The following is a 60,948-nucleotide window of genomic DNA, read 5'->3' on the forward strand; positions in this document are numbered from 1 at the left end:
CTGTAGCCCTGTTTCTTTTCGAGTAATTAATCGTGTGGCAGTGTGGTAACCTGTGATTGGTGTGCTGTTTGAATTTCTGTCATCGACTGTGGTGCGGATGCTCTTGTTGTATTGCCATTTGCTTGCACATTTGATGGGGCGTTCGAAGAACCATTTGCTGCATTCGTTGGCCTGTTGTAAAACATTAAGCAAAATATTAATATCAGAAGATTTTAAACTAAATTCAAACATTTATTAATGACTAATGTACTAATCAGTTTCTTTACAACATTACAAAGCTGTATCTTCTCCTCAAGCCACTCACAATCAACTAGGGATTGATTAATTTTAATTTTTTAATATTCTAATAAAACCGGTCCCATTTTCCACTTAAACAACCCTCTTATTTCACAATGTGTCAGATTATTACACAATAGCAGATCAGTGCTACGCTGTAAAAAAGCTGGGATCTTCACAATTCCTTCATCATGTCACAAGAAAAGCCAATTAGGTTAACTTAATAGTTTTACAAATTTAAGTGGATTGAACATAAAACAATTAAGTTGTACCCAAATTAAATAGGATGTGTGTTGCATTAATTGTTTTATATAAATAGTTTGTGCAAGTAGCAAAAGTACATTTTTGAGTGTATTTGTCTTTTATCCTTCCCATGGGAATCTTAAAACCTGCATTGCTGGTGTGAATATACAGTATATGTACCAAAAGCAAAAAACAAAAACAAAAATGACAGTATAAAACATCTGATCATAGAAATATGGATTTCTTTACACCCGTTTTGAATTTCATCACTCTTTTCAAGTCATGTTGTGTTAATTTAACTTCACAATATATCACTTTGAAAGCAAGCACGTTTACTTTTTAAACAGTGCAGCTTTCAGGAAGAATTACAATGTCATTGTTTACTATAAAACAGCTTTCTGGTTTGTCCATGTTAAGTCTTAATCCGGATGATTATGCTAAGGAAATCACAGAGCCACACCTAACTCATTACATCACAAACCGGTATTAGTTTGAAGATGTTTACTAGTCAGAGTGCACATTTCTGGAAATATATTTCATCCTTAAGCTTTGGTCTGGTTTTGTTCAAAATGACTTCAGATCAAGGCCAGGTTCCCTGATAAATATGCGTCTTGGCTCTTAAAAGCATTCTGTATGTGCAAAGTTAAAAATGCTCATTACAGTTTCACACGCATTTCCTCAAAGATGCATGTAAAATGATCATGTGAGAACTCGTTCCATGTGCTAAACTGCTGTTACACCTAAAAACCCATTCTTAATCCCTTAGTGCCGTAGCGTTGTCACATAGGGGGGTAATGGTCTTTTTGAAGTGTCACCCACTGTACTTTGGAGTTGCTGTCCATTTACAAAATGCTGAAATATAACCTTATAAGGAGTGGTATCCTGTATGTTTAACGCAATAATAGTCATCTCATGTGGATGAATACAAATGTATATAAAGCACAGACATACAGACAGAGGCACTTGCAAAACGATTTTAAAAAATGTATTAAAAATGAAAACCTTGAGGGTAAAGAACACAAAGTTATGCATAAGAAATGCCCAATACATGCATAGCTTTCATGTATATCCATGAAAGTCATTGACAGATTTTCAATTATTTATTTATTTATTGAGTTCATCCATATTTCTCCATTTTTCAAACATATTTCCTAATTATTACAGCCCAGAGTAGATATCACTGCTAAAATGACTTTTATGAGTCCCGGCTCCAAAAAGTCAGAGAGTAAAGTCACTCTGTAACATCTTATCCATCAAGATGCTGGCCAGAGTCAGCCTGTCCCGGTACTCAAAGACATACCACAGTGTTTCTTATTTCCTGGCAAATTATAACTTAGTTTAAATTTTGTGAATTCTCAAATCTGTGTCGCAAACTCCACGCAAATGACAAAGGACCTCCTAAAAGACTTAATCTTCCAAGCATCAGAAAAATATCACAGGAAGAGAGAGAGACCCAGAAATACAGGTATTAGTCATGCGTTTACGCTGTGCCCTTTTAAGGTGTTTACATGGTGGTTTTTAATAGTAGTGTGGAACTGAATTAGATTTGCCATCCTTTTATCTAAACTCTCTATTTTCCTCGCTGTTTTGTTTTTGTTGTTATGTGGTGACGTTTTTGTTATATGTTAGACTAATCAATAAATTACTTCATTACCATGTTAGATTGTCTTGAACCAGCGACCTTCTTGCTGTGAGGCGATCATGCTACCCACTGCGCCACCATGACGCAGTCATAAATAATAATAACTTGTTATTATTAATCATTAACATTCATAAAATGAGCTAATTTCGCTACATGTACAATAAAATCCAATTAAAACATTTCATTATAACTACACTTGCACCTGAATAAAGTTACAGGTGTAATCCACCAATTGTCCTCATCCTCATTGCCGTGGGGCTTTAACGATTACTTTGTTAAAGTTACAATGCTTTTGGTGAAACAGACCATAAAATTAAGATTAGTCGCACGATCATTTTTACAATTTACTTAGGTTTATGATGATTTTGAGAAATGCAGGCCAGGTTGTTTTTTGATTTTACTTTAAATGTACAGAGCATGTTGGAGCCAATAGCCAAGTGGTACTTTGCGCCGACATAGTAACAACATCCTCACGGCGACCCGAGCTTGATTCCCAGCTTTGCCGATCCTTCCCTTGCTACCAATAATTTTCTTAGAGCATCCAGCACTATTTTGTTGCTTTTTTAAACAGGTGCTAGAAAAGTGCAAGCCACAGTACATGTTAAAATTCCTGGTCCCACTTTATATTGTCGCTTATACCATAGACTGTAAAATATATGGACGTAGTGTCCGTGACGTCACCAATAGGTTTCTGAAGAGCGCAAAAGAAGCCACAAGTAGGCGCGGCCAACCATCGCCATTTTGTTCGCGCCTCATCGCACTCACGGCGGGATACCAAACAAGGGCAAAGAGGCGGAGAGTGAGCGGAGCTACAGACACCTGCTGGCATTTTGCTTGGACCTGGCTCAGACACACTTTACTTTGGGAAAACGCTTAATACTTTTATCACCTGCGACTCGTTTGTGTTTTGACCACTTGTGCTTGGTTGTACACTATATCAATAAAGTGTTTAGAATTTTAAAAATACTGTAGTAATACATTGAGCCACTAAAAATTGTTCTTATGGCATTTTTCAACAGGAGGAAAACGCGAATTACTTCCAAACACTTCAGATATAGTCTAAATGCAAGACTATTGATAAAATCCAGCATAACACTGTATGATAACACTTCACCTGACTGTTCTAGAGCCTACAGCTAATCAATCTGACAGATTCTGGAGTGCATTGCAGCTCTAAATATAAATATAAAAGATAAATGATCTTAAATAAAACAAATACATCTATAGAGATGGTATATAAGTATATAACTTTACTCACATGGGAAACAGAGGCAGCGTGAATGGTTTGTGAGCACAATTAAGTGCACAAAGCATTCCATATCATCTGATAATTGTAGGAAACAAGTCCAAAAGGCAGTTGACTGTGTAAAGCCACATAAAACAACACAAAAATACGATAAATATGCCGAGATCAGTGGGTAATCTGCAGGATTCAGCTGAGGTGACGTGACGGCGACCAGCGAGACCTAGCTGTCACTCAAGTGGCCACGCCCTTAATTATGCAAACTTAATATAACTTAATATAAAGGAAACGGATGAGTTATAAAAAAATTCACCCCCCTCACAGTTGTCATGAAGGGTAATACTAGCTGTATAAACCAAAATCTTTTTTTTGGTACCAGGCTGTAAACACCTTTTTTCTGCTGTAAAGTTGGCCATTTTAACAGTGGGCTCAACTGAAATTTGCTCTATTATGAAGCCAGGAGCGGCCAGGACTAGCAGAGTTTCGGATAAATTGCAGTTTTAGTTACTTCCGTATTGGCTTCGCGAGGGAGAGCGGGAGGTTGCCGCTTGGCTTATACCTGTGAACTTACATGGTAACGATGTGTAAGTAGTATGTAACTACAGTGTATGTACACACTGTTGCATAGTATTTACTTGTGTAATACTGGTGTAACTACACACATGTAACAACCCACAATAGTATGTGTAGATTCAAATGTGTAACAGGACATTATTAACACAATCTTTGGTAAAGTACCCCTTTAATGTGAATTACTGATGTGACTCTACAGTTTACCTTAAAAAAAACAAATAAATGTAAGGCATTTTTGATATTTATATATACACCTATACTTTTTTGCCAGAAGTTTGCTGTTGTTAAACAGTTGCACAAAGCCTTAGGTTTTATATATTGCACAGTAATTTGTGACAATTCTACACTTTATATTGAGTGGACAGTTCCTGAGGATTTGCCCTGCAATTACACTTAATTCACAAGGTAAAACCTTCTATTGCATTGTTATTTCTGCCATTCTTATTCTAATACAGTGTTCAGAAGTACATGCAAACAGGTGTGAAAGTAGAAAACACCTGCAATGTTATTGTTGTTACAAAATGCACTTATGTAATTCTTGTTAGAGATGTGTACTTTCTTAGTGTTGTTACCAACGTTCTGTTACACATTTGAACTTACACATACTATTGAGTGTTGTTACATGTGTGTAGTTACACCAGTAACACACAAGTAAATACTATGTACCAGTCTGTACATACGCTATAGCTACATACTACTTACACATCTAGTAATCATGCAAGTTCACAGGTATAAGCAACACTTAATATAAAGTGGGACCAAATTCCTTATTTGTAGTCAAATTAAAATCTTCCTCCATTACTTTCTAAAGAGTAACAAAATTACAACAGAAGTTGAACCATACTGAACAGGCAAAAATAATGAATGCTTGAGTGACAGATGTACCTTTTCCGTATGGAAGGGCAGCCCTTCAGGAAGCGCTTGAGACTGTCTCTTTTGAACACGTACAGTAATACGATTATTAAAACCACCAAAATTGGCACCACCAGAAGAAAGAAGATCAACAGTCCATTTCTCAGGGAGTAATCTAAGGGGGAAAAGATAATGTAATCATTAAACGTATCTGTGTGTTTTGTATAGTGAAAATTAAATGAGTGTGTTCTTACCAATCTCAGCAGGGCCACTGTCAATACTGCCTCCTCTACCTCCTTTGTTACAGTTGGGTGGACCCCAGCCATTATTACAATGACAATGATATCGATCATTACACACCTGTGAGAACGCCACACAGCATTACAAAAGGGCAAGACTTGTGTTGTGTCCAAATTTACATACTTGTACTAGAACTACTTCCTAAAAGTATGTATTTTTTGCGTGTAACAGAAGAGTATGCAAGTTTGAAACATACTACTTCCTCATTAACGGATTGCTTTGCTGTTTAGTTGCATACCCTATCAATCATGTCGACACATCATCCACATTTCTGTCATATTTAATTTCCTGCCTTATTGGATATTTAGCAGCAGGTTATTCTGACATTTATGAGTCTTGTATACAGGAAAAACCCTCAGGTCTTTGGATAAGTATTCATTCAGTAGTTAATGCCTTAACATGTCTTTATATAAATTCACATTGTTGTTGCAGATAAAATATTTCAAAGAAAATGTCATTGAAAAATTTTCCAGTTGGCTAGATATTTATGAATAGTTTTCAATCAACTTTACCCTCTACTTTTCAGTTGGGCTTGCATGTCTGCCATTTTTGTAGTTTGTTTTTTTAGTTTATAGTTCTAATCTAATTCACATCCAATGCACAATGTATTAGCAGTTACAGTATGTCAGTTCTACACATCAAATTTCTACCAGAAATAGTAGACCATCCTCAAACCTTTGGTTTACTCTTTTCAACATACTACGGTTTTGGACATACTAATTCTAATTTCAAATACTATTTAGGAGGGATAGTATGCAAATTTGGGACAGATCACTGGTCATATCATGAAAAGTGCAAGTAAGAAAAATTAAAAACTAAGAAGTACCAACATCCACTGATTCACATTAACACCAGGAATAACTTACTCCATTACTGTTGCAGTCTCTCTGGGCATCACATTTCCGACTCTGATCCATAACGGAAGAATTGAAACATGTGAAGTTCGCACAAAGCTGAGAGAAAAAGAGAACGGTTCATTTAAAAGTTACACTCTTACTGGCCACTAGGTCAAGACAATCTGCTGAAGTGAAGAGAGGTGATTTAAATGACTTTTGGTGCCATGTGTGCTGGTATTGTAATAAAATATATGATTAGATTTAATTAAAAATAATTTTACAATAAACCTGAAGGACCACACCAAGTTTCTTGTTTCTTTCCAAGTTCTTGTTTTGTCACTTTTAGCTTAGCTTACCACAATGAACTGAATGGAGTTTTATTAGTATTTTGTTAAAAAAAAATGGTTTGATCAATTTTCTGTTTAAAGCTCGAGTCTTCTGTAGATACATTGTGTAGTAAAACTGACAGAAAATGAAAAATGACTAAGCCAATATTTTTAGGAACTAAACTCTTTCTGGCTTGGTATTCAAGAAACTCTTCTACTGTACCATGGCTGCACCAGGCAGAGATATATTACGCAGTGCATGAGAACGGGGTGTTTTCAGAGGAAGACACTAATGATCAAATCCAATTCAATTTATTATGCTAAGCTAAGTTAAGAGTGACCCTGGCAGAATAAGAAATGGTCTGAATGGATACATAAAGGGCTCAAATAAATGCTTTACTCTAGGATATTTGTAAAATGAGACTGTTTCAACACCTGTGAAAGAGATGCCAATGTCTCTGCTTTAAAATAAGTATGAGGATTATTTTCAATAGGGTTCTAGAATTATATTCAATTGAATTGTGTCATTACCTTTGCAGGCCTACACTAAAGAAATGGGCTTTAACGTTTAAGTTAAAGACAAAAAGGTACAAGGCAAGTAAATATTATAGTACATATTATAGACAACACATTTCATTTCAACAGTTCATTCATAAGATGTAGGTTCAAGTGTCCATTAAAAAAATGACAAATCTATGCCAGAGTCTTTTTTTCTTAACATAATTGCTGATATATAGTTTTAAAATATGTATGAAATGTTCTGGCAGCACAGTGGCGTAGTGGGTAGCACAATCACCTCACAGCAAGAAGGTTGCTGGTTCGAGCCCTGGTTGGGTCATCTGGTATTTCTGTATGGAGTTTGCATGTTTTCCCCGTGTTTGCGTAAGTTTTCTACAGGTGCTCTGGTTTCCCACAAGTCCAAAAACATTTGGTATAGGTGAATTGAAAAGGTCTGTAGTTTATGTGTGTGAATGAGTGTGTATGGATGTTTCCTAGTAATGGGTTGAAGCTAAAAGGGCATCCGCTGCGTAAAAACATATGCATATGTTCATTCCACTGTGGCAACCGCAGATTTATAAGCCTAAGCGGAATTATTAAACTAAGCCAAAAAGAAAATGAATGAACGAATGAAATGTTCCAATACAGGTATAATATCAATAGTTTTAGCCTGAACATTAGACTTGCACCACTAATAGCTTAAATTTAGGATACCCTTCATTTTCACCTTTCCAGGAGCGCAGACAGAGCCTGTTTTGACATAGGCTGGATCTGGCACATCAGGGCCCATGTTGAAATCAGCATTCATGCAGGTTATTGTGCCTCCCTCTATTTTTTGTACACTGACTGTTGCTCCTAAGGGTGGGTTATTGCTGTTGAACAGGCATTGAAGTTTTCCACACATAGCATTTCTGTAAAGAAAGAAAGTATAAATCAAGGTTTTTACACCTTTTCCACAGTTTAAAATCTTAAAAAGCTTTTTTCAAGAAACTTCCAGGTGCATTTTTTAACTTTTCCAGCACTTTTCAATATTAAACATGTACATATATATGTCATCAAATTATATCAGATGCTATTTGTTAAAGTATTTTATACTATATATACTATATTCGAAAGAAAACAATTTGATGGTACGTTTGCACCAAGCCCAACATTGTCATTTACTATTTTAAATGTCATTTACTCAGATCTTAAACGTGTCAATCAATCAATCAATCAATCAATCAATCAATCAATCAATCAATCAATCAATCAATCAATCAGTTTTTAAACAGTTAATAATTTTACCTACTTAGTAAGTTTCAAGTTTTTAGTTTCAAGCAATTTAACCAAAATCTAAGCACTTTTGTAAACTTTAAAAACCACTAGACTAAAATTCAAGCCTTTGTAAGGATTTTTAGCATCTGTACGAACCCTGATCAATTCCCTCAGCACTTTAGTTGAACTAAAAACACAAAACAAAATGATAAAAATCAGATGGAACAGAAAAACCCATACATTTGACATGTTGCAAACCACAGAGCCCTTGGGCTCTATTTTAACAATCTAGGCGCAAAGTCCAAAGCGCATGGCGCAAAAAGCATTAAGGGCATGTCCGAATCCACTTTTGCCATTTTAATAATAGAAAAATATGCTCTGCACCCCGACACAAGGTCTAACAGAGTTGTGCTTATTCTCTTAATGAATTCTGGGTGTGTTTTGAGCATATTGTGCATTAAGCCAATCAGAGTCTCATTACATATTCTCTTTAAGAGTCAGTTGCGTTGCGCCATGGCACATTTGTTATTTACATGACGGACTTTGTAAGCGAAATAACTGAATTCTTCACTAGCGAGAAAACAGTTAAACAGACCATCTGCAGCGCAAGGATAAAGAAGAGGCCTTCTTCATTCGGCCACTTTACTTTTTTTCTCTTTCTCTATACTTTTACTTTTTTACTATGTCGATAGGGAAACTGTACTCACTCCACTGAAGACATTCATTAGCCTACATATTTAATTTTGTATGTTAAGCACAAAGATTTGCTTCTGTACAATTTCTTTATTAAGCTCTAATCTCCCGGAAATGAGTAAATGAATAATGTTAACAAAATGTGGTAATAATTAATCACACTTCCTATTCTTATGCCCCAAATGGGGATGTACACGTCTCCAAAACCCATCAAGTGGACAAATCTAAACTTGTTTTTATTAAAAAATAGCTTTGCCATGAACATTAAACCAGCTCTTAGTTGGCCAATGAGTCTATTTCAATTTATCAAAATACCAACGGGCCAACAATGCACCTTAAAACACCTCCTTATAGAACACCCATGAGTCCACATAAATGGTGCAAATGGATCTGCTATTTAAACAATGTGGCGCAAAAAATGAAAATTAGAGTTGTCTTAAAATAGCAACAAATCATGCCATACACATCTTGCGTCATATTGTGCAGGGTGTATGATAGGGCTCATAAATTGCCATGGTGATATCACCTAAAAAAAATGTGTATTTGCTCACAAAACCTTTGTATTTTCATTCAAAACTTCCCAAAAAAATCTATGTTTTTGCATGTTGATGCATAGACATTTTTTAAATATTTCCTGGATTCTACAGTCTATGAGGTACTTACTGTACTGAACAAGGTTTCGGGAATGTCCCAGAATATCCACAGTTCCCAAATGCATTGCCATAAGTATTAACATTGGTAAAGCACTTATCATCTGCTTTGGTTGCTCCTAAATAGAAGAACAAAACAAAAAACAGGAATTCAACAATACAAGACAAGCTTTGTATAAACTTAAGAGCGGCAACGTGGTGGCTCAGTGGTAAGCACTATCGCCTCACAGCAAAAAGGTTGCTGGTTTAAGTCCTGGCTGGGTCAGTTGGCATTTCTGGGTGAGTTTGCATGTTCTCCCCGTGTTTGCGTGAGTTTCCTCCAGGTGCTCCGGTTTCCCCCACAGTCCAAAGACATGCGATATAGGTGAATTGAATGAACTAAATTGGCCGTAGTGTACGAGTGTGAATGAGAGTGTATGGACGTTCCCAGTACTGGGTTGCAGCTGGAAGGGCATCCGCTCTGTAAAAACATGTGCTGGATAAGTTGGCTGTTCATTCTGCTGTGGCGACCCCTGATGAATAAAGGGACTAAGCTGAATGAATGAATGAATGAATGAATGAATGAACGAACGAACGAACGAACAAACAAACTTAAGAGCAGATCGTGATATGTTTGTCCGCATCTTAACAGATTAAAAGTGTGCTAAAAGTACAATGTGAAGTACTGTACCTGAGCCAAAAATCTGTTTGCACTGATAATCAAAGGTCTGGCAGCGGCCCTCAAAGCAGTAGGCAGCATTATTGTTACACGGGAGACCGTCCATCATGTAGAAATCTGATGGACAATATGGAGACTCTCCACCACAGTACTCTGGCAGGTCACAGGGGTTGATGGATGGTCTGCAAGGTGTGCCGGCAACAATGATCTGCTCAGAGTAAACCAATGTTACACTTACATTCAATATTTACTTGCATCCATGTATCTAATATAATCCTGCAACTTAAATAAATGTTGTTAAGAGATATCAATAAATTTGAGTTACACTTTACTTGAAGGGGGGCAAAACCTTAGTAATAATAAAACCTTTGTAACCTTGGAACATGAATGAGATTTCATACATGCTTATGGCAACTGCCATTAAGTCTCATTAGCTCAGTTATGTCATATTAAATGCAAATATGACATTGTTTGGGATGTCTTGTTATGACAACTTGACATTACCAAGGTAAGAAAACCTGTCAAAACATGACTGTCCTGAGAGCAGTATAACTGTCATGAAATTTTTCTGATGACCTTTTTCGGTGAAATGCTGCATTAGTCATTAAAATGTCTCAGTAAATGTGTCAAACACTGTCAAATTCTTTTATGAAACGATAGATTTGCATCATGGATGTGCATGTGTGCGTGATGCTATCATGTCAATATGGACCAAAATCTCTGAGTTATATTTCCAGTACCTTGTTGAATCTATGCCACGAAGGATTAAAGCAGTTCTGAAGGCAAAAAGCGGTCAAACCCAGTACTAGTATGGTGTACATAATAAAGTGACCGGTGAGTGGATAATATATCAAGCCTTTATAACATTGTAATTTAAGTAGTCAGGTTAACATGTATATTTGTGATGAGGGGTCTGACCTGACACTTTTGACAGCAACTTCCTGCGGCGCAGGTGGAGCCCTTAGTGAAGGTGCATGTGGCAGCATTACAGCATGTAGTATTGCATTCCTGCAACACATCAGCAACACTTCATTTAGGACACCAGCAATGAAAAGCTCTGTACTCTGTCACACAATGAGTAAGTTTAATTTTTAAGACAGTTGAATAAATGTAGCCAAGTCACTTCAAAACACAACCAAAAACCATTAAATGCTGTAATGTGCCTAACTATATGAGACATGGGCTGTTTCTTAATACGCGTTCTTCAGCGGTCTTGCGTCCTTGTGTTCTCATGCAACGGCATCATCAGCTGCCTAAGTTCAGTTACAATATTTAAGACCGCAAGTACGGAGGACGCGTGAAACTTCCTGGATGTGATCTTGATATCGAGGACGCACTGATGCAGACTTGATCACCGAACTCGCTCTGGAAGTCCCAGAAGTCATTGCGACTGGAGGTGGGAAGCGCTGCATTTTATATAGGTTTATAATAGTTATATATTAATTTCGGAGATATAACTTATTTACCTCAGGAGTTTCCCTAAAGGAAACGGTGAAAGTAAAAACATGACCATGAACATCTTAATCAAGGAATAAACACATTAAGGGTTTTTGTTTGCCAAAATTCGTATTAAAATCTGTTTTATTTATATTGTGCAGAGTATATTTATTATGTTTTTATGCAAAGTATATATTTTGAAAAGGGGAAAAACAATAAACCGTTGTGTGAGTGCTGTAATGTTTAAATAATTTACCACTTAAAACGCGTGAAGGTAAAGTGACTATCAGGAAAAAACGCAGCAACCCATTTTTCAAAGGACACGTTCTCTGCCCTTGCGGTCTCCAGAGTTTGTCTCCCGAGTTTGTTTTTCCGAGGACACCTGGCAAGACCGCTCTCAACGATAACGCAAGTCCGTTCTCTGCGTTCTTGGAATTGAGAAACAGCCATGCTCTAAACCTTTATCAAACACACCTAAACCAATTAATTAAGACCTGAACACCACATAATAATTACAGGCAGGTGTGTTTAATATGGGTTGCAACTGAAATCTGCAGGAAGGTGGCTCTCCAGGAACAGGGTTGGCCACCCCTGCTCTAAATGGTGACCATTTTGGTTAAATATGTTCCTGTGGCAGCTGAAAATATTTTTGCTAACAAAGAATCTTTTCTTTTCTTTCAAATTTGCTTTTGAGTGTTAAAAAAACATTAATGTCACATGACCTGCTTTTGTTTCTCTACCAATTGCTTGGTGTTTTTTGCGTACACATTATGTGCCTGACAGGACCTGAATGCTAATGTGGGATTGAGGTAGTGCCAATATTTTAATCATTCCAGCAAACTCAATAAAGCTGTAAATTCCTGCAAACATTTATTCATTACAGTTAGGACTTTGAATGAGTAAATGATTCCACACATCTAATCTGTAATCAAAGAGACTTCACAAACAGTGAGCGATTTAGCACAATCCATCTCTCGGTTTCAAAATGTGCGAATGACCCAAGTAAACTCTTGAGTAAGCGTAAAGTAACCTTGTGAATGTATTGCTTTTGGATGGGAGCCACACATTCATTCTTAACGACTCTGTTTACACCAGGTCACTACATCCATTTTCTCTGATCGGACAGCTACTGAATCTAATTTGTGAAAACATCAAGTATCTACACTACCTAAAACCTACATTTAAAATCGACATTTGGCTATATAAATGTTTCTCCACTAAATGGAAATGATTCTGATCTTTAAATCCTGCACTATATGCAAATTTAACAAGGTTATGCAAACTTAAACACCAGGTACACAGCATTTTAAAAATTATAATAACTGTTTACGGAAATGTAGTAAGTAGAGTGTATCTTTATTCTTCCTATTTCTGATCTATAAATATAAATATAGATTTTTTTATTTATTTGTCATATTTATCTCATGATTTCATGTGCTTTTATTTGCCGTTAACGAATTGGAATATAAATGGATTAATCTACTAAGGATTAGTATAGTGAGTATATAATGCTTGAGTCAATATTGAGCCGACATTTTGCAAAATGCATTTTTCATGAAAATTGCCACTAGTGTCACGGTTACTGGTGTTACTTTTCTTATGAGTTAAATCACTGTGAGAAAACTGGTGATTCATATGTGTCGCCGGCGTTATTCAGTTTTTTTTCCACGTCACATTGAAAAAGTGTTTAGATACATAATTATTTATAAGGTAATCAGTTTACATCTACTAAATTCTGCTACACCCAAGGTTTACGAAAAATTGCATCATTAGATGTTTATAGATGGTTGTTGTACTGAACTAACATTGAAAAAAAAAAAAAAGTTTTAACAAACGTGATTAAACACATAAAACATAATCCCCCTTTATACAGTCAGATCCATAAATATTTGGACATCGACACAATTCTAATATTTTTGCCTCTCTACACCAACACAATGGATTTGAAATTAAACAAATGATGTGCTTTAACTGCAGACTGTTAGCTTTAATTTGAGGGCATTTACATCTAAATCAGGTGAACGGTGTAGGAATTACAACAGTTTGCATATGTGCCTCCCACTTGTTAAGTGTCCAAAAGTAATTGGACAGAATAATAATCATAAATCAAACGTTTACTTTTTTAAAACTTGGTTGCAAATCCTTTGCACTCACTTACAGCCTGAAGTCTGGAACGCATAGGAATTGCCAGACACTGGGTTTCATTCCTGGTGGTGCTCTGCCAGGCCTCTACAGCAATTGTATTCAGTTCCTGCTTGTTCTTGGGCATTTTCCCTTCAGTTTTGCATTCAGCAAGTGAAATGCAAGATCAATTAGATTTAGATCAGGTGATTGTTTGGCCATTGCATAACATTCCATTCTTTCCCTTCAAAAATTCTTTGGTTGTTTTTGCAGTATGCTTTGGGTCATTTTCCATCTGCACTGTGAAGTCCAATGAGTTCTGAAGTATTTGGCTTAATATGAGAAGAAAATATTGCCTGAAACACTTCAGAATTCATCCTGCTGCTTTTGTCAGCAGTCACATCACCAATAAATACAAGATAATCAGTTCAACTGGCAGCCATACATGCCCATGTCATGTCACTACTACCACCATGCTTCACTGCTTAAGATCATGAGCAGTTCATTTCTTTTTCCATACTCTTCTCTTCCCATCACTCTGGTACAAGTTGATCTTGATCTCATCTGTCCATAGGATGTTGTTCCAGCACTGTGAAGGGTTTTTCAAGCTCTAATCTGACCTTCCTGTTTTTGAGGCTCAGCAATGTTTTACATCTTGTAGTGAACCCTCTGATAGTGACCCTCTGACAGCATGCAGCTTAGGCGGCAGGTCTTTTTTACGCAGATCTACCAACTACCTGTGGCGTTATTTTAATGATAAATGTCGAGATCGCATTTATGTAATAGCTTACGAGCATGCAAATCTCTTTGCTTGCGCGCCAATTTCCTCTGTTCATGCACAAAACTTCTTGCATGCCCTCAAATATAGGCTGCTCAAGCGCATATCTTCTTGTGCACTCTCAAATACACACTGCTGAAGTGCGATTTAGTGCATTTATGTAACAAGCATGTCTCCAACATTTTTTAGATTTGCTAGGAATATTTATGAATTTCTCCCATAGACCTACAGAACGGTATTAATGTGTCCTGAAGTAAAGTGAAACGTCGTGTTTGCTGGCCTCATGCATCACGCACCTGTCAGTCAGTCAGCCAGTCAGTCAGCACGTAACCTTAAAGGGTTAAACAAATGACGCACAGTCCTACTACAGTTACAGAAAAGTCTGCGCTGTTATAATTCACTTATATGTTAATACATTTTGGTGCTCGCTATAAAAAAAAAACACGACTGGATGAAAATGACGAAAAACTGTAATGTAGCAGTGGCGGGATCAATTTTGGCATCATGCCCCGCCATGAAAGATTGAATGTAGCGAAAAATCATGCAGACAAATTCTAAATGCAAATAGCAGACTCTGGACCTTTTATCTGCTCATTGTAATTGGAATAATAAGCGAATAACACACATGGCCATAGAACTGCTTATAAGGCAATTGTCCAATTACTTTTGGACCCTTAACAAGCGAGGGGCACATAAGCAACTTTTGTGATTCCTATACCGTTCACCTAATTTAGTTGTGAATACCCTCAAATTAAAGCTTTTATTTTAAATCCATTGTGTTGGTGTATATAGCAAAAATGTTAGAATTGTGTTAATGTCCAAATATTTATGGAACTAATTGTATGATCCTCATATCTTTTATTTTATTTTTCTAAAACTCGAAATACATGTGCAGAAAAAAAACAAATAATAATATTTTATAAAAACGTTTAATATTGTCAAAAAAGTGGGCAACAACAGCGACAAAAAATGGTAAATGTGAACTTTAAAAACATTCACAAAAAACTTTAAGTCATTAATGTTTTCCTAAAGCCAAAAGACAATTGATTAACGTGGGCTAAGTTTAAAAGTAAAAAAAAATATATAGATTTTTTAAACATTTTCAATTCCAAAATAGATGTTTCTATAGAATGACCCATAGATACAGTAGAGCGATAAATATATGTTTAAAATCATACCTTGATATTAAAAACAATAGCAATTTCAATAAAAAACAGAATGTTACCATGTATTAATTTAGGTGTGGATGATGATATTATTATAGTATTAATATAGTTATGGTTCTTTGTGTAATTAGGCCTTAACTTTTTGCAGTTATGTGTATTTAAACCAATTCAACTATATTATATCATGCCATATATTTTACTGCTTGAGAAACCAAACAAATAGAATACATTTTGAATGTAATTGTTCTACTGAGACTAAAACTCTGATTCCATACAATGAAACTCTAATAATCATCTTAGTTTAAACACATACCTGTGGTGTGCCACAGTCACACTCCTCTCCACTCTCCAGAATTCCATTCCCACATCTGGGCACAGATATGATGCTGTCCTGAGCAGGTATGTTCCTCAAACATGCTCCACCCCCTCCCTGAATCAACCTCTCGAAGGCATTATCACTGCAGTCACTGAATTTAGTTGATCCACTGCAATCACACCAATACACATCATCATCATCATCATCATCATCATCATCATCATCATTAACTTCACATATAGTATGAGCTCATAAAGAGATTTTGTAGAAATGTCATTATATAATTCAATCTGAAATGCTCTTGTGCAATAAGAAGCATTTCAAACAGAATAACGAACAGCCAAAAATATTATTTAATGTTAGAACAAAAATTATGATGTGCTTAACTATTGGAAATCACCTTAACACCCTTCATTCCAGAACTGGATTTTCGACACGATATTTGTCATTCAGATGGAGAGACTCAAGGTGCATCTCAAATGGCACACTATTCACTACGTATTTATGTACTTACACACTCAACAGCATAGTAAAGCACTAATGGGTTTCTTACTAAGCAGAAATTCATACCATTTCTCTCATGATGTTTGACAGTTGCCAACTTAGTGAAATAAATGAGCAATCTACCAAACAATACCTACCATGAGTATAACCGCATTCCCCATCAGGAGGCGCTATAATCACTCTCATAGGAGAATACTGCTTTCACAATCCAAAATAAATAAAGTACTCCAACATGTGTGCCTGATGGCTCCGCCTCCTCCACTACGAGAGCAAAGCAGTGGCCATTGAGTGCGTGAAGTGTTCATCATTATTACACACTTCATTTTACCGGTTGAATAAGTGCATAATCCAGGTAATTAAAGTGCACTTATTATTTTTAGAGCTTTCAGTATGTTTTATTAATAATAATTTGAATTATATGTTTAATTAGGTCACATTTTCTTCGAATGTACAATGTACGCTATTAATTTAAACATTAAATTCAACTTTTAGCAATAGCTAACTTGCTTGCTTGCTTACCTGCTTGCTTCTTTGTTATTTTCCTACCTACTTGCTTGCTTGTTTACTTGCTTGCTTACCTACTTGATTACTTGCTTACCTGCTTGCTTGCTTACTTGTTCGTTTACTTACTTGCTAACCTACTTGATTACTTGTTTACCTACTTGCGTGCTTACTTGTTTGTTTACTTACTTGTTTACATACTCAATTACTTGTTTACTTACTTGCTTACCTACTTGCTTGCTTACTTGTTTACTTACTTGCTAACCTAATTGATTACTTGTTTACTTGCTTGCTTACCTACTTGCTTGCTGGTTTGTTTACTTGTTTACTTACTTGCTCATCTACTTACTTGCTCACTTGCTTGCTTACCTGCTTGCTTACCTACTTGCTTACTTGTTTACCTACTTGCTTGCTTGCTTACCCACTTGCTTGCTTGTTTACGTGCTTGCAAAAACTACAGAGCCCCCATTTCAAATCCCTAAACCCAGGCATGGTTGTGCTAGTGCAGGATCTGAGTAAACTAATTGGCTAAAAAAAAAAAAGTCACTGGCAATGTAATATTTTATGCCGTTTTACTTTTAAATGTTAAGTCTCTTTATACATTTCACAAAACTACAAACAATGAGCAAATGCTGAAGGAATTTAAATTCAGAAAATAAAATGAAATTGAGCAAATGAAGGACTGAAATTATAAAAACACAGCAGTCACTGACCTGGCAGAAGGTGCCATGATGCACTGACAGCTACACCCATTGCTGTCATGACTCATGCCCAAATTATGGCCCAATTCATGAGCAGCCACCGTGGAATAATACTGCAGATTGTTGTCACTGAACTGTAGACATGTAAAAGCAAAAGGCAAACAAGAACATGACATTAGAGTATGTTTGCTGACAAATTATATAAATCTAAATACATTTGCAGCACAGCAAAATAAAAAAAATTAAATAAACTGACATTTGGGCTGCACAATATTGGAAAAAACATACATTGCAATAATTAAAAAAACTATTTGCCAAAAATCTATCATTTTACATTGAACTGGAATGTATAGGCATAAAATAATTAATAAAAAGCATAAATTATTACAATAGACCAAATATACAAATGAAATAGACAGTGCTTTATGGTTTTCTGGAAAGTCTAACAGTATGTGAAGTAATCAAACATAAAATAGCACTGTATACAGTAGTCAACATTTAAAGTAGATCAAAACCTTTCATTTTAAAACTCTATAAGAGCACATTCCTATTGTGAAAGTATTTTTTGATCCCTTTCAAATGATGAATACTTTGTATTTTGTTGGTCTTTATTGTATGAATAAATACAATTAATCTTTGTTAAATCTACAACTTTAATAATTTCTTGTACATAAATGTGATACACTGTGATATCAATTCTAAAACGATATAGTCCTAATTTAATTTTATTGAATCATTCATTACATTTCTTTATATTGCTCATACCATTTGATACAGAACAATATAGAGCTTATAGCTGAGAGAAAAAACACCTATGCTATTTGGAACAATTAATTATATTGCCAAAAAATATCAGTGATATCTTACATTAAATGATCTCTTTGTATCTACTCTGTATCTTTACATAATATGTCTTAGCAGGATATATATATATATATATATATATATATATATATATATATATATATATATATATATATATATATATATATATATATATATATAGTACATACAGTTGAAGTCAGAATTATTAGCCCCCCTAAATTATTAGCTTCCCTGTTTATATTTCCCCAATTTCTGTTTAACGTAGAGAAGATTTGTTTAACACATTTCTAATCATAATAGTTTTAATAACTCATTTCAAATAACTAATTTATTTTATCTTTGCCATAATGACAGTAGATAATATTTGACTAGATATTTTTCAAGACACTTCTATAAAGCTTAAAGTGACATTTAAAGGCTTAACTGGGTTAATTAGGTTTACTAGGCAGATTAGGGTAATTAGGCAAGTTATTGTATAACAATGGTTAGTTCTGTACACTACCAAAAGTAAATTTGCTTGAGGGGCTATTAATTTTGTCCATAAAATGGTGCTTAAAAAATTATAAACCACTTTTAATCTAGCCTAAATAAAACAAATAAGACTTTCTTCAGATAAAAAAATACTATCAGACATATTGTGAAAATTTCCTTGCTCTGTTAAACATCATATGGGAAATATTTTTAAAAAATAAAAAAATTCAAGGGGGGCTAATTATTCTGACTTCAACTGTATATATAAAAGTCTTATTTCTTTTATTGTGAGGGGCAAAAACTCACAATGCAACTTCTCAAAGGCCTGATCATATTTGATACTACATTTTAAAATGGCCTTTCTAAATGATAGTAATATTAATAATATATATTAGAGGTTGCATTGTTGCTTCACGCAGCCAGTCTCAAACACACCTTTCCATTAATAAAACATGCAAGTTTTAAATTACTGCTTCCAGAAAGTGCTCCCTCGGGATACTTAAGATCCTTCTTGTTTTATAACTAGAAGTATATTAAGTAGCCTATAATATCATCAGGTCAGTGTAATAGTCAACATGATAAATAAAGTAGGCTCTAACCACACTGATTGCTCCAGAAGTACTCGCAGAACATACACTCCCTACGAAGGCCATGCCGAGCACACCTCCGGGATAAGCTCCTTGACCTCTAAAAAGAAAGACACAGATGATGTTACTCATGTTACATGCCCAGAGGAAACCCGGGGAGAACATGCAAACTCTACACAGAAATACCACAGAATTTTTTTTTTTTTTTTTTTTTTTTTTTTTTTTTTTGCCAGTTGCCCAGCCGGGACTTAAGCCAGCGACATTCTTGCTGTGAGGCAAGTTTTGTAATGTGCTCCAAATATTCGTAACTTGAAACAGATAGAAATGTGTCCTCCCACATTACAGTACTTGATCTATACCTGGCATTTCTCCCGTTGGGTTTTAGGTTTCGAAAGAGATAAAATTTCACCACCTTATTCAAATTTTTACCAAATTTGCACAATCCATATGCACAATGCTTTGGCTTGTTTCCCTTGCTTGAACAGACCTCCCATGCCAAGATAAGGTCCGCATGTTCACGTGGGTTTATTCCAGGTGCTCCGATTTCCCCCACAGTTCAAACACGTGCTACAGGTGAATAGAATAAACTAAATTGGCTGTAGTGTATGTGTGTGAATGTAAGAGCGTATGGGTGTTTCTCAGTCTTGGGTAGTGGCTGGAAGGGCATCCGTTGCATAAAAAATATGCTGGATAAGTTGGCGATTCATGACTACCCCTGATTAATAAAGGGACTAAGCTGAAAAGAAAACGAATGATGAAAGATATGTTTGCACCATGCAATATGGTCATCTGCTTGAGCTGTAATTATTCTACCTGTTTTGTAAGTTAGATATTTTTAGCATTGCCTAGTCTTCTGGTTCTTTGTTATCAAAAACTTTGATAGAGCACATTTGTGCCACGCACATTGTTTCCAGAATACCTTAATCCAAAGGTGTTTCTCCCATTAAGTTTTTACCATGGGGATTAAAAAAGTCATGAACCAACAAGATATGGGGTGAATCACAACATTACATTGCCTAGATTTAAGCAAAGTACTACACACACACACACACACACACACACACACACACACACACACACACACACACACACACACACACACACACACACACACACACACACACACACACACACAAAAAAAAAAAACAGACAAAGGTACAGGGAATGTAATACCCAAGTGTTAACCTCCCGCTCTCCCTCGTGAAGCCAATACTGAAGTAACTGAAACTGCAATTCATCTATTGGCCTTTGGGGACTGGCCCCTGGCTCCAGATGTTTACTGACTGCAATGCTAATTAAATTGCCCAATTTTACTGCCAATAAAAACATGTTTACTGTCTGGTACAAAAGATGATTTTGGTGCATATAGCTAATATTAGAGGTGCATTTTTTTAAATAACTTATCTGTTTTACTTATATCGAGTTATATTAAGTCTGCATAATTAAAGGTGTGGCAACTTAAGTGACAGCTAGGTCTCGCTGGTCACTGTCACTTCACCTCCGCAGATTCTGGCTGATTAGCCACTGAACTCAGCATATACCTCATGTTTTTGTCTTATTTTATGTGGCCTTACACAATCAATTGCCTTTTGGAATTATTTCCTACAATTATCAGATTATATGGCATGCTGTGTGCACTTAATTGTGCTAACAAACCATTCAAGTGGCCTCCATTTCACATGTGAGTAAAATTAAATACTTATACCATATCTACAAATGCATTTGTTTTACTTAAGATAATTTAGCATTTATAATGTTCTTTAGACCTGTAAAGCACTCCAGAATCTGACAGATTGATTAGCTGTAGGCTTTAGAACAGTCATCTGAAGAGTTGTCAGACATGCCTGGATTTCATAAACAGCCTTGCATTTACTAGCATAGTAATTTGCGTTTTCCTCCCGTAAAAAACGTCATTAAAACAATGCTTTAAGTGGTTCAGTGTATTACAACAGTGTTTTTAAAAGATTTAACATTTTAATGATATAGTATACAACCGAGCACATGTGGTCAGAAAACAAACCAGTCGTAGGTAATGAAGTATTAAGCGTTTCTCCCAAAGAAAGCCTGTTTAAGCAAAATGCTATTAAGCACCTGTAGCTCCACTGAGGCTCTGCCTCGTTGCCCTTTTTTGTTCATCCTCGGTCAGTGCAATGATGTGCGGACAAAATGGCGATGATTAACCACGCCCACTTGTAGCTTAATTTGCGCTCTTCGGAAACCTATGGGGTGACGTCATGGATACTACGTCCATATTTTTACAGTCTATGGTAATACCACTGTATTGGTGTCTCTAGAAGCATACGCATACTGTTTGTTTATTTCAAGTCTGTTGCAAATTTTGTATTATTTTAATTTTAAGTGTACTGTAGGTTCAGTAATCTAACTTTTATGGTAACAAATATGTTGTTTCCATTGCCTTTAGAGTGAAATTATTGAACCTACAAACAGAAACCTGAGAAAAATGCTCATTTTAGATTTTACAACTTGAACACAATTAATCTTCCTCTCTGAACTGATTCATACAGAACTGTGGAATTAATTTATTTACAGTATTTAAGGCAAGAATATTATAAGTACTGTAATTAACTTTCCGAAAAATGACAAGTAATCCCCTTATTTACTTTGGATCAGTGGATAAGTAATTTTATTACAGCAACAAGTTATTTTGTAACTATTTACACCCAACTCTAATGTGAAGTACTTACACAACGAGCTGAGCTGCGTCATTCCTGATTTGAGGTGACAGTGTTGTTTTTCTCCAGTCCACAAACCTGCCCAACACGTCTCCAGCATTGCCATCCACACTGAAAGGGTTCCCCGTATCAAAGATCTTCAGGCCAATCAAGGCAATTCGGATATTCAGCTGTTTGAAGTACTTCAGGAAACATGAAAGCAGCCACAAATATGTCATTACATCACATCTTAAACAACCAGTCTAAAAAAATGCTCTTGACATACAGTTCTTAGCATTAACACAATGTTTACAAAAGTCAAGAATGAGTCAGGTTTCTAGCATTATCGGTCACTAGTTTTCTCACCGTATCCAGCAAGTTAGCCAACTGAACCATTTCGTCACGCACAGCATTTACACTTCTGTTCTTAATGATGAACTGAGAACAGATCAACACACTTATCAGAGTCAACCAACTACAATGATAATTTGTGTATTTGTGTGTGTGTGTGTGTGTGTGTGTATATATATATATATATATATATATATATATATATATATATATATATATATATATATATATATATATATATATTATATCACATAAATGAATACATCACCTTTTAGTATTTAATTTTTTTGTGATAATTTCTCAGTAAAGTGGAGACAAGAAATGTTGGTGCATTTAACCTCTTAAGGCCCAAGGTGTTTTTTTTTTACATGCATTTTTTCCCTCTTTGCTATTTGGGCTTTATGGAAACTAATTATAATAAAAATTGAAGTATCATTTTTTGATATGATGTGCTTTTAGAGAAAAATTATGTCCATACATGTGGACTCGTGGTCCGAATTTACATAAAACACTTTTTCCAGAAAGTTTTTTTTAATGCATATTTAAAATAGAAACTATCAGAAAGTAAAAACAACATTTTTTTTTACATTTTAGACAGTTAAAAATAGGGTTTGGGACATTTCATATGCTGCAAAACCTATGAATGCATATATATATATATATATATATATATATATATATATATATATATATATATATATATATATATATATATATATATATATATATATATATGATGGCTAAAACTTACCCTTTTTTGGTCAACTACTAATGCCAACTCCACATATTTAGTCTGAGGTAAGGTTCGCTTTTTCTGTGGATTAAAAAGATTCAATGAAACCTCAAATATTGTGTTTGTTCAACATATATCAAAATACTGATAAGGCAAAAGGACATCTTTTCGAACCCGTAAAAACATGGACATGTCAGCATAACGAGAGTGGTCCTCACTGAGAGACGTTTCATTTTCCAGTCCACATACAAAGGGCTCTGAATGACTGTCCTCTAACAGGAAGAGCAGGTGTTCATTGGCTTTAGAGTGCAAGACTGGTTCCAGTCCATAGCTTTTATTCCCAATGATAATGACTCCTCTAAAAACAAAGCACAACTCACAGTGTTACTACTACTTAAAGGGAAAGTTAACCCATTTTTTTATTCACTCATTATTTTCTCTACTTTAAGTGGTTCCAAATAAGTGGTTACAAGTTTAAAGCTTTCTTCAAAATATCTTCTTGTTCAACAAATGAAAGAAACTGCGTTTGGAACATGCAATAAGAGAGTAAATGATGACAGAATTTACAATTTTGGCTGAACTTTTACTTTTAATGTTTAAAAGAGCCTTTTTCAGGCAGATCAGCTGAGCACAAAAAAGAAGGAAGATGAGGAAAAGTGTTGTCAGAAGCTTCCTCATACATGCACAATAGGACTACATTATAATGTTGTTGTTGTTTTTTTTAGCTTTGGATTTATGCAAAATACAGGGGACACCCTATTGAGCTCTGAAAAACCAAAATCCCATCCCTGGTTTTTTACCCTAAAAAACACCCACTGAACTTAAGAGGTTGATATGAAATATCCTTATTTTTGAAGTTATATATTCATTGGTATTTATACTAAATGTAAGCAGGTCATCTTTTTGCAAACAGTGATTTACACTGGTTCTGCCAATTAAAGTCTGGTTGAGCCAGACACAATTGCAAAGGAAACCTGTTTGGTAACAGGAGAAACAGTATGGAGAATATGCATATGGTCACAAAAAAAAAAAAAACTTTTATACACTATGTCCTGTGTTTTATTCATCGCTACACTAATGACAAAAAGACATTTTTGCCCATGAAATCTCCTCAAACGTGTCACCTTTGTAACAATGCATGAAAAAGAGTGGCTTATTAACAGTAATGTTTTTTTAATGATTCTTTTTTCTGATCCCATTCTAGGGCTGGGCAATATGGCAAAAATGTAATCTCGATGATTATCTTCCATATTGAACAATAAAAATATAAATTTAGATATAAATTGTTAATGCTTCCATATTTAAAAAAAGTACCCCAACAATGACTGAAGCCACAAAAATTAGTGGGTCCAATAAATGGCATAACATAGTATCTACAAATAATTTTTGTTGGCTGAAAATTCGGTACCTCTAAGATCAACAGACTTTCAGATTCCAATTGTTGCACATTTCTGCTGTGTGATTGGCTCTTAAATCAATATAGAGTAAAAAAAAATCCAGAGCTTATCATTGTTATTGACATAAACATTATTATGATTTGATATAATATTGTTTAGCGGTCCAGCCCTATCCAATTCTCTCTCTTTTTTTTTTTTTTTTTTTGCTCACATACCAACTTTCATTCTCATTCTCATCTCATTTCTCATTTTACACTGAAACAGGGAAATAATTCACTAGCTGACCATTTAAATGAAATTAATACAACCACTATATTTTAATACAAATAAAACAGTTTTTTAACAGAACTGCAAAGCTATATGCAAAACCTCTTTGAATCTGAGAAAAAGAAAAACTGCTTTGTGAGCCTAAACTAAAACAAGTCTAAACTAAAACAAGGAACGATTAGATTTGATGTTAAACACTATGACTTATACAAAGCACAATTATTGAATTGCAATGCGAATGCAGGTTTATTTTTATATGTACAGTTGAAGTCAGAATTATTAGCCCCCTTTTGAATTTCTTTTTCTTTTTTAAATATTTCCCAAATGATGTTTAACAGAGCAAGATCATTATTATTGATTATTATTAATAATTCTGACTTTAACTGTATATGCAGTGGGAACAGAAAGTATTCAGACCCCTTTGTTTTTTTACTCTTTGTTAGCAGCCATCTGCTAAAATCATTTTAGTAATTATTTTCCTCATTAATGTACACAAAGCACCCCATATTGACAGAAAAACACAGAATTGTTGACATTTTTGCAGATTTATCGAAAAAGAAAAACTGAAATATCACATGGTCCTAAATATTCAGAACATTTGCTGTAAAACCCATATATTTAACTTAGGTGCTGTTCATTCCTTCTGATCATCCTTGATATGGTTCTACACTTCAATTTGAGTCCAGCTGTATTTGACTATACTGACTGATCTTGATTAGGAAAACCACACACCTGTCTATATAAGATCTCACAGCTCACAATGCATGTCAGAGCAAATTAAAATTATTAGGTCAAAGAAACACACAATTTGAATACTTAGAACTATGTGATATTTCATTTTTTTAATAAATCTGTGTTTGTCTGTCAATATGGGGTGATGTGTAAATATTAATGACAAAAATTAACCTAAAGGTGCAGTAGGTGATCTGCCAGAGTGCTAGCGTTAGCATAATAGCTTAGAAATTTTACCACCCTCCCCTGCCTTCCAAAGCCATACCTCCTTAAGTCATGAACTGGCGTACGCGCACTGATTAGATATAACACTAGATCATGTCATTTATAAGTTAGAAAACTCTGTGGAGACATGCACTTTATCAAGCGTAGTTGTTGACAGGCCAGAGGGTGCAGGACTTATATATCCCTAAAACTGTCACAGGCTGTCACTGTTCAAACATGAACAAATGTGTGAATATAAATCAAACTTTACCTCAGTCAAGCTGGTTAGGCTGAAGAGCACATTTACTTATGTTTTGTTACTAAATAAAAATTAGATCAGAAAAAAAGGAGCGCTAAAAACAGAAATATCCTATCATCTTTTTACATTACGTTTACGTTACCAAGACAACGAGTGACTTTTTATTTCCAGTTGTGCTCGCTGATCCTCGTACATCGCTTGTTTTAAGCTCCTTTTTCAGTTGAACAACTAAACGAATGCTTATGTCTGTTTAACTGACTATATTATCGATGCTGCAAAAAGTACTCCATGAACTTGAAAATAGCCAATCTTTTGCCAGATGTTTTCGGTGGCTGAACAACACTTCCGTGCATATAAAACCCATTCATAAACAAGAACACAGTCAACATAAGCTTTGCGTGGCTAAATAGTTTTAAAACATACCTGTCTAAAATTAATACTTCAGCCGTGGTGGGACCCTTCTGATTGTTGTTTTGAACTTCGTAACATCACCTCCATCCAGCATGCAAAAGTAATTTCGATATTGATTCAGGGTTTAGAAAAGTTTTGATTTTGCATTTTTGGCAGAACCCCTCTCAGAAACCATCTTTCTTTTCATGCATACAAGGCCATGTTGGTCTTTCAGAAAGAAGTTCAGGTTGAGAAGTTCAGTTCATGTCTCTCTGTCAGCGGTACATCCGTGCTGCACTTGTTTGCTTAAAGAGGCTGCGTAAAAATTCTAATTTAAATTTGTTGACAGTTTGAGTTACCTGATAATCATAATTAAGTTATTTGTCGATCCTACAATATTTATTTTAGATAAAAAAATTTTAGTCTTATACCTTACCTAGTATAAAAAATACATATGAATACATTTAGATCATTAACTTTAATCATTACTATTGGAATGTAAAAAGACTTTCAACCAGCACAACAAAAACATTTCTGGAAACAATCACCTATGGCACCTTTAAATGGTTTTAGCAAACGGAAGCAATACAACAAAGAGTAAAAAATTTAAGGTGGTCTGAATATTTTCAGTACCCACTGTAAGTATGAATGGTCTATAAAATTTGCAAGGAACATAACAAGAATAAAATATATGCAAAGTATAAAGTTCGCAAGGAATAAAACAAGACCTAAGTTGAGTCTGTTATTTAATGCCAGCCAATTTTTGCATGCAGGTATTTGCGTTTGCATAAATCGGCACATTTAGTTTTTTCTGCTTGTTTAAACTATGCATTTAAAATGAGTTGAAACAATCCAATCCTTCTTTTTTATGTTCAATCTACTTAAAGTTATTTTAATCAATTAGTGTTGGGAAAACATGAAGGAATTGTGTAAAACCCAACATTTTTTTTGCAGAGAAATAAACTGAAGTATAATTTCCTTATGAGTTCCCTTGCAAGCATGGTAATCAAAAATAAAAGTATTAAAAATTCAATGTCACCTTCACCCAACTAACTGCTTTGACTGCTTATTTGATAGTGAAATTGTAAGCAGCATACAGTACACTACATACCTGATGCCTTCACAAGTGCTAAGAGCAACAAGAGAGTCTTCATAACCCTCTACATGCCCTTGATAGTAACACTGCACCTGGAACAAATCCACTAGCATTAGTACAGCTCATTTTCCAAAACTGTCTCAAGGTTAATGTCTTGGTTGCTGGTCTTCACAAAATGACCACATGACTGCATGTTTAAAAGATCAGATTACCAACACCCCCGTTATGTATTTTCTGTGACCAGTTTCCTGATTCAGGAACGATTTACATACCATGTAAAGTAGGTTGTAAACAATATGTCTTTCATATATTGTTATTCTAATAAAACAAATAGAATTCTCACCATTCTTTCAGGCTGCACTTTCCCTTTCTTTGGTGTTTTATGAGAAATCACGACAAAGTTCTTTGATAAAAAGTCTCTGAGGAAATAAGAGATCAAATTTAATTTTGTAATATAAAGCTAAACTTTAATAAAAAGCTAAATTGTTCAAAGTTCTTACGTGTTCTTTGTCACATGCAGTATTCGGTCACTGCCTTCAATCCTGACTGAGTATGTAATGATATCAGCATGTCTTTCCTAAAATCAGCCACAAGATTTCAACGTAGTTAATAAACATAATTTAATTTATTTCCAGACACTGTTAACGGTGCTCTGTACCTCTGGTTGTTTGTGTGAGGGGTCTGCATATCTCCTCCAACGCATCTGAACCAGCTGAGGTTTGACCACATCATACTTCTTCAAATAGGAGGTCTGATCTATGGCCTGGACTGTATGAAGGAATAAATTAAATTAAGCAACTGATTAACAATTATCAGGGGTGCATTTCCGAAAATCATCGTTAGCCAACGAAAGTCGCAAGTTCCGTCGTTACATAATTAATTGATTTGGCATTTCCCAAATCCATCATTCCAATGCACATTGTTGCGTTGCAAACGTGTACACTTGCAACTACACCTCTGGAGCTGTAGTTAGAAACATAGTTCCTTGCTGTGTTCTACTCCCAGTTTTCCCCCCTATGCCAAATTCGTTTAGAACATTCTAATATTTAAACTTGGACTAATTAAAAAAAAAAAAACATTAAAGTCATCTCTCTTAGGTGTAATTTGCTTTCAAAGTATTTTTACAGTTCATTTTTAGTGATTTTCATTTAAAATTGCGCTCCCTTCGAAGTGCACTTTGAAAACATTGATGCCATTTTGAACACAGCCGTGGCTCATGATGAAAGCTATAGGTGACCTATTATTTAAAAGTGGAATTTACATCACGTCTCTAAAGCTTGTGAAAACAAAAAACATAGCAAACGTTAATGCTTTTAATTTATATTAGGTTATTTATTAAGTATCTGTACTGTACATGACATGGGCCTGAACATTTCTGAACATTGGTTTGCATGTGTCAAATCGTAAAAGTAGACTTTTCAAAAAATAAAAACTAAATAATAATAAAAAATCATCATATCATCACCTTTAATATTATTATTAAAGTAGGATTTTTTTTATTAATTTTCATTTCTTAATAAATAGCTTCATTATTTTTTATTTATATATATGATATTAGAATACGTGTTAGTAAGTGATTTCATGTTTTAGAATAGAATGTGGAATGCAGTCAATATTTGTAAAGGAAACATATGTGCCATTTACTTCTATTAATATAAAAAAAATGAGTGTATTTTTTTTACTAATCTTGGATTTTTTTTTAAATGTGTGTGCTTGTAAAACAATATAATTTGCATAAAGAAATTATGGGGTTCTTTTACAAAGAAGTTGTTACCACCCCGTTTAGGAGCATCATTATGGGCGGTTTAAAATTCAAACAATGGATCTACAACAGAGAAACTACGGATTTTGGGAAAGACTCGTCACTACATCGTTCTTTTCCCAAACGATGCATCGTATTATGATAGTTCAGCCTCGAGTTATGCTGTTGCTTGGGAAACCAGCCCAGATTAGATAAAGTAAAAACTGGTAATCCAAAAACAAAGAAAAAATGCTTCAAGGGTAAATAATGTGTTGGTGCTCTTTGCATAAGGAAAATAAGGAAGGAATATATATATATATATATATATATATATATATATATATATATATATATATATATATATATATATATATATGACATATATGACATATGTCATATATATCTTTGTCAATAAAGGATTTGAAACTTTTTTGTATCACTGTTATCCTCATTTTATTTTATTTTTTTCAAATTACCTATTGTTTATGTAGACATTTCCAGTCAAATCTTTTTAAAAAAACAAATAGTTTTTTTTCTATGAGTTTTTAAAATAGGTTTTTTATGCTCACCAAGCATATGAGGAAACAGAAAAAAATATTATTGAAAATGTTAAATTGAAAAATAAATAATCAAATTTAAACAGTTTATCAGCTATTGTTAATCGCTCACGAAACATTTTGGATGTTAAAACAGTTTTGCTGATTCATTTCATCCAATATGTCATACAATATGATTAAAAAATGTGACTTTAAATAAGAAAAAAAAATATTAAATAAAACATTTTATTCAGCAAGGACGCACTACTTTTATCAAAATTGAGACAAAAGACAAAGCACTTACAAAGCATTTCAATTTGAAAAAAAAAAATCCTATGCTTATTTAAACTTTTTATTAGCAAGACAAAATGTGGAAACAAGTATCAATATTTTCTAACTAAATATTAGGCTGCAAAAAACTCAAACAACATTGATAACACTGAGTCGTCACATTAGGCTACATTTTAAAATCTATACAAACAGAACGCATAATAACTTGTTTAACATTGAGTAAAACTATTTCTCGAAATGATAGTTTACGATAAATAAAAGCAGCCATGGTGAACATAAAAAGTATTTGTTCAAAACATTAAACAATAGTAAGCATTTACAGAGTTGGTGCATTTATAGATACAGTTTTAGACGTTCCATATATTTTTTTCCAGACTACTGTGTAAACAAGAGCCGTTTGTAATCACACAACTCTAAATAGCTCTAACATTAGCTTAATTAACCTACTTTAACAACCTTTAAAACTTAATAAAACGATTACAGTACGTCTAAAATTAGCTATTATTAATTCACGTTCCCTGTACGATTAATACAACTCAACACAAGACTTTTGTCGTAGGCTTTGTTGTCGGTGAAACACGACTCTAGCTCTTCCTCCATTAAGGGTAGCTACTAAATGAAGTCATCAGTTTGAAAATATTAAGGATAAATGAATTGATATGTCTTACCTATACAAATTGAGAAGTTTATGAGAATAAGGACGAAGATGTTAACCTGCCGCGTCATGATGTTTCTGTGAACTGACGCTGCTGGATCTCAGGTGAGCAGCTGAGCACGAGCGAGGGCGTGCACGAGCAGTCCTACAGGTAGAGCGACATTCCACTATTCTTTGTTTGGCCCTCATTCATAACTATTCATAGATGTTATAGTTAGAAATAAGAAATGGCTGGCGCATTCCACAGGATTAAATACAATTTAAAAGATTTTTCTGTGGGGAAAACCCACGCGAGTACTGGGAGAACATGCAAACTCCACATAAAAATGCCAACTTTCTTGCTGGCCACATTCAGCCACATTCTTGGTGGCGACAGTACTAACCACTGAGCCACCGTGCCGCCCATTATTTTAACAATCATAGTAACATAAATTATAAGTATGTGTGTATTGCAGTTAATTGTAGTAGGCTACAAATAGGCTACACTGAAAATAAAATATTTCTGCAAAGTTGTTGCAAACTATGAATTGAATTTAAACAAACAAATTACATTTAGTAATGTTCAACTTTATTTGTTTGTTTGTTTGTTTGTTTGTTTGTTTGTTTGTTTGTTTGTTTGTTTGTTTAAATTCAGCCCAAATAAATTGTTTACAACCACCTAACTTAAAAAAAAAAAAAAAAAGTATACCCAGTGGCGTTTAGTTTAAATGCCACCCTGAGTTCTGCCACTGAGTAAATCCAAGTAATCATCTTTGAATATTTTTTTTCAGTGTACAGTGTTTGTTTATATGTAGTATTAAATTATAGATAAAAAAGCAGTATGGTATTACGATTAAATTCTATATTTTTACAGGCCTTTAGCCAGTCTGGTGAAAGGGGTGGTTCTTTTTTCTTGAAAAGTGGACCTTTTTTGCAGTTATTCGCCTCATTTTCTATTTAACTATGAGATTTAAATACTGAATTTAGGTGACATTTTAAGTTTGTTTTTTTTATTAGCTTGTCGGATGGTCATCATAACCACACTTTTGATACCAAACACTTTGATACCAAACATATTTCCTAAATATTTAGAATAAAGAAATATGACAAATTAGAATTTTTTAAATACAACTTTATTAGATCGTTAGAAAAAAAAGTTTTAAATTAAAAACTGTAGTCTATTATAATTTATTAGGCACACAATAAACTGTCCAGCAAATTAAACTTTAGTCAGAATTTGGCCATTAAAATAATAAAAAATGTAAACATATTAATAATAATAATTTAGACTAATAATATTTTATACTAAGCAATTTTTCTAGCCTCCTTTGTAAAAAAATACATTTGAAAATTAATCAATAAAAACAATAGCCAAAATATTATTTACATTTATTTTAATATGGCTTGCTTTTTGTGCTGCATACTTGTATTGGTCATGTTCTTTCGAGAATAAGGTCCAAGATTTAGAATAAAAGTTGTTTCACTATTAAAAAAACAATACAGTAGTGAAAGATGACTTTGCTTATGTTTTTTTTTCACAGATGTTGGACAAAAAAATTGTTAGCATTGGCCAAAACTGATTAACTTCACAGTCACACCAAAGCGACAGCCAGGAGGATTCTACTTGGTCTTAAAGGGGGTGGATACCGTCTTCCGAACCCCTCGAAGCCCCCTGGCTTGTCTTTTTCATTAATCTGGTATTTTTTTTTGTTTGACACTGGCTGACATAAGTATGACAAGTTTATTCCTCCAGATGGCGCTCGAATGACACGTCAGGGACCAATTACTAAGCGTATTCAAGAGGCAAGTCCATGCGTTTGATGCATCGTCTTTTGTTTTGATATATGGGCAAAACCTGTTTTACTATATTACAGTAATAATAAGGCTATCCGTACCCTTTTCCAAAGAGAACTTATTACTGTACCTTATAATCAATCTTATTGGATGCCTTTATTAAAGGATCAACTGATTGCTGGAAAAAAGTGTGGCCACAAAAATTTCATGTTAGAATTAAAATTAAAGAAATATCTTATAAACTTCTCCACAGACTTTATCCAGCAAAACATTATTTACAAAAATTTAAAAGTGGGATTGAAGTAAATTGTATTGTTTGTAATGAATATGAGGAGACTGCTTTACACTTATTTTGGCATTGCGCATACTCAGTCAACTTATGAAGTGTGCAAAGATTTATTAATAACAAATTACAGTGTTCTTAACCTCTGTCGTTGTTGTGGGAAAATATACTTTTTGGCATTTCTACCCCAATCGAGAGGAAAGTTGTTTTTATTTAATTAATTAAATTATTTTGCAAACAAAATTTTACATTTATAAATGTAAATTTATCAATAAGAAACCGAATTTTAAGATGTTGATGACTGAATTATGCTTATATAGTAGTATCAGAAACTCTCTAAATATAAAAAAGCACTACACACCTTACTGTGAACGTATTCATATGCTTATTACAAATGTACATTTTGTATATTTGTATTTGATTTATTTACCCCCTAGGCCTATTTTTTGTACTGTTAAAATGTAATAATAATAATAATAATAATAATAATAATAATAATAATAATAAAATTAAAAAAATAAATAAATAAATAAGTAAGTAAATAAAAGGTATTCAGTTAATTTTTTTGGTAAATAATAAACATGTTCATCGTTTCTCAACTGTTAAAAGTTATCTTTGTCGTTAATAAATTAACTGAAGCTTCGTATTGTTTGCTGTTCTGTTAATTCAATCTCTTTGCTTTTCAGTGGCTTCAAAGGCAACGAAACTACATGAGATGAATATAGTATTTTATTATTGCCAGAAGTAAATGTATGACAATAATATTTATTTATTTATCCTTTGCATACCGCACATGAGAAAACTAAATAAAAAAATAGAAAAACAGTGAATCGTTTGTGTTTTACTCAGGCGTATGCTTGAGCGCCTGTGTAGGGTCCTAGAGTAGCTGCCGTCGCTGTTTAGAATGTAATGTTAAAGTAGAGCGCAGTTTGTTTTTATTGCTTTTATAAAACGAAAAACACTGCGAGGATGTTGTGTTTTTTGTTTCGAACTTGATTAGTTAATATGTTTTAACTTCTCACTCTCACTGCAGATATATGAACGAACGTAACTGAAATCCTTTACTTTAGTGTGCAGTATGTAACTTAATCGTATTGGTTTTGGCTGTTTTATGGGAAACGGTTTAAAATATCGGATTGTGTGTGTGGATGCTGTTGGTGGGGCAATAAGAAGCATTTATCAGGATGTTCTCGAGTAAAGATGGTCTGATATCTGCAAACAGTTCATGGCCGTGTTCATCACAGAAGCAACTCTCTGATGTTCTCAGCACGACACTAGACAACAAACTGAACGACACACAATGGTTTCAACATGACAGGTGAGTCCGTTTGGTGGCTAAAATAGTGATTCGATTGTGTACTTTTAAAGGGGACCTATTATGCCCATTTTTACAATGTGTAAAATAAGACTGATGTCCCTATAGTGTGCTAGTGAAGTTTAAGTTCATAATACCTCACACATTTTCATAGATCTCAGAAACTGCCCCTTTTAGACTTTTGTACAAATTGCGTAGTTATGGTGACTGTCGCTTTAAATTAAAATAAAATTGTGCTTCCAGCCCTCTTTTCAAAAGAGGGTGGAGCTATAAACGTCTATGTGTCATCATAGCTGCAGATTCAAAACTTTAACGGCGGACGGCTGCTGCTTGCACAGAGGTTTCTATGCTAATGAGCGAGGGATGAGGTCATCACTAATAGGTGAGACTTTCCCCCTCCGATGACATACAAAGGGAAAATGTCAGCCAAAGTGTTTCTTCTTAAAATTAGAATTAATTAAAGTTTATTATTAGAGGCTGACTAAATTCACACAACTGTGCTTTACCCCCTTCTAAAAGTGATTTTTGCATAATAGGTCCACTTTAAATCCAAAACGCACTCATTAATAATTGACTAACCATTGTTATGTTAATCCTAAAACAAGGGTTTCAAAATAAATTGTTTCTTTGATGCACTGCGATACAGATGCAGACAATTCAATATTGGTTCAGTAATAAATCATAACCGGTTATTACGTAGTGTCGACATTTATCTCCTATGCGCTATGTTGCCGTAGAATACTATGGCAAAGGAGGCGAGGGCGAGTAATTAAAATGCTCCAACTACTTAAAAAGGAGATAATTATGCACAATTCACTGCTTGTGAGTTTGGTGGACAGTCTTTCTTTGACACTGAATAATGTACAGCACACAAACTGCTGTTTCACTACTAGCGAGAAATGCTGTAAAACTCCATCTCTGCCTCTCTCTCACTTTGGACATTTGACCCGCTGACGTGTACTTGAGGTAACTTTTCCTCTCCTCGCAGCTGTTACAGAGATACTTGTGGATCCAGACACGAGCATGCCAGTGGTGCAAGTTTTCTCCACTGCGTCTACTCACTGACTCACTAACACTGCGTCTATGTACCTGTGATAAACGCGTATTATGCGCAAATAGACTGTAACCGCGGTTGTTCTTCCTACGTCACTCATCAGTGAACAGCGCTTTCATTTTTAAGGCTAATCGCAGCCTTCTCTATTGAGCGGGTGAAGACAGTGACCAATCATAGGAGTGTAAGAACTTGACAGCGCTCAGAAGGCAAGATGGATAATATTTACATTAGTTTATTTCCTATAAATGCTCATGTTGTTTTCTGTGCATGTACTGGAATATTGTCTAAACATTCAAAAAGATTTTTCTTTGAGCAAGTAAAATTAAAAGTACAGTTTATATATCTTACTGCGTTTATTTAAGGACAAAATTGTATTACAAATAATATAAAAATATAAATATATTTATAGATTTTAATAAAAACAAAATCTTGTGTTTTGAAGAAAAAATCTAATTCTGTATGGAAAGCATTGTTAATGCACCGTGATGTACCGAGATATCAAATTGAACGGAAGCGACAGCATGATAATTGTAACCGAACAAATCATGAGACCAGTGTAGGTTCACACCCCTACCTAAAACATTCTTAAAATTAAAGGATTAGTTCATAAAATGAAAGTTGTCTAAGCCTCAAGTGGTTTCAAACCTTTATGCATTTGTATATTTGGTTGAACACAGAACAATATGGACAGAATAGTAGATATCTGATCTTGAAGAAGGTTTGAAATTCTTTTGAAGCTATTAAAGTGATAGTTCACCCAAAAATCAAATGTACTCACTATTGACTCACCCTCAAGGCAGTTCCAAACATTCACAAGTTTTTTTCCTCTGTTGAACACAAAAGAATATATTTTGAAGAAAGCTAAAAACCTGTAAGCGTTGACTTTCATAGTCAAAAATCTTAAAAATATCTTCTTTTGTGTTCAGCAGAATAAAGAACATCATAAAGGATTGAAACCTCTTGAGGGTAAGTGAATTTTTGTGTGAACTATTCTTTTAACATCTGAAGTAGCTCACATTCTTTAAAATATCTGCATCTCTGTTTAACAGAAAAAGAGAAACTTGAGCAGGTTTGGATGTGGATGGTGAGGAAATAATGGCAGAATTTTCACCTTTTTTTAACTATCCCTTTAGACACCTTTAGAAAAAAATATAAAACAACATTTAACACCAGGAGAAGCAAGCAAGTAAATAAGTAGGTAAATAAATAATTGGAATATGAATGAAAGTTGTGACATGTGGCCAAGTATGGTGACTCATCATACTTGGAATTTGTGCTCAGCCTTTAACCCATCCAAGTGCAGTGAACAGACACACCATGAGCACACACCTAGTGCAGTTGGGGGTTCTGTGCCTTGCTCAAGGGACTCCTCTTAGCCATGGTATTCTAAGTGGTGAGAGCACTGGTTATTCACTCTCACCACCTACCATCTCTGCCGGTGCCAGGACTCGAGCCTGTGACCTTCACAAGTCCAACTCTTTAAACATTAGGCCATGACTCTTCCCATGAAGTGTTTTTGTGACTGTATTTGCACATGCATTTCTCCTAGGAATGAAGCTGTCTGTCTGGAGAGAGCAGAAGAGGACTCATCGTGTGTCGTCACACTTCAGTGTTCACCCGGCTCTGCGGCTGCGATCAGCAGTCTTCAGGTGGTCAGTGAAGCCCGCACTATTGAAGTGTACTCGCTGTCTGGAGAATACTGCGGCACCTGCCGTGGAGAGGAAGTTCAAATATCACACACTAATGGGTATATGTATGCGAATGCTTAAGTTTACTTTACTAAACTTACTCAATTAAATCCTAATCATGTCATGACAAACTATACATCAGTGGAAGGTCTAAGACTTTTAAATACATATTTCATCACTTTTTTTGTTATGTAGGAAGAGTAATAGATTAAAAAATATATATAAGGTCAATATGGTCACCAATGGAAACTGGATGTCATCTGGTCCTGATAATTGATCTTGCAGCCAAGCCAAATAAAATCTTACTAAAAGCTTCTAATTTGCAATATGAGTGGTTCAGATAATTAGATTTTCTGCCATTTTTCAAAACATAAAATACATATTGTATGTAATGTATTCATAAACAATGAAGGCACATAACTTTTATTTTAATCGACATTTTAACTTCTGCCTTCTGTCTTCTTATAGAAGGCAAGCTTTCTTATTCTATTCTTATAAGACCAAGCTTAAATTTATTCACCAAGGCATTGAAGACATTTAAGTTGAACGTCATTTTCATGTCCAAAAAGTGGTGGCGACAGTTAAGTTGTTAAACTTTATTATTATTATTATTATTATTATTATTATTATTATTATTATTATTATATCATGCTCTTATGTATATAGGCACTGTTTAACAACTACCAATTTTGCTTTCTTAAAGTGTAATACACATAAAAATACACTTCTGATGTATCATAATATACAGATCTCAGATTTCATGAACCTTTCGCTCTTATTTGCATGCAATTTAAAATAATCAATTTTTTAAATAGTAAGCTAATTTTGTTAAATAGCATACAAATACACACATACACAGCTAATGAAAAAAGACTGCACGTACATTTTTACTTTTACATGTAAATTTTTTTTTGTAATTAAGCAACTTCAGACTTTTCTTGCAAATTTAAAATAAAAAAGTCATTTAGTGTTTGTCTATTTTTAAGCACAACTTCAACATTTAAACGTTAAGAAAAAGTAAAGAAATCAATATTTGCTGGAATAACCCTGATTTTTGATTACACTAAATCAATTATTACCAGTTGTCCTTTTCTGCAAAACATTTTCATCAGTTAAATTTATCAGACTGTTGTTGAGTACAACAAATTAAAATTGTACTTTAACTCATACCTAATAAATCCAATGATTTTTCAAGGAGTCTTTTAATTCTTCTCCGTAGCTGTAATTACTTTGAATTTGCCATTTTTATAATACAAATATCTACAGTTGAAGTCAGAATTATGAGCCCCCCTGAATTATTAGCCCCCCAGTTTATATTTTCCCTAATTTTTGCTTAACGGAGAGCAGATTTTTTCAACACATTTCTAAACATAATAGTTTTAATAACTTATTTCTAATAACTGATTTATTTTATCTTTGCCATGATGACAGTAAATAATATTTGACTATATATTTTTCAAGACACTAGTATTCAGCTTAAAGTGACACTTAAAGGCTTAACTAGGTTAATTAGGTTAACCAGGAAAGTTAGGGTAATTAGGCAAGTTACTGTATAAGGATGGTTTGTTCTGTAGGGCTAATAATTTGGCCTTAAAATGGTTTTAAAAAAAATTAAAACTCCTTTTATTACAGCTGAAATAAAACAAATAAGACTTTCTCCAGAAGAAAAAATATTATCAGACCTACTTTGAAAATTTCCTTTCTCTGTTAAACATCATTTGGAAAATATTTGAAAATGAAAAAAAAAAATAAATAAATAAAACAAATAAAGGGGGCTAATAATTCAGACTAGTTTTTGTTATTTTAAGTTTTTGTCTAATAAGAAAATATAATTAATAATACTCCACCTAATAAAATGAATTTGTTTTTTGGGTTTTCTTTTAAGTTAAATGTGATTACCCTGATGGTTTGCTCTGTTTTGTGGCAGTTCTGAAGAAGAGAGGCATTTCTACAGGAAAAATCTGATTCTGGAAAGCCCTGCTGTGTCCTGTGAGGTGAAGGTAAGAAATGTGAGAAGTAAATCCACACTTTCATTGCAGGCATTCAAACTGATATATGATGTGTTTGTACAGCTGCTGTCTCTCGGTGGCCGCTCCTCTGTGTCTGTCGCTCATGTTTGTGTGGGACTGGAGACACTGAAGGGCAGACAAGGTGGGCCGAGAGTAGACCCAGGCATTGACCTTCAGCAGGTGCAGGCCATGATGGAGGAGATGGGCACCACCCTTTCACCGGGGGCACAAAATCTATTGGAGCTGGTGCAGTGCCAGCAAAAGGTCTGGTCTCAGTCTCTTATTACTGCATAATCACCACTGCACTGGGCAGATTGTGATTGATATTATACAGAGGAATAATAATGAAAATATATTAAATAATAAATAGTATTAGTTTTTTATAATACTTTATTACTGGTTTCAGTAATAATTTTAGTTGAAAAAGTATAATAAAATTCTTTTAGGTGTAACAAATTGAAGTAATTTAGGATGATTATAGATGGGTTGATATCTATGTAAAGCTACCATCCTGTTAAAATAGATGAGTTTATAATAGACTTTTTAAATTACACTTTTTATATCATTTGGACAACATTGGTTTAAATCTGACAAGTAGCTTGGCATCTTTGTACTACATACAGCTGCTTTTATACAAACAAAAAAGATATACAAAATCTCTTTAGCACTATGACCTATAAGTTGTTTTCAATCATGTGGTTCTGAAGACATACAAAATTCAGATAGGGGGCAGGAAGTAAAAAATTGAATGGGAGTGTTAGATTTTGCTGTATTTGGCTTAACCATTCTTGGGTCTTATTAAATGTTTCAGCTGTTGTTTTGCTAACACCCATTAAGATTGTGAAAGAGTCATTTTGTTCACACCTATCAGTTTGTGGGGGTTGAGGCACAGGTCACCCTATCATATCACATCAGAGTTTAATCAATGTAAATGCAACTGAACTAAAATGCACATAATCTTTCAGGAGACATAGAGGAATGTCTGTATTTTTCGAATTAAACCATATTTCAATGGAGGTAAGAATGGAAAATAACCACATATGTTGGACACGATCCTTCTATCATGAAGAGAGCCCAGTTTCTACTAAACTGAAATATATTAGCCTGTCATTGAGGCGGTATATACTGTATAAGCTATTATGTTACATGAACAAATACTATAGTAAATACTTTATTGTTTGAAAGCATACAATAGATTATTACTTGAATTACACTTCGTAGTAATTATAATTTTCCTGTGGTATGACTCAACTGTAGTAATAAACAAATGGGGTATATGCCGAGCTAGTGTTTTTCCCAAACTGATAAACTTACGGTGACCTATTATTGTGAACTTTTTTCCATTTTATACGGTTCCTTTTACAGCATGGATGTTGTAATGTCATTAAAATGCATTCAGTTAAATAAACTTTGGCATTCATTTAGTTGCTCAAGCTTAAAACGAGACAAAAAGCCGTTTACTCGCAGGCGCCCTCAGAATTGGCAGGCTAGCGCAGAAGCTCCATTGAATATACTAGGGTAAAATAAATGCTCACATTATAAAGATATGGCGGGGGAAAATGAAATTTAATGCAGTGCTTCTTGTACAATCTGAGACCCACTTTATATCTGATATCGCTCGGCTAGTGGAGATTGCTGATTTTTAAAGAAAATAGCCCTTAAACGCGCCGGTTTTTGCATTGGCATACAGTTCGCCGGAAGCGCTTAACCCAGGTTACTGGCAAATTAAAAGTCCTATTAGCATGCTTCGGCATTCACCCTATTATTCAATAGGCTTATATTAAAAAAATATTAAATTATATTAAAGCTTATTATTCAATAGGCAATAGTTTTCTATGCTATAATCAAAATGCACCACAGTTTACACTAATGTTACAGTATTTATTACAGTTTATCAGTTTACTATACTACAGTATTTCATAGCATTAATTAAAGAACAGTTATACACATTATACACTCTACTATGTGGTTCAAAACATGTTTATTTTTTATTACTATAGTTTTTTCTCATGCAGATATCTTCCAGACATCACAAAATACAGATGAAAGCAAACAAAAGCAAGGGTGCAAAGACTATTATTATTATTTATTTATTTTTGGAAGGGGGAAAAATGCACCACAATAATAAACATCTAGTTTTGTTGGCGGGTTGCATTTCTTTTTTGTTCTGTCGATGAACTTACCATCAACAAACATTCACTGCTGCTGCGCATCTCGATGTTCACGTTACAGTTGTTATTCTGCCGAATTGCCAGTAAAGACATGGATTATTGTAAAACAAGACAAAGATTTCATTACAGCGATTACAAGGCAGGATACGTTATTTATATTCTTCTAAAGTTTGTAAAAGTGTGGTGGTGTTTGCATCTGATTTTTATTTAACACATTAACATATTTATGCACATAGCTAGCTAGGCCTGTATATAATCTTTATTTGTGCTGTCAAATGAATTATCAAGTTCCAAAAAGTTTGTACACATGGATGTATTAAATGAATGTTTGTTACATGCTGCATTTCTACAGTTTCTTTCTCCCCATTATGAGCAAATAATCTATAAAAGCTGTTTGGCATTTCTTATTTGGGTCAATTAAAACAATTACAAACAGCATAAAACAGAAACATTTTGATGTTCTGATAGCAATTCCTATGTAGAAGAATCACTTCCTGCCCCTCATCTGAAATTTTTTTCAGCCATTATTCTAGTCTTCATGGTTACATGCTGCTTCAGAAATGAATAAAGTTTCTTTTAGAATAAGTTTCTTTTATTCTGTTCAGCTCTTTTATTGTTTAGGATTTAAAAATCCTGAAAAGATGTTACATGTTTTCCACAAAAGGCAGTAAATAAGCATTGGTAAAATGTAAAAAAAAAAAAAAAAAAGAGCAATTACATGCAAGTTTTAACCAAAATAGCAAGTTTTTGATGTAGGCTTATATTATATTTTAGAGTACTATTTTCCACGTAATTCATAATCATCTTAAAAAGTTTTAAATTTGACTTGGTAAAACCTACAGAAACCCTAAAATAATTCCTGAAGTATCGTGTGAATTGTAAAAATAAACTTTTTACCTTCACATGGATTAAGTTTTGGTATATTAAAATATTTTTAATTGTAATATATCACAATTTTCCTGTTTCACTGTATTTAAATCAATGCCGTCTTAGTGAGCTTGAAGGTCCTGTGAAGTGCTTTGAAATGTGCATTTTTTATTTGATGTTATCAGATGATGTTATGACATTAAATCAGCTGTAATATGAAGACAGGGCAGGACCTATAGTTATTTATTATTTTTTATCACAGCTCTGCCAATGAGAATGGTTGAGCTCAAGCACATCAAATCAAAAGGATTAAGAAGGGGGCGGGACATGTTAGATACTAGAGAACATTTGATTGGTCAGAAGAGAAATTGAAGTATGAAGTGATTCATATAGTTGGAGTTTTTTGGATGTTTTTATCATCTTAATGCAAATGTTGTCACTGTTCTTGGAGCTTGTAGATATCCTTATACTAACATCTATTAAACTTTATTTTAATGTCACAAGAACTTTTGATGGTATAAAGTTTGCCAAATGTGTTATTTATTATATCTTTTCTGTTACACACTGACAATTTTTTGGACAATAGCTTCTTTGGTTGGAAAAAGCTAGCATGCAGCTTTTATTACAACTGAACAATCATTCTTTGTCTGTCGTGTCCAGAATAAATCAGACATGCTGAATGGTTTCATTCCCCTGCTCATGGGAGGAGGGGCTTTGAGCTGTCTGTCAAGAGGAGGCGGGGCTTCCAGTGCCGAAGGGGTGGAATCAGGCCCAAATCTACCCTCTGGCCTCGAGCAGCTTCTGTCTGCCAGCAACCAGAACCAGATACCCACTGCAATGTCTGCCCTGCTAAACTCGGAATCAGCCACAGTCAGCCCAGACCTGCTTCCAATGCTGCAGAGCGTATGCGGTCAGGTCACACAGCTCCGTCTGGAGGAAGCCACATCTCCAGAAAGGAAGAAGAATGGAGAGCGGTAAGTGTGAGTCATGTGTGGTTTTGAGTAAACAGAAGTTCACTGACTACAGTTTTTAATGTGTAGTTGTGGTAACTGGCTTATAATGACAACAGTGTGAGTACTGTTAATATGAGGAATAGTGCTGATAAACACATGAGGTTTTTATTATTTTCCAGGTTGTTAAGGTGAAAGGAGTAAAAATTGTAAATATTAATGTTCCTCAAGATTTTAAAATATCTTTTTTTACTGTATATCTTCTATAATAATATCTAACCCAGAAGTAGTTTTATACAGTAAAAAAAAACTGTCAGTTGTTTACTATAGCTATGAAGCGTGTTATTTTTAAAAATAAAACTATTGGTCAAAAAATATTTTGTTAACAATAAATAAAAGTAAAAGTAAAACTTACAATAAATGAAAAACTAAAACTAATGGAAACTAACAACAGTCACTGAAAATGTAACACACTGGTGTTTACAGAAAACCTAAGCAAGAATAATAGTCGTTTTCAGAATTAATAAGTAGTCATTCTGTGGTGGAAAATCTGATTTGTAAATGGTGCTTTTACGGACAAAAAAGATCTTCATTTGGCAAATGTAAACTGTAACTATACATGTTTAACTCTATTCATAATCCTTAATCTATTTATAATTATACAGTGGAGGAAAAAATGTATTCAACACGTCACCATCTTTCTCAGAAAACCTATTTCTAAAGGTGCCGTTGACTTTTTAATTTTAAATTTTACCCAGATGAAATACATACAACCAAACAACCAAAGAAATACATATATGAAAATAAAACAAATTTAATTAGATTACAAATTATGTTGTGTAATAAAATGAAATGACACAGTAAAAAAGTATTAAACACATGAAGAAGGGAGGTGCAAAAATGCTGTGAAAGCCCAGCAATCCTCTGCACTCATTAGTGTAAATTATTATTAGCTGCTTCAGTCCAAGATCTACATTTGGCAGAATGATGAAGATGAAACCAGGGTGGACATTTCAGCAAGACAATAATCCAAAACACAGTCAAGGAAACTCAAATGTTTTCAGAGAAAGAAAATTAAGCTGAAGAATGGCCCAGCCAATAACCTGACTTGAATCCAAATGAGAATACAAAATAGCGATCAGTTTGGAGCATTTTGAAGGATTTCTAGCATCTGTACAAACCCTGTAGTTAGAATGGACGTTTATTAATTAAAGGGCACCTATTTTACCCCCTTTACAAGATGTACGATAAAGCAGGTCGCACACCAGAAGCGACGCTCGGCGGCGCGCCGCGCAGCGCCACGCAGCGCCACGTATTTTAGAATTCTAATCATAGGTTTCTATCAGGATACACACACCGGCGCCGCAAGTCGGCGGCTGTCGGCGGCGCCCGGCGACGGCTCAGGACGCAGTTCATTTTTCAGCCGCGCCACAGAGCGCCATCTGATTAGTTTCATGTTAAATATCATTTGAATGTGCGCGTCTGGTGTGCGATACTTTAATCTGTCATGTACGCGCCGTGTCGCGGCGCCGAGCGTCGCTTCTGGTGTGCGACCTGCTTAAGACTTTGGTGTCTCCAGAATGTGTCTTTAAAGTTTCAACTCACAATACCCATCAGATTATTTATTATATAATGTAAAGTCTGCACATTTTGTGTCTGATGCCAATGTAGCTGTTTTTGTAGCCTGTGGCTTTAAATCCAGATGAGCTGTTTCTCCGCTCACCATTCCAACCTGCTTGTCTGCTTCTCATTATGCGTTACATCAGATAAACATATAGAGACAGACTCGGATGAAGCTGAAAAAAAGGTCTTGTTTCAAAAATACCAAGTACTAATACTCATTTCTAATAACTGATTTATTTTATCTTTGCCATAATGACAGTAAATAATAGTTTATTAGATATTTTTCAAGACACTTCTATACAGCTTAAAGTGACATTTAAAGGCTTAACTAGGTTAATTAGGTTAACTAGGCAGGATAGGGTAATTAGGCAAGTTATTGTATAATGATGGTTTGTTCTGATGACAGTTGGAAAAAAAAACTAGCTTAAAGGGGCTAATAATTTTGTCCTTAATATTGTTCAAAAAAATTTAAAACTGCTTTTTTTCTTGCTAAAATACAACCAAAAAGACTTTCTCTAGAAAAGAAATAATATTATCAGACCTACTGTGAACATTTCCTTGCTCTGTTCAACATAATTTGGGAAATATTTTAAAAAGACAAACAAAAAAAATTAATAATTCTAATTATTCTAATAATTCTGACTTCAACTGTATATGTGTTTGCTGACACCGTACAATTACATACCGATTTTATTATTATATTATATTTATTATTATACATGTCTTTATTACAAACATGCACTGATTTAAAAACATTTTAAGCTTCATTAAATTCATAAACTTCATATAAATTCATTATTGAGGTGCAGCTAATCCAGTGGTTCTCAATTTCTGGCTTTGGGACCTTCCGCCCTGCACATTTTGTATGTCTCTCTAACTTGACACTCAAAAATCAGTTCATGAATCTCTCTGTTAATGAACTGATGATCTGAATTAGATGTTTTAATTAAGGAAGACATACAAGATATGCAGGGGCGGGGGTGGCGAGGACTGTAATTGAAATCAACTGATCTGATCACAGAGAGTGATTAGATTGTATGTTTCAATCCCAATTTCTTTGCAAAAAAATAGTCCATGGACATGTGTATACATGTTATTATGGAGACACACTTTACCTACACACAGTATTGTCCAAACAGCTTCCAAAAGTTGATTTTCATCATAGGTGCCCTTTAAACCACAATAATGATGATTAAATGTAACTCGCATAAAATAAAATGAAATCATTTCAATGAATGAAAAACTGAATCTAACAACAGTCACTGAAAACTTTACTGAAATAAAATGACTAAAATTAAATTAAAAACATTCACCTGTAGCTGGTGATTTCAAAGACAGACAAACAAAAAAACCTTAATTTGCCAAGAAATGTAAGCTAGGTATTTTAGTTTGATCGTTAAAATGAAGAAGTTTGTCTGAATTATTTATCATTTTTACTTTTATTTGTTTAAGTTGCATGTGTATGGTTTTGGATTCAGTGTTCAAACTATTTAGCCTTTTTTACTAAGGGTTTTACACAAGAGTTAATGTAAATTGTGCAAACACTAAACTTTGCTAAACTTTTTGTGCTAAACTTTTACTTCAACACTGGTCAGGATCTGCTAAACTAGAATAACCACAAACTAATTCTAACTATACAAAAAATAGATTAAAATGTGTTTACAAAATAAAAACTAAACTCAAATGAACAAAACCATTAATGAAACAAACTAAAACTAACTCAAATTTACAGCAAGCTTAAAAATGGAAATAAAAACTAGTTCAAAAATGCAAATAAAGCCATATAAAGGTTTGCTTTGTTATTATTTTCTCTGGTGAAGCTCTTCAGTGCAAAAATAGCATGATGTATGATTCATACACCTGGATTAGATTAGAAACATTAAAAATTATAAATGAGAAAACTAGTGACAGAGCAGTTCCATAAATGCCAGTAAACATGGCATGACTCTGGTGTGAATTACTGCGTGTGTGAATCAGAGCTTTTTGTGGAATGGGAACATTATCAGTGAACACGATGTCTGTTCTAGAGGGATATAAGATGGCTGAGAAAGACTTAATAGAATGCCATTTACTTTAATTGTCTTACACCAAGATAAGAAATCTAAGTTTCAGCATCGATATCACAATGTGATCATTCGCAATAGTCATATTGCGAGTATACGCAATATTGAGTCTGGATTTTAATTATATAATGTGATATATATATTTTTAAGCCTGTGACTGTGTGAGGGATTTAAAAGCATTCAGGGCTAAGAAATTGTACTGAATTGAATTGTTTATAAAATGAAGACTATGCAGTATTGTTTTACATTCGATTATTTAACTACTGTATACCTAAATACAGTTCAACTCATCGAAAAACAAACGCTGTTTATTTAATTAGTATTTTTTTCTTTATTAAATTAGTCTATGATTGTAGGTTGTTTCTTATATTTTATGCATATGCACTTCCCTACAGATTCATTCCAATCAATCTAAAATGATAAATTCTTTCCAAATAGCTATTCAACAGAGAAGTATAGTAACGAAGTAGAACTACTTTACTACTGTACTTAAGTACTAAAAGGCTGTATCTGTACTCTACTGAAGTATTGTTTTTTTTTTTCTCCTACTTCCACTTTTACGTCAGTACATATTTTCGATGAGTTTAATACTTTTACTCCGACAGATTTTTTGTGTGCTACATCGTTACTTGTTACTAGGGGTGTCAAAATTAGCGATATCGGTTCAGTAATAGATCATAAACGGTTATAACGTACTGATGTCATTTAACTCCAATGTGCAATGTCGCAATACTATGGCGAAGGAGGCGAGGGCGAGTAAATAACGCTCCTACTACACAGCACACGAGCCGCTATTTCACTTCATTTATATGGAGAAATGCTGTAAAACTCCATCTTTACCTCTGTCTCTCTCCCTTTGGACATTTGACCTGCTGGCCTGTTTGTGAGGTAACTTTTCCTCTCCTTAAATCTATACTTGTGGATCCAGATGTGATCATCCCTGAGGTGCGAGTTTCTCCACTGTGTCTATTATGGATTACCTGTGATGACCGCATATTATGTGTATACAGACTGTAACTGTGACTGTTCTTCCCGCCATCAATGAACATCGCTTTAATTTCTAAAGCCGATCGCAGCCCTTTCTGTTGAGCAGATGAAGACAATAATCAATCATAAGGGTGCCTGCAAGCACTCAAAAAGCAAGCGAGATAATATTTACACTAGTTTATTTGCTATAAATGCTCACGCTGTCTTCTGTGCATGTATTGAAGTTTTGTTTGATACATTCAGAAAGAGTGTTTTCTTTGAGCAGGTCAAATTAAGGGTACAGTTTATATATCTTACTGCTGTGTTAAAGAACAAAATTGTATTACAAACAAATATATAAATATTAACATATTTATAGATTTTAATAAAAAAAAATCTTGTGTTGTGAAGAAAAAATCTAATTATGTATGGAAAGCATCGTCAATGCACTGAGATATCGAATTGAACCGAATCGATGACATGATAATCGTAACCAAACCGTGAGACCAGTGTAGATTTACAGATCCTACTCGTTACAATTATAGACTTTTTTCCTGGCTGCTGTATGGAGGACGCCATAGTGACCAGCGCCATCCGGTAGAATGTTTAGAACTTCCGTTTACAGCGTTTACAACCGGTAATTTGCGATCCGAAAATGGGTTTCAATAGCGTTTTGAGTGGATTACGTAGTGTTTTTGTGAGACACAACTTTGAAAGGTGCGTTAAAGCTGTCATAATCTGTCAGATCTGTGGTTCAAGCGCATGAGAAAAACTGTATTGTATGCCATGTTTCTTTTCATTCTGCCTAATCACGTGCCCCCAAAAAAGATATTAAAAATAAACAAAACTATATGATGTATTTTGAATGCTTTCTATAACTACATTAAACAACACTTGTACTTTCAGTACTTAAGTGGTAAATTTTAAAATAAACTACTTGCAATACTTAAGTACAAAAAATGTTGAATACTTTAGTACTTCAGTAAGTATGGTGCTGAAAGAGCACTTCAACTTCTACTCAAGTCACTTTTTCGATAGAGTACTTGTACATTTACTTAAAGGTTCAGGACACCCTGGAGAACTTTTTTTTATATATTAACAGATGTGTGTGTGTTGAGCATCAGTTAAGACAATGTTAGCACCTGCCAGCTTTAATTGTGGGGAAAACTGGATAATTTTGAGCTTTTGTCAGCTAATTTCAGCTTCCGGGTTTAAAATGATTTTTGGGGCGGGATCAAAATCAGCGACGTAGCGCAGTACTGCAAGTGCAATGATGACGCGTCAGTTTCACATTATTATTCATAGCGAAGTTTTCCTTTCCTATGAGAAGAGCCCCTGCTTAATTATTCATGAGACCTGCCAGAGTCAAGGCCGAGCTGTGAGACACGTCACTGACCCGTGGCACACAGTATTTAGCTGTTCATGAAGGCTCATATGCGTTTGTTTCCATGATCCACGGGGTTTGTTGCATGTTTTCCCCCGCGATCTTGTCAGGGCCGATCATACAGCAAAGCTGTGTGTGTGCTGCTTGCATTTTTGTCGGGAGAGCAGCACGGGTATTAGAGAATGGCGGACGCTGTGTTTTATCAGGAGTTCGTTCACATTCAGACACATCACTGTGCTGCTGTGTTTGCCTAAATCCTCCAGATTACCAGCAGGGCTAATGGTTAAAATAGACAGGTCAGGAGACCTGCTGCACTGAGTCTGCTGGATACGGGGATCGAGGGAGAATCCTCATTTATAGGGTTTACATGAACACACTTATCTTTTTAATGATATAAATTGTGGTTATGTGTATATGAAATTACGAATAACAAATGTAGCAGGGCATTAAATAACTGTTCATTTCTTTGCATTTTAACTTTGTAAACTATAAACTCATGCGTCTCCTCACGGTTTGTCTCATTTTGTGAGCTAGCTTCGTTCGCTTACGTTCTCCCCTGCTGACTACGCCCACTCCTGCCCGATGCTCGCTGAGCTCCACGCCCATTAATCATGCATCTTTTGAGAAAATTCTGAAGTAGACTTTAACCGAAAGTGGGGGGTGTCATGGCACTTTAAGTCTGGGTCTCCAGTACTTTATACATCTCTGCTACTCAACACTTCTAGTTAAATTGTATTCATATTGCAATATTTATCGCTGAATAAAACAAATATTGCAATGTTTGATTTTTCCATGTCGTGCATGTCGTCCTACTTTCTGTTTTGTTCTATGTGAGAAAGTCAGATATTTTTAAAGCTAAATGAACCGCTGCTTACTAGTTACTAGTTTCTGGGTTCTTACGCATTTTTCAAAGTCAAATTTAGTCTTTTTTTAAGCACTTTTCCGGATGCATTTTCTAACATTTGACTGGATTGGTTTAATAAGCACAATACTTCAATCTGTTCATAAAACTTTCATTGTAATTTCTTTTCCATCCTTTACTGTTTTTTCACTGTGTGTCCATCTGTTTTATATTACAGTGAGGGCCATATCTGCTGTGGAGGGTTTGAGAAGATTCTGGAGACGGTTGTGGAGAAGAGAATGGATGAGATGGAGAGAAGATTAAAGGAACATCTGGACCTGCGTCTGGACGCTCTTCAGCAAAGACTAGAGATCACACTTCAGCAGGCACTGTCACATAAACAACAACAGTAAACACCGTCCTGTAAAACACAGAATTAATACTTCTAACAAGATTTCAAGCATGAGATGACAACCATATTATTCTATAAAGGTAAATAAATATTCAAGTCAACTATACCTATATGATAAAAATGGTTCTAACATTTTTGGCCAGCAGTCTCTCCTGCTTTGAGTAGAAATGCTTTACAGTTTAAGAAAACAATTTCAATGATTCAGTCTTAAGTCACTGTACTGACCTGGTTTTGCATGGTAATTAACAGTTTGCCATGTCGGTTGACTAACTTAAGTTCACAAAATTATATCAGTTGATCGTCACACATCACAATCACTCATGGAACACTTCTTAGTAACAGTCGAAATACAGGTAATAAATTATTTTATCCAAAAGATACAACTTGTGCTGCTAAAAGAACAATTTTCTGTTATTCTGACTATTGCAAAATAAACTGTAATGCTAACAGCTGATTTAGAAGTTGTACTTAAAACAGTTGCACCGACGTTATTGAATATTGAGTATTTGTTACTGTAAATGACCTTTGTAAATGATGTTCATATGTTGGAGAACTAACATTAAACTGCTGTTTATACTAAAAATAATGTTGCACTTTTATTATGTTAGTTTGTCATGTTTATGTTTTATTAAAGAACACTTTCATGCCATCCATTTTCTTTAACAAAACAAAAAAAAACTTTGTTATTGTCGTTAAACGTAACAATAAATTCAACATGTTAATCAGTGCACCACAAAAAGTTTTACTATTAACAATCCATCTTAATAAGTGACGTATATTTTATTTTGAAACAAACATTCAGCGTTTTTCAAATATACTGCATTTGATAGCACTTGCAAGCACCTGACACTAGCTGTGGTTCCTTCTTGTTCAATCTTTACGGTAGTTCTCCACGTTATTTATAAGCAATAAACTATGTTTGCTCCCATTTAAAGTTTTGTCAATTAAAGTTGTGAATGTCGTTTTCTAACTTAAATATGCATTAGTGTGGACATCTATTGTTTTTGCCATCTTGAGTAGTTTATTATTATTGTACTATTTTTTATTGTACATTTTCATGTTTTTTTTTTACAATAAATTTACTGACCATACATCATTTATGTCTTATGGAAAAAAGTAATTTGGGCAAAAAAGTAATCAAAGTATATGTGTGAGCTATAGTACGCCATTGTGATAAAAAAATGAAAGGTTCTATTCTAACGATCTAGGCACAAAGTCTAAAGTGCATGGCGCAAAAGCATTAAGGGCATGTCCGAATCCACTTTTGCCATTTCAAGGACAGAAAAATATGGTTGGCGGCCTGGCGCATGGTCTAACAGGGTTGTGCTTGTTCTTTTAATGAGTTATATGTGTGTTTTGAGCATAACTTGCATTAAACCAATCAGTCTCACATCTTCCATGCCCTTTAAGAGTCAGTTGCGTTGTGCAAGGGCGTTACTAGGGTAGAAAGGGATAAGGGGAAGAAGCACAAAGCTAGCACAATGTAAGTTTTTCTGACAAATTTGCATGTATTTACATTTATATGACGCACATTTTATTGATTATAGTTATTTTATTTAATCAAAACTACACATTTTATACTGTAAAAAAAAACAAATGTTAAGCTTCATCAGTAGTTAGAACTATTCAGTTTTGTGAACTGTATTACCTCATCAGCTTCAGCTCCTCAAAATAATGAATGAATGAAGACAATGGAGTGGCTGGATTTTTTAACACCATGTGACAACAGTGCCACTCCCACCTGCCGGTAGAAACAGGTACTGCTGAACAGCTTAATATTTAATTACCCGACACAAATACTGCATTAAGTGGAATGCGCGTGATGTATATGGTATACAACCTATTTTTATTTAAGTGCAACATATTCCAAAAGATCAGGAGCTTTTGACAATATATCAGGGGCTTAAGCCTCCATAGCCAACAAAATGTGTCTTAACACACCTCCTTTCTAGATCAGAACACCCAGGAGTCTACAAAGTGGCGAAAACGCATTTGCTATTTAAACAACATGGCGCAAAATATGAAAATTACTGTTGCGCTGGTCTGAAAATAGCAACAAATCAAGCCAAACATGTCCTGAACTTTATTGCGCCGGGTGTATGATAGGGTCCATGAGTGGCATGCAAACACGTGTACATGTCCTCATACTATGCTGGCTGATAGATTTTACTTTGCAAATTGTGATTTATGTTTATTTTCATGTGCTTAAAACTGTAACTTTAAGGGATAATTCGCCCAAGAATAAAATAATAGTCATTGGCCTATTTCACACTGTGGTACTGGTAAATATATGGAAAATTTCCTAAACTACTTTACTGGTAGATTCAAAAAAGTGCTGTTCACACAGGCGAGGACGTTACGGAATTTTTTCGGAAAAGAGCATTCACACATCCATTCCAAAATACTGTTAAATTCTGAAAAATATTTAACCAGAAATGACCTCTAAACGGCTTGTATTTGTAAACATTTGATTACATCACAAACTCACAAACCGGATGGATAAGTATTGTGAACAATTTCGATGAAAAGAGAAACACTTTCGCATGTCAAGATGTACATGGTATGTGTGTAAGCTGGCGCTCGCATGCTGTTTCCCGGGCATACGCAAAGCTTGAAGTCAAACAAACAACGGCTTATCATAAGCATCTTATGTATAATTTTTTACACGGTTGGCATTAAGATAAACATATAAATGTTATCTGACTAATTTCTAGCAGCTAAATGTGTCTGGAAAAATATTCAAAGGCTTTTATTTTCATAAACCGCGCGGACGTGAATGCGTCTTGACTGTTCTGATTGGCTAAAGCAGACGTCTCACGTCAGCAAGTTCTGGACGTGCACGCGCTCTTTCCGGCAATATTCCCTCTGAGTTCACACAGCGCAGCATTCCGGCAAATTACCGGTAATGTTACAACTTCTTTTTCCGGAAAATAGCCAGAACAAATTTACCATTATTTTCAAAGAGGGCCTGTTCACACATACACACCTTTCCGGAAAGTTGCCGGTAATTTTCCGGAAAGGTCTGTATGCGTGAAAGGGGCTATTAATCACCCTCATGTCATTCTAAACCAGTAAGAATTTCTCACATAATTTAAAAGGCCTCTATAGCTTTTTGGACAGAAATGTGTGAAGGTATAGTGCGTACATTTATATTGTAGTCATATAAACGCAGCAGATATCTGTTTTTGAATTTCCTAATGTCATAATCCCAGTGATCCTGGGTTTTGTGCAACCACAAATTTTGATTGACGGGCACTTATCATATCCAAAAGACAGAATTTGCAAAAAAACTGGGATCAGAATATCCGTTCTCCATGATCCAACTGCATTTCAAAAGCAGTAAGTATTACACTTAATATTTTTTTTGCATTCAGAACTATAATTTTTAAGATATGTAATTCATAATAATTCGTAATTTTTGGGCTTACGAATATGTGTGTTTCAATGGCATTTGTGTGTGGTTCATTCATCATTAATAATAATGAATAAACTTCACTACAACTTTATTAATAACCATTGTACAACTTCCTGGTTCATTGTGCTTAGTTTATCCTCACATCTGACCACCTTTTATCTTTTCTAAAGTAACATAACCAAACAGTGGGTTTGGAGAAGTTTAAGTGGGCGAGGAGAAACCAGTTCATTTGCATTTAAAGGCACAAGCTCAAAACAGCTAAAATTCCCTGTAACCCAAAAATGTACATTTGCATAATTATATCTTGTAAAAAGGGCAAATTAGAAGTCCTTGAAATTGGAGAGCTCTCTGACCCTCCATAGGAAGCAAGGGTCCGAGACTTAGTTGATGATTGCCTACACCTCCTATACCCTTAACTTAACCATCACAGTTGCATGGGCGCTACTTTAGTGGGCAGTACAAGGTTCGCTACATAGTTGATGATTGCCTACACCTCCTCTACCCTAAACCCAACCGTCACAGTAGCATGGGCGCTTCCTTAGTCGGCAATACAAGGTCCGATACATAGTTGACGATTACCTACATCTCCCTCTACCCTAAACCCAACTGTAACAGTAGCATGAACGTTACCTTACTGGGCGGTACAATGTCTGCTACAAAATTGACGATCGCCTACACTTCCCACTACCCTAAACCATCACAGTAGCATGGGCAGTACAAGGTCTGCTACATAGTTGACGATCGCCTATGTCATCAAGCTGCGGGCTGCAGCAAGGACAACTTGAAGGTTCCTGAAAAGTTCAAAGCCCAGAAAGGGGGACACATGGACTGTTTTGACGATTTTCTTAGTACCTTTTTGGGCTTTGAACTTTTCAGGACACTTGCTTGGGCCGCAAGTTAAGACAACCCACGCAAATAGGAAAACATTACGAAATTGAGAAAGTTTGACAATGTGCACACACACATTCTCACAACACATGCAAATACAGAAAGGCAAGTAGCTCTAAACAAGAAGCAGCAGGATTCATCACTATTGGCATCCCCCAACACATTTCCATTGTGATCTAAGCAAATTGCAGTGCATTGTTGTATTAGCATTTGTTGTGAGAATTTGCATGTTGTCGAATTGATAAGGATGTTTAATCTGTTTAATCTTTTCTATTTGCTTGTATTTTTTTTTTTTTTACTTGGATTGAGTTTGAGCTCTTTCTGCCACCATAACTATCCTGTTAAATAGTATTGCTTGAAATTGACATTAAAACTTAATTTGCGACTGCCTTCTCTTTATTTTGATCCAAGTGAATCGGTTTCTCAACCAAGAAAAGATGAAGGGCGAGACTTGATTTTGTCCATTGGGAAGCCACTGGATCATTGTTTACTATTGCTCTAATGTGTGACTGACAGCTTCTTCATTACTTTCAAATAGACTGAATGTAATCTCATAAGGTGTTGAGTTTATAACTTCCTTAAAATAATCCTGAAAACTCCACCGTGAGTTGTTCTGGCATCTTTTAGGCACCTCATCTTTTCTCAGCAGTTCATAAAATTTTAGTTGTCTCAGAGCCTGCATTGCAAAAAATATGTCCTTTTCCCACAACCCTCTCTTGCATCCTATGAACATAACCTTGTGCTGTTCTTGGAAGTTGCCCATCAACCATGAAGTAGTTGCTTGCTCAGGAACAGCCAAGAAAATACAGCTGAATCAACAAACTCTACACTAAAGGTAACTCCACATGAATCAATGGGAAAATTAACCAAAAACCCTCCAAACTGACCTCTGTCAGTAACTTTCCACTGTGACAATGCTGGTACTTTGACCCGTGCCTTGTCATGTGAGACGCTACTCGCATTGACATGGCTGTCTTGTGTCTACACCACACTGGTGTTCAGTGGGCAGAGCAGTTAAAACAATGAGCTGTTGTTTTCTTGTGACCAAGAAGAGACGTCCACTTCAGAAGGGGTTTTGTAACCACAGAGAAATGGGTCAGCAGTGGAGGTGGTACCGCTGATGAACAGCGGCTGCTTTTGTGCAGACACCCACGCCAGTATCTCTAAACACCAGTCTCAAACCTTTCCAGATGATCCAACAAAAGACATGCTGCTGCCACACTTCATGCAGACGCTCATGTGCTGACCTCAAGAGAACAGCATTAGGAAGTCTGCAAGAAATCCAAATCCAAAAGTCATAAATCTCCATTTATACATATATTTGAAACTTACCATTTAATCTTTAAGGTTGGGGTGCCCAATTGTGTTACTGGAATTCTGTCTACCTGCACTTTAAGCATTGATTTCATGTAGCCGAGTCCAGCAAGTAAAGTGCTGTGCAGGTAAACCCCACTAGAGTCCTTGGTTTTTAGCCCCCTTGGTAGAGCAATCAACTCCAATGTGGAAGGTTGCCAGTTTGATCCCTGCTTGGAGCGAGTTGGGTTACGTAGGACAGTCGGGATTGCATTGGTTCCATGACGCGGATGAGAGTGAGGTTTAGGGGGTGAGTGTAGCAGAGACCAGCTAGTGAAGTGCTGTGCAGGTAAACCTCACTCCTCTGACGTTTAAAAAAATGTGCTCCAGCGACAGATGAAAGGTTTTTAGCCTCCTTAGTAGAGCAACCACCCCATGCAGAGAATCACCGCTTTGATCCCTGCTTAGAGCAGGTTGGGTGGTGTAGGACCAGCGGGGGTTACATACACATACATGTCTGTGATCAAATACCAAGAAATTAATCCCCATGTTTAATTCACTTTGTGATTGCCAAATCCCACTACATCTTCTAATTGTAACACTACTCTACACCTAATCCCAAGATTCCCAACCCTAACCAATACTAGGGAATGAGGGGAGGCAGAGAGCACATTCCAAATGGGATGTATCCCCCTCTGAAGTGCACTTGCATCATTGCCATAATATTGATGTTTTGTTCCAAACCGAAGTGACCAAAACTGGCCACTCTGAAAGAGAAGAATGCAGGGTTCCACACCATTCCTTTATGTTGTCCCAACACAAAACGATTAAGTTAATGTAACAAATGTTGAATCAACATAAAATAATTTAAGATATCCAAAAAATTTAAATTGAACGCCAATAATTGTGGTGTTTCAGATCATTTTAAAAAGTAGTTTGAACAAGCAGCAAAAATCTTTTTTTGAGTGAAGAGCCTTTTGCAATGAAGAACTTTGAAGGATACATAGGGTGTCCGCTGGGTCTTAAAAATATTTAAAGTTAAGAAAATTAAGCCCTTCAAAGAAGTCTTAATAACGTTTTTACAAGGTCTTAAAAGTTGTTCAAGCGTTGTTCAAAGTGTTTGACTCCAAAAAAGCATAAATATATTTACTATGATACTATGATGGTTTGTGCTGGGGTGTGTCTGGCCAAGCTCCTCTGTCCAGGAGAGGTCACGTAATTTATGACAAAAGAGTGAAGGTGATGTGACGCTTTCCACATGTAGCGAAACCGAAGAGTGAACAGACGGCAAAATGTAAGTTTGCATAATCCTGGTTGTTAAAAAGTTTAAACAGTGGCTGCCACTGAAAACAACCGCGAGGCCTACTGCACGTATTGTAAAAAGAAAATTAGTATATCGTTGATGGGCATAAATGCTGTAAAGTCCCACATGCAGGGTGTCAGCCACAAGGCTGCTGTTGGCTGCAGAGAACAGCTGCAGCCGTCCATCGCCAGTTATGATGCTCCACCAGCCACCCCACTACCCAACACCTCAGCTGAACTTGTCAAAACAGCTACAACAGCAACCTCTGCCCCGATGTCTGCCGACATCAGGTTGACTATGGGCGGCACATTTACAATGCATGGAGAAGGTTATCTGGGCACTTTACACTGCGGTGAACCAACACTCACTAAACTCGAACGAAGGCATTTCAGATATTTTTAAGTCGATGTTTATGGATTCCAACATAGCTAAGACATTCACCTGTGGCAAGGACAAAACTGGTTACATCATGAGATTTGGGCTAGTACCCTACTTTAAGCAGCAGCTCATTGACACCATCAACAAAGTTGGCTCGTTTGTGTTAATGTTCGACGAGTCTCTCAATCAGTCAACAAAGAAGAAGCAGTTCGACGTACCTGTTCGTTCTTAGGATAGTAAAGGTAAATGTGTCAGATATATTAATAAATCTTGCCCTTGGTAATTTATTCTTTCAAGCTTTGTTTCTTCCAAGCTTATCTAAGTTCTGTTGCATGGTTGTGCTTCATTGATTTATTTAACTACAACTGATTATTAACAACTGATTATCAAGTTAAAGGTTTGAAACTAATTAGAACTTGAAGTGGCGGCAAGGTCTTACAATATTCTGAGGTCTGTGGGACACCACAGCGCACCATATCTTTACATTGTTTTCTGTCTGCAGTGGAGAGACACTGAATGGAACACCGTTTAGAACTTTAAAAGACGTGCCATGGCGCTGTGGCACTTCTCAACCCATGCTTGACTTCTAAGTATTTAAAGTCTCTCAGTGAGCGATCATGCAGGTCTGGATACATCTGTACAAATAAATAATTTGTTATGAACTAATTAATTAATCATAAATAACTAATTCACCGCTGCCTATGAAAACAATGCCATCTTCCATCGCAATGTTTCACATTAGACATCGTACGATGCCAAATTGTTCGACATTGCCCAACCCTTATACATTCATATAGCTACATAAACTATATTCATAAATATTTTCCTGCCTTTAAAAGGGAGGTTGTACCATTTCAAATATCAGTTTTCAATAATCATTGGAGTAATAATTAAGTCAAACTTTTGGCAATAGTAGTCCCCACAGACAAATCAAGCACTGAAGACAAATACGCTACGCATCTTAATGTCAATTCAACATCACTTGGTGTATTAAATAAATGACCTAATTCTGTCTGCATCTCATATTTATATCTTATTTCAACTTTGTCCTGAGATCGACCTCAGATACAGGCAGTGTCCTTCAAGATCAATTCAAGCTGTGATAAATAGGGAAAGAATGCAAACCACCCTATTTCTTCAGTCCAGAGCCTGAAGTCATCCAGCAAACACCAAAGGAAAACACTTACATAAAGTAGTTACACTTTATTTCAAGTTGACGTAGTTACAGTGCCACTATTTACTTAATACTGAGTAATATTAATTAGTTAGATCTACTTAGGCACTGGACGATAACCGGTTTCTAGGTTTATTGTGGTTTGGAAAAGTTATCTCGATTGTAACTAGTGATTATTTGAGTTACTGTTGCCTTTCTAGCAGCTTTAACCAGTTTGGCCATTCTGCTTTGATCTCTGGCATTAACAAGTCATTTGCACCCACAGAACTGCCGCTTACTGGATATTTGAGATGGTTGTGCATTAAAATCCCAGTAGATCAGCAGTTTCTGAAATACTTAGACCAGCCCATCTGCCACCAAAAACCATGCCACGTTCAAAGTAACTTAAATCACCTTTCCTTCCTATTCTGATGCTCAGTTTGAACTGCAGCAGATCGACTTGACCATGTCTACATGCCTAAATGCATTGAGTTGCTGGCATTTGGCTGATTAGAAATTTAAATTAACGATCAGCTGGACAGACATACCTTATAAAGTGGCCGGTGAGTGATATGCACCAACATCCAAGCATGTTATGAATCTAAATCATGCAGTGGCTCACTTTATATGCAAAGAAAAGAGAGATATCCAAAAATGCATTTTCAAGTTGTAAAGAAATCTGTTTTTGAAACTAATATTTATTTGAATTATTTAGCCTGACATGTTTACTTTTGCAAATTCCTTCAATTTTTTCCTTAAAATAAAACCTATTGGGTAACACTTTATTTTGATGGTCTATTTGAGTATTAGAAGACTGTCTGCTTAATATCTGTTGATACTGCTCCTTCAACAGACATTTAATTGACTATAAAAATTTTTTTTAGCAAGAACATGTCATCTTACACGAACCCCAACCTGATAGTCTACTTTCAATCTAATGAGAATTAGTTGGCATGTAGATGCAATGTAACTTGATTCAACAAATGACCATCAAAATAAAGTGTGACCATGTATTGTGTTCAATGTGGGAAAAGGCTGTTGTTTTTTAACACAGACATTAAAAAGACCATATTTCAGAGCTGTAATTGCAATACAATGATTTATATTCAATGTTGTACCTGCAGAATCTTATGCTGGTCCATGCGTACGTGTGCTTTATACATGGTTGAGGTTAAAAAAAGGGGTTAGGGTTAGTTTTAATTATCCATAAATCATTGTAATTACTATAGTAAATCTCTAACTACTTCACCTTATATATAAATTAGAGTGTTACCAAAACATCCTCTATTTTACCTGTTGAGCTCACATGCAGTGGATTATATTTAAAGTCATATGGAGCACAATGTTATAATTAGCAACATTTTCTTTGTTAGGCAATACTTTTGTACTTTTTAATACAGTTCCTCTGCACAGTATTTTCACCTGAGGACACATCCAGTTGTGCTTACAATAAAGGAACAAATGAGGGCAGCATATCACAACAGATCCTGAAAATCCTCTATGTTTCAAAATGAGAGATCTTCAGGTTCACTGCTAATTTTTTAAATGTATTTATGCTAACAGCTGCAAAAGATAAGTTTAACCATGTCATGGGTAACATACAGTTGAAGTTAGAATTGTTAGCCTCCCTGAATTATTCACCCCACTGTTTCATTGTTTCCCCAATTTCTGTTTAACGGAGAGTAGATTTTTTTTTCAACACATTTCTAAACATAATAGTTTTAATAATTCCTCTTTAATAACTGATTTATTTTATCTTTGCCATGATGACAGTAAACAATATTTTACTAGTTTTTTTTTACAAGACACTTCTGTACAGCTTAAAATGACATAACTAGGTTAATTAGGTTATCTACGCAGGTTACGGTAATTAGGCAAGTTATTGTATAATGATGATTTGTTCTGTAGACTATCGGAAAAATTATAGCTTAAAGGGCACATAGTTTACCCCTTTTTTAAGATTTAATATTAATATTATGGTTCTTCTGACTGTGCCAGTTTAGGTTCAGTTCAAAACACAGTTCAGATTTTTTTTTTATTATAATGTGTTATTTTGGGGGCTTGTACACAGCTTGCTGTTGTAAGGGGGTGTTGCTTCACATGAAAATAAGTTTCGACTTCCAGTGTTAAGGCAAGTGTTAGGCAAAAGACAGGTAGACACAGAGAGAAGCAACAAGAGTGAGAGGATCAGCATTCAAAACATACAAAAACATGTGTCTTTGTATAGTTTTACAGCCAACTGCTAGTTTAAAGTTCCGAGCTTGTACACTGAGACTAATAACCCCGCACACTGAATTAACTTTGACTGAGGCACCAGATGCGCTGCTCAGAGCCGCGACAC

The 60,948-nt window shown here is 35.0% G+C and overlaps 2 protein-coding genes and 2 long non-coding RNA genes across 8 annotated transcripts in view; 2 read left to right on the plus strand and 2 right to left on the minus strand.

The window, feature by feature from the left end:
* Positions 1–3,461, plus strand: part of LOC147841301 (uncharacterized) — a 15,513-nt gene extending 12,052 nt beyond the window's left edge. Inside the window, exon 4 of the long non-coding RNA XR_015503926.1 lies at positions 1–3,461. This exon is cut by the window's left edge and continues 45 nt beyond it. This is a non-coding gene — a long non-coding RNA (uncharacterized LOC147841301).
* Positions 1–30,899, minus strand: part of adam9b (ADAM metallopeptidase domain 9b) — a 39,583-nt gene extending 8,684 nt beyond the window's left edge. Inside the window, 20 exon segments of the mRNA NM_001114439.1 lie at positions 51–171; positions 4,863–5,004; positions 5,084–5,189; positions 5,996–6,082; positions 7,517–7,700; positions 9,403–9,508; positions 10,060–10,255; positions 10,966–11,055; positions 15,863–16,034; positions 17,584–17,705; positions 19,467–19,554; positions 22,160–22,329; positions 22,493–22,564; positions 23,229–23,291; positions 23,385–23,568; positions 27,571–27,647; positions 27,899–27,974; positions 28,056–28,132; positions 28,214–28,323; positions 30,792–30,899. Of these exon segments, the coding sequence (NP_001107911.1) occupies positions 51–171; positions 4,863–5,004; positions 5,084–5,189; positions 5,996–6,082; positions 7,517–7,700; positions 9,403–9,508; positions 10,060–10,255; positions 10,966–11,055; positions 15,863–16,034; positions 17,584–17,705; positions 19,467–19,554; positions 22,160–22,329; positions 22,493–22,564; positions 23,229–23,291; positions 23,385–23,568; positions 27,571–27,647; positions 27,899–27,974; positions 28,056–28,132; positions 28,214–28,323; positions 30,792–30,849 (2,301 nt within the window). The 5' untranslated portion in view covers positions 30,850–30,899.
* A 2,804-nt stretch (positions 30,900–33,703) lies between these two features.
* si:rp71-19m20.1 lies at positions 33,704–50,760 on the plus strand. Of its 5 annotated transcripts, none has more exons than XR_015503927.1 (6): positions 33,704–34,152; positions 36,753–36,950; positions 38,819–38,891; positions 38,964–39,164; positions 42,599–44,140; positions 44,452–45,018. XR_015503927.1 is itself a non-coding variant. In XM_087275940.1 (6 exons), the coding sequence occupies exons 1-6, from the start codon at positions 34,019–34,021 to the stop codon at positions 50,176–50,178; spliced, it is 1,101 nt and encodes a 366-aa protein (XP_087132066.1). In that variant the 5' UTR covers positions 33,704–34,018; the 3' UTR covers positions 50,179–50,760. The 5 variants fall into 5 exon arrangements, 4 of the variants coding, with proteins under 4 accessions (XP_087132066.1, XP_087132067.1, XP_087132069.1 ...); XM_087275940.1 differs by lacking the exon at positions 44,452–45,018 and adding an exon at positions 50,004–50,760 and having other exon boundaries at positions 36,753–36,956; positions 42,599–42,912; XM_087275941.1 differs by lacking the exon at positions 44,452–45,018 and adding an exon at positions 50,004–50,760 and having other exon boundaries at positions 42,599–42,912.
* LOC147841302 (uncharacterized) lies at positions 50,334–55,165 on the minus strand. The gene is made up of 2 exons (XR_015503928.1): positions 54,371–55,165; positions 50,334–54,171 (listed from the first exon to the last, which is right to left on the minus strand). It is a non-coding gene; the product is annotated as an uncharacterized LOC147841302 (long non-coding RNA).
* Between the last annotated feature and the right edge of the window lie 5,783 nt (positions 55,166–60,948).

The sequence above is a fragment of the Danio rerio genome, chromosome 12 (assembly GCF_052040795.2).
Source record: "Danio rerio strain M-AB ecotype USA chromosome 12, GRCz13ab, whole genome shotgun sequence".
NCBI lineage: Eukaryota > Metazoa > Chordata > Actinopteri > Cypriniformes > Danionidae > Danio > Danio rerio.

Excerpts from the sequence above, each read along its gene's own strand:
- si:rp71-19m20.1 (XM_087275940.1), top strand. The coding sequence starts at position 34,019 with ATGTTCTCGAGTAAAGATGGTCTGATATCTGCAAACAGTTCATGGCCG. Across the intron at positions 39,165-42,598 it reads TGGTGCAGTGCCAGCAAAAG|AATAAATCAGACATGCTGAA; the intron begins GTCTGGTCTCAG and ends TGTCGTGTCCAG. Across the intron at positions 42,913-50,003 it reads AGGAAGAAGAATGGAGAGCG|TGAGGGCCATATCTGCTGTG; the intron begins GTAAGTGTGAGT and ends TTTATATTACAG.